This window comes from Gavia stellata, chromosome 3 (genome assembly GCF_030936135.1).
Source record: "Gavia stellata isolate bGavSte3 chromosome 3, bGavSte3.hap2, whole genome shotgun sequence".
In the NCBI taxonomy this organism is placed as follows: Eukaryota; Metazoa; Chordata; class Aves; order Gaviiformes; family Gaviidae; genus Gavia; species Gavia stellata.
In genome coordinates, this window is record NC_082596.1 from 60,618,312 (window position 1) to 60,690,400 (window position 72,089).

At 38.1% G+C, this 72,089-nt stretch overlaps 1 protein-coding gene across 1 annotated transcript; it reads right to left on the minus strand.

Annotated features, from left to right (window-relative positions):
• Positions 1–8,699: 8,699 nt before the first annotated feature.
• Positions 8,700–53,864, minus strand: LOC132316762 (cadherin-19-like). The gene is made up of 11 exons (XM_059815613.1): positions 53,667–53,864; positions 50,090–50,384; positions 41,421–41,540; positions 40,608–40,772; positions 39,707–39,891; positions 38,261–38,514; positions 35,075–35,211; positions 22,958–23,079; positions 14,721–14,838; positions 12,946–13,197; positions 8,700–9,187 (listed from the first exon to the last, which is right to left on the minus strand). Exons 1-11 carry the CDS (start codon positions 53,862–53,864, stop codon positions 8,700–8,702), a joined length of 2,334 nt encoding a protein of 777 aa, XP_059671596.1.
• Between the last annotated feature and the right edge of the window lie 18,225 nt (positions 53,865–72,089).

The window sequence follows — 72,089 nt, forward strand, 5'->3', positions numbered from 1 at the left end:
CAAAGGGAAAATAAAGGTTCAAATTCTTCTTTTATTACAGCTTAAGCTGTAGAACTCCTGGTAAGATCCATTTCTGTTTGTGTTTCAAACTGCATTCCACAGTGGCTTTTCTACCTGCTTGCTGAGTTTTTGGTTCCCTCCTGCTCTTTTCCTTTTTTTCTTTTTTTTTTTTTTTTTAAAGGAGCACACAAAAAGGAACATTAAGAAAATGCTCAGAGCAAAAAATGCACAACTGTCAGAATCCTACAAGCCAGTAAATCAATAAGGAGGAGAAACCTGGAAAGCTAAAATTGTTCTGTATGATCTTTGGAGTAAACCAAAAAAGAGTGAATTTTACAATGAATGTCAGGAACAGTTAACTTATGTCCTGGACACTGCAAAGGAAAATTAGAAAGGTGGTATAAACTGGATGAAATTTTCAGTGTCCAGAAGTATTGTTCCTTTCTATTTACCCTGCTACTCAGGCTGAATCCTTATCAATATTATTAACAGCCTGCAAATATCTGCTTCATCCCCAAGGAATGAAGTGGGGCTCCAGAGTGGTCTGCTACAACAGCTATTTAGTGCATTTAGATTGTCCCCACAATGACTTGCATTATTAAGTTCTTTTCCTGGACAGCAAAAAAAAGCAAACAAGAAAGCATCAGTCAAGTAGATTCTTCTTTGGTTTTCTGATGTTCCAAAATTTTGCAAATTTATAGCAGAAGCATTCACTGTGTGGATCTTCTTAGAACATTTGCTTTCTAATCATCAGGTCCTCACATTCTCTACCACTCTCCAGTGACAATGGAAAATAAATATTATAATTCTGTTGCAATAAGTATTGCAGACTGCTTGTGTTTTTTTGGTTGGTTGGTTGGTTGGTTGATCGGTGGGTTGGGTTTTTTTTTTAGTGAATCTGAACCATCTAGTAGACAGGTGCAGTTATACAGCAGAAGGCTGAGGAATTTTTCAGCTGGGGGCAAGGATCTGTGAACCAAAACAAATGGTGAACAGCCAGGAATTTCGTATTGCAAATATACCCTGAAGAAACAGCAAGGATGAAAACACATTTCTGGCAAATGCTTACAAATGTTATTAGTTCTAATGTTGGTTCCTTTTTCTGTGGTAACCCAGACCAACAGAAAGTTCAGGGTTATCCTCTTCTTCCTTCAGAGGTGATTACTCTTCCAGAAATACTTGAAATCGTAGGATACAGTTAATTCTTAATTTCTGATTGTGATTTCCCTTTGAAAACCTTCCAGGGCTTGTAGACTTGTAGGTCGTAAATATTGAGATGCCACTGTTTGTAAGAGGCTTAGTGTCATGATAACACAGGCCTCAGGACCTGCCAGCTATTATCTGGACTTATCTTGGCCTGACTGGAGATATGTTTTGGCTTGTTTAACCATAAAAGAAATTACCTAATTATCAGGTGACTGTTATCTAATTTGTTTTAGCTTTGCTTAGCTTTGTATAATTGTGTGGTGTAACTATATATATATTTTTATATATTTTTGTGTTTAATTATTTGAAAGAGTTATTTGCTGTAGAACTAACCTATGAGCTTAGAATAAAATGCAGCGTAGAATAAAAGCACAGAATGAGAAGAGGCCTTGAAAGAATTGGCCCAGGATGTTACCATTGGCACAGGATGCTACAGGGTACAGACAGCTTACCAGCGCTTTACTTCTGACCACCAAAGGGATGCAATATTGGGAGATGGGTAAAATGAGCTTTAGAACAAAGAAGTATTCCACCTATGTAAAACAAACCATATAAAGTATATTCAGACTTGTAGACCAGCGAAGAAATATTAAGCTATAAAGAATGTTAGCAAACATATAAAAATGCCCCCAAGCAAATGTTGGAGCAAGGAGTAAGACATGGTCAACATCAGTGTTGCATTCTTCCTGGCAAAGGACTAGTGATACTGATGACTTGTACCATTCCTCCTGCTGCAGATTGAAGCCTTAGAAGCATGAGCATAAAACCAGAAAAAAAAAAAAAAAAAAGAGTAGAGAGGCAGAAGTTTGATTATCTAGCACTTTAACTGTACATAATTTGAACTATGAGTTTTAACAACTGGACTAATGACTTTAATGAGACCAACAGTAAATTTTTGCCTCTGAGTATAACTGTTTCTCTATAACAAGATATTGTGTCTAACAAATTGGTGGGTGTTCAAGTAACCTACTCTGCAACTTGGCTGCAACTAATTGGTAACAAGTCAATGGCGATTTCCTTAAACATTTCAACTCTCTTTTATCTCATTTCATTTTGCTTCTCCACAATTAACTGTGAATCTTAGTCATAGACTGCTATTTACAAAGTTCCTATAAAAAAAGGAATATTGTGAGACACCTACATTTGCTAAGGCTTTCTGTTTCTTTTAAGGCACAACAGTGCAAAGGTGGATCTAGATAAGTTATATATTAGGGAGAAGACAAGATAGAATGTTTCCTGCCCTCACGCACTTATGGTCTAGTTTACATTTGGAAAAAGCATCATAAACAAGAAACTAGCAGTTGCATTACTTTTACCTGGTTTGACAATGGTCACATGCAAAAAGTTGTTCAAAGTGACCTACAAAACCAGAACAGACCAACTCAGGTGAACATAGCACTTTTATTTTAAATGACTTTATTATTCACCAAGAAAGCACAAGGAGAGATGCAAAAAATTAACTATAGTCCAGGCAGCTGGGCAGTGGACTGAATATTTCAGGATCTACAACTTGTTTCCAGCTCAGGAGCTGACCAGCTATGTGAATCATTTGACCTCCCTTGACTTTCATGTCTCTTTCTCTGCATTTCCTGAAATCTGTGATTGCAAAATAGCTATCTCCACAAGAGGCTGACTTGGAAACCTTTAGCTGTTAGCAGAATACTATACAGCAGTAATAATCATTTAAGACTGACAGGAACTATTGTCAAAGAAAGATATTCATTAGGTTTTTAAAAATAAACCCAAATGTACATGAAGGTAAGAAGATAAAGCAGAATCCTTATACTTCTATCAGGTTGGGGAAAGCAGATGAACCTTTGGGGGTGGGTTCATCAGTGGGTTAGAGTTCTCAGTGACACGAAGGAGATGCATTAGCAGGAGTTCTTTGCTGTGGAAGGTCTACCATGTCTAAGTTGGTCCCATAAGGAAGGATGCCTCTCTCATTTTGCAGTCCTGGAGAGTGTCCAGCCTGCCCTGAACTTCTGAGATGTCTGAGGGAGTGGCAACACAGGATGGGGAGGAAGTTGAATAACTTACTTACACAAATTTTTAGGCAGCCAAGGTTGGGTGAGATGTACTGCAGTGGATGCAAATGCATTTATAAGCTAACTAGGATGATTCAGTGATGGCAAAAGCAGGGTAGGATTTTTGTGAGAATAAGCTGCTTTGACAAGAAGAACCTGGATAAAGTATTATTAAAGTCACTGTAATCTTTAAGAATTCTAATAAAATATTTTTAAAGTCATGACATTTTGAATTCATAAGTGATGTAAATAAATTGCAACCAATGAAAAGAGGTTCACGGGATATGTAATGACATGTGTACATATTGAATAAGGCAGTTGAAAATATAAAAGGAGATGTTTAAAGATAACTTCTTTTATCACCTCTTTTAAATCTGTTGGACACCTTGTCTTGCCTTGCCAAAAAGTTTATACATATGGAATAAATAATAAATTGGTAACAAGATTTTGTCCTATGAAAATGCTTTAATAATAATTAATATTGGAACTACATTTGGACTACTGTTTAAATGAATGTGTGACTCAGAAACAATATTAGTGTGATTGGTCAGAGTCTGACAAAAGAGAATGAGCTGTCAAGCAATTAAACAGTTACATAATCTAATCTCAATCTAGTTTCATGGTCAACATTTTCTTTCGTCTATTGTATTGTCTAGTACAGCTTTGGTTCATATTTGATTTTTTTTTGGCTTTTCTGGGCTGAATCTTGTCAGCAGTTCATAGTTATTTTAGCAGCTAGAATATCCTTGTACTGTTTAATTACTCTACTGGATAAGTGCCCAGTATAATAGCAGATTTTTTTTTAAGTTCTGTTTCCAGAGTGGATGATCTTTATTTTTGCCATTACATTTTATCCATTTTCTACTCTCCAGTCTTCAAGTCCATCCAGTTCTTGCTTATATCTCAGATAACCTCAGTATTAATAATGGGGGATATTTTTGACATTTGTATGTCCAACATACAGAATCAGTATATAAAAAATTCTTGTTACAGCTCCTAAACTAGTAAAACAGTTGTCCAAGATGCCCTTTGTAAAGTCTCTTTTCAGAGGAATTTGTGATGACAGAGATTAATTAACTCGTAAGAATGTCAGAAGGAATGCATTATGTATCTGTGGGTAGGTTTGCATACTTTTAAGCTTTAATCCAATAACTTCTGTTGTATCTTTTTGGTTAGCTATATGTATGGAGATGTTATTATTACTCTACAAACCAACCTTATTTGAACCTCCATATGAGAGGTATTGTTTGAGTTATAAACTTTAATAGCATTAAAGCATTACCTAAACCACAATTAAAATGTTTGGGGAATTAAGAACCATTGATATCCTGTTCTGATTTCTGCTATTATTGAGTTTTGTGAAGTAGTGATGGTTTCTAATTGTATTTATTAATATTTGCTCTTAGTGCCATATGTCTAACTGCCTTTGCTGGCAGATGTCCTCTTGACTCTTATGCATATTTCTGACTATTGCTGTTATTTATTCGCTGTGAGTAAAGTGTTTCATACTGATCTAAGCAGTCTCTCTGTATGTGTGTTTTATCTGGTGCACTATAGTTAAATCTTACTGTTCCTTGGACTCTGTGTATGAGACATAAGGCTGATATAGACACATACATGAAAAAAGATTTTTTTCTGAATAAATATGAGAGCGTCCAAATTACTGTTGCAAAATGTGCCAACTTTTTTTATAAACAGCAATCCACTCTATTTTTCTTTATAAAATATAGGTTTACCAATTTTTTGGTAGAGAAATCTTGCAGCCTACTTATCAGCTACTGATTTTTTTCGTATAACTTCTATTTGTTCATATTCTGGATCAAGGGTAAAGTGTTTTCTTTGCCAGAATGTACAATCGCATAATACCCTTCAACTTCTACTCCTCAGAGAGCATATATTAGATCTGACTTTGAAGCATAAAATGCACACTGTCTTTTTGAAAATATTTTACTCTCATCTGACAGGGTTACCCCATACAGTTAAGAATGAGTGTTAAAACAACCACATTTCCAATGCAAATTTTGAAAGCAAAGCTAGGATTGTAATGACAGTATCTGTGAGAAAAAGCAGTAGGAAAATTATGTGAATTAAAGACTAAGATTATCCCCAGTGGCAAGCAGGATTGCTTCTCAGTGTTATGATAGTAAAATCCTACATCATGATATACAAAATGAAAATCAAATGAAAACATTTTATTTTGGGTCAATCAATAAACAAAACACCCTTTTCCAGTTACAACAATGAGTTTGAAGCTGCAATGTGCTATCAAGTGATACTGTTCGTTTGTTTTTTAACTTCAAACATCTGAATGCTAAGTATTTATTAATATATGAACAGTTTTAATTTCTTTGGCTTTTAAATAATAAAACCAAAACCACAACACTCTGAATCCCTATGAGTGAGGACTGAAACAGAAAGCCAATCTTTTGTCAGATATTTCACTGGTTCTTAACCTGTCTCATTACCGTGTTGCAGAAAAAGAAATGTACAGGAACATCTCTTCAAAGTATCTTCTTCATACAGAAAAGCAGTGTGTATAATCATACTTCCTTTGACCACTCAATAAGTCTTCCTAGTATTCCCTTAGGCAGGTCATAAACAGCTGAATATATATTTACCATCCGGTAACGTATTTTCACTCTTTGCTTCAGACAATAGCATAGCTAATTCTAGCTACTAATGAATTTTAAAAGATAAAGGTAATGGAGGATTCTCTTGGGAAAACCATTCCACAGTTTAATAGATCTCATCATCAGGAGCTCTGGCTTATAACTTATCCTTTATTAATTTCATACTATTAATTATTGCCATATCTCTTATGTGTTTAATTTTGGTTTCCTCAGAATGTTTACTTTCTTCAAATAAACAGACACTTCTACAAAACCTTTTTGCAGACATTGTTAAGCTAAGTCAATTACAGTATATTAAAAGAAGTGTAAAGTTACTAGGTGAGTTCAGTGATTCTTTTCTCACATGTGGAAATAAATTGACAGGTTTGGCTTAGATTGAATACCAGGAACCTAATAAGATGTGTCCCAGTAACAGCTAGGAATAACTTCTTTCTTCAGAGCAAAACACTCCCTTTCTCTTCTGTGCAAACATGGTCTTACACCTTTCTGGCTAAAGATCATTTAAGATCCATTGTAGGCCATTATTCTCTTTCATATAGAAGTTACTGATAATGGCATACATTGGTTACAAAAATTACATGACAGTGGTATGCACTGGATACAAAAATTATTTATTGTTAAAGTTTCTTACAGTAAAAAGAGGAAATTGTAAGTGCAAATATGGTTGAGTGTTCAGGCTATTTCCCCACATAAATGGACAAAATCTGTGGGTTGAGAAAGGATCAGACACTGTTATCCTTTTTGCACTAAATACAACCTGAAAGCACAAGGAATTCTATTAATGCCACTGGGACTATCGGTGGAATAAGGATTTGTTTAGGGTATAACCCACATAAATCTGTAAACCTAATCCTAAAAACATACTTTTCACCATCTCCAACAACCAGTGCATGTGTAGTTGTTCTTTCTTTCTCTATTCCTCTCCATGGAGCAAATTACTAATATGTACAATATTATCTCAAATCAAAGTTATTTTGTCACATCTGTTTTAAAGCCATTGAACACAAATGCTAGAGTCATTAATAAAATGTTTTCACTTGTGCATCTTTTAAAGCTGTTTGGTAGCCGCTCATTCATACAGGCATCCTAGCATGAGACTGGTGAGAACCAGTTTTTCCTTATGAAGCAGATGCTGCTTCATCTGCAACTGGTTGGATGACCCCACCTGTATTTTTCCAGCTATGAATACCATAAATAATATTTCTGCCCTTACCAGACCTCACATTGGAAATCTCTTCTGATTTTCAAACTCCTCCACATGTTTTATTTTTAGCTGACAGGAATTTAAACTCTGCACTGGCACCTTCCCACTAAGTATACACGCCTTGGTTTTCTTCAGGGAACAGCAATTGTAGCAAACGTTGCAGAGCTTGTATGTTACATTCCTTCTCTTGTTTGTCGGGTTTGTTTGTTTGTTTGTTTTCCTTGCATAAGCTTTGCATGGCTCTCCGTATTTTGGTAGCGCTTACCTAAAATCTTATTACAAAAAAAAAAGGGGAAAAAAAAAGAAACATGTTGCATAATTTTCTTTATCCTGATGCCAGCTTTTAGCTGTGGAAATGTATTAGTTGATTACATGGTGTAATTTCTGTAAAATAAGTACCTGATATAAGAGAGGTGAATAAAAACCAGGCAGGTTGCTTTTTCCAGACAGACCATTTTGAACATATTGATGACCCTCAGATCCAAAATTGCTGCTGGGTAGTGGTATAAGTAAGCGTAAAGAAATATTCTGACGCAGCTTTATATTCATTATGGAATGTTTGGAAAAAATACAGTGGGAAATTAATTTTAAAGTCTGACTTGAGTCTTGCAGAAGGATTCAGGATCATTTTCAGAAGTGGATTAACATTAAAGCATTTTATTATCTTATTATCTAATGTTATACATAAAGTTTTATAACCATCAGCTTAGCATTTTAAAGATTTTTAATATTGTTATAATAAAACTGACTACTGCAGATAATTTTATATTCCATAATAAAAAAATAAATCTGTACTGGTAAATCAGTCATCCTGTAAACTCTTAATAGAAGGAAAAATGCCTGTATTTGGATAGCATTTTGTTCTAAGTACAGTAATATATAATGTGGTCGATTGCAGTATTTATGCTGAATATTGATTCTAACTTGAACTGATTTCTTTTTTTCTATCTTATTTGCTACATTAAGTATTGGTTTATACATTTTCCAATAGCTCCATTAAATCTAAAATAGCAAATACTTGCTGATGTTGTAATAGGTCTTTATTTTTAGGAAATAGGACAGGAAAAGATATTTGTTTTAGTTTTATCATCCTAAGAACAATAAATAGATGATTCTGTGAGCGCTTTTGACAATTGTATCAGAATATCTATGGTCTAATTTTTCACACAAGTATATTTATATAATGAAGCATTATACAAATATGCATGTTTAACTTTGGTTAATTAATATATTCAACTACAACAGCAAAAGTCTGTCTTAACTTTGCAAATAGTTTAAAGCTTATGGATGACAGAATATTTACACTATCCATTTATTGCTTCTACTCTTCCTTTTGTACTTGCAGGACCCAAGGTTTTCAGTATCCAGAGGTGGGCCTATATATCCAAAGCAGTACAGTTTGCATTCAGGCACCTAAATAGCCATGAGATTTTCAAATGAGAGTCTCCATCCCCTCACCTCATGAAAAGCCTGGTGTGATTTTCCTAAAGATCTCTACATCCAAGACTTTCCAGGAAAAAAAGCTTGGGCTTTTATTTTTCGTGCTTAAATGTAAGATTATCTCCTTTTTAAAAATCCATAGTTGGTTTTGGTTGCTGAGATTTAGGAAAATAAAACGACAAACCAAAGAGTAACTTAATCGCCCACACTTCTATGGAAAGTGTACATGCCTGCAAGATGTTTAAAGTGAGGTCCCCAGTCTGTAAGGTAGTCATAACTCTGATCCGCATCTGACATGTTTGAACCTAAAGAGCTGAGGGATCCTGCCAAAGAGCTAGTCCCCTCAAATGCATAGGTCTGAAGCGAGTCATATGGAGGAGCACTAGGATCTGTATTCGCTTCTTCAAGCTTTTCTGAAATGAATTGCCTGAAGATTGCGCTGTCAGGGCCAACCTGCAAAGACTGTCTGTAGAGGCTGTGGATTTCGGTGGTGACCTTCCGAGGTTTGTGTGTTCGCACGACAGTGCGGGTCCTCAGTGCTGAAATATCAAAGGCTTCTGTGTCCCTCTCGCCACCTCCTTCATCGTCATACCTGACAATGTTCTCTCTGAATTCTTCCATTTTCTCCAAAAAGGGGGACTTCTTCCTCTGCTGCCTTATGGCTACAATTGCCGAAAAGAACACTGACCAAAAAAAAAAAAAAAAAAGAAAAGAAAAGAAAAAACAAGGGAAAAATAAACAGAACCAGAGACTTTGAATGTGCTTGGGAAGACTAAAAAAAATGGTAACGTTTCTTAATATCAATGCTATTGCGAAGTGAAGCTATATTAACAAATTTATAGAGCTGTAATTTTTATGGAGTTTATGGTTTTGAGATGAGCATAGTATGTGGTGGGAAAACGGCTACAAAGGGACTTATAAAACAGGTGAATGAAATGTAGCAGTTCTTTTGGTAGATGGAATTTTGAAACTGATGGAAACACAGGTTATGCTTTTTGAAACTGCCTTGGTTTATCACGTAATATATCAATTTCACATTCAGAATTTAAATTCTTAATCTCTCACTCTCTCTGCGATCAAAGCCTCAGGAAGATCAAATGAAAAATGAGACAAGGAGCAAGATATCCTCCTCAGTTGGTTAAATCATTCTGTTCCATAGGGTGTGGTTCAATTATTTCTGTTATGCTGGTTTGGAAATTTGAAGTCTATCACTAAATTTTGCGTGATGTTGTAGCAGTTCTTGTCTTGAATCAGAGCAGCTTGTTTCTCTCATATATGAAAGCTTTTTCAAATTTTATTTTAAAGCATGATTTTTTAATCCTACCTCATTTCATTTTTAGCTGAATGATCCCTTTCAAATAACCTATGACTTTCAAGAGATTAATGATTTCAGTTTTTAACTATATCTTACTGCAGTGCTATTTAATAAGTAAGTAGATTGTGGTCTGTAATTTTTTACTCGGGACGTAATATGATACAACTACCAACAATGGCAGGATTTTACCTCACTTAGGGATATGAGGGGCCTGAAGCAGTTCTTTGTTTCTACATATTTACTGTATACTATTTCATTTGATTGGGAGATACCAACACCAAACTTGAAAGCATTGGAAACAAGAATTTCTACAATGTTGTTATATATTTACAAAACCCAGATAATTTCAACTGTCTGAACCCTTTGAATGGTGAACCTTTCTAATGGTACACCTGATGATACAGGAAAATGGAAAAAAATGAAACTTTAGGTTTCAGATATGTAGCAACTGTATTATGTATATAACATTTTATTATTTAATTTTAAATAATCACAAAAATACATTTGAAGATTTAATGCATTTAAAATATGTCTGTCTGTAAAGAGTGTGGTAGATTAGTTTCTTTTTCTTTCTGATTAATATATTTATCTATGTCCGTGCTTTGAGTTTTGTGATATGCATAGGCCCAGTAGACACCAAGGGTTTATTTCATCTGGAGAGAGGACCTTGATGAATAATTCCACTGACGGCCTGGAAAATGCAGTGATATAGTTTACCTGATCCGCAGCCCCTGAAGTGCATAACACAATGGAAGTAGGGGAACTAGTGTATCCCTGGACTTTGCTATAGAGTCGAGAAATGACTAGTGTCTGGACAAGAGTACTCCCATCTAGGCATAATAATTATGAGGTACCCTTCCCTTGTTATCATTCTTGCCCTATTTATTCAATGTGTTCATAAGGATAAATAAAAACACATGTATTTTTTTGTAGGCCATTCTGTTTCTGCAGTTTCCTGTATATCACCTAATTTTGAGAGCCCAAAGCCATATGAAGGTGCTGACTCATAATTAACAGGTATGTGTGCTGCTTCTGGGCAACTCATTTAACTGTGGGACTAAATTATTAGGTTCCATTTGAGGAGAAATTTCAATGAGTTCTCACCAAGAGATTCAGTCAGGAGGTCAAAGGTACAACAGGAAATAATTAGAGACAGTTTCTATTCCTTATGCTAAGGAAAATAAGCCATAAACTTGTGTACAGAATGCAGAATGTGGGTGATTTTTGACTTGTTAAATTTCTTTTTTCACTGGTATAAAGCCATTAGCTTTATTGGACTTGTCTTTCTTGTCTTCTGTTGCTACTGTGACAGATCAAAATACAGCATCAGAATAGAGCTGCAAGCCTTTATTTTCAAGCCTCAGCTTTCTTGTAGTTAATGATTATATGCTTAGTGTTGGATGCTGTTATTTATAGACTGGTAGAGGCCATATTGTATAACAAGGGTAGAAAAAAATAATGTTCTTTACCTAGACATCCTTCATAGGCAAAAAAAAAGGGTTTACTTGAAATTGTTTTGTATTTCTTTCGGTGGTATAGGAATTTAAAAATATTATTATTGTATTTACTCTCTTTAACAAATACATCGAGAGAATAATTTTCGGTGAAAGTTTTTGTTTCTTAAGGCAATGTAATTTCTGTTATTATTACTTCTCTCTTTCTGGACATTGTAGTTGTGTACCTAGATATTATGCTGCAGTTTTCTTGTTTTGATTCTGATTATATTTTTCCTTATTTTTTTTAGAATTTTTTTGAAAAACAATTTATGCTAGGTTTGTACAATTTATAATGATGATTTGATATCACATTAATTAGTGAAATGTTGATACTACCTTCCTTTTCTTACTTTGGAGTTGTTTGTAGTTTCACTAGTGGAAAAATGGTTTTACTAACATAAGCCCTCAACTGTTTTGTGATATTTTTAGATATGATGTTTTATGTAATATACTGCTATATGGCATAATATAGTTATGCCACATTATTACACAGGCAACAGGGATTTGGAAGTCTTTCCCTGTTGCTTTGTTGGCATCAGCTTGAATTTGGTCTTGAGGCCCCTGACCACAGTCAGTGACCAAGCTCTAAGGTCAGTCATTTTGCCTTGGAAAACAAACCTACCAGGCTCTATCACTTCTCTTTCTTTCCTGGCCTCAGAAGCTACCATACCTTAACCTCACTAACTCAGACAGGTACAGAGTTTCAGGATGGATGTTTAGGCTTTGGGGAATGATTAGTATAGTGTGCCTGCTGCTATAATGTGTCAGTGTCATCAAATCACTCATGGAACCCTGTAGGAGTATCCTTTTGCTGAAAAAAAGGAAATGCGTTTTAGCAACGATAGCTGCATTCTTTACCAGGTGAAGAAGTTGTTTCCCTGAGTGCTGTCATGCCACTATGTCTTGCAGCAGCTGTAGCCCCATGCAGTGCAAGAACAGCCAGCCTTGGGGGATTGGTCTGGTTTTGAACACCATGTGCCAGCTATGCATGTCCCTTTGCAGAGGTACAAGAACAACTCCTGTGCATTTAAAACACTCTCAAGCCCATTTTTAACATCCCCAAGCTCCCAAACGTAATGGATGCTAATTTTGTGTCCCATGAGAGGAAAAAGGAGATGACCAACATTTGGAGAAAATGCTGTCTGGAGATGCAACTTTATTAATTGACAAAGAAACTTCCTGTTTGTTTCTGGAGCTGCTTTCTAAGTGTATCAGATTCTCTTTTTCTTTTATTATTTTGTATTGATCTTAGCTCTACATTTGGTGTACCTAAGGCAGAATTAGTAGGGTACTGCTCCTTCTGATATGTTCTTATACTAGCCAATTTCCTTGCGTAATGCTGTCTTCAGCTTTACGTGGGCTCAATACAGACTTAGGACCAATAGGGACAAGTAGGACCATGACTCAACTAAAGCCAACTTTTAGTACATTGTGTTAGAATTCAAATTTTACTGAAAACTGGGGGTGAGGAATTATAGTTAAGAAAACAGAAAAGAAATGAAACATTTGCCTTACTGCATTTTTTCTCAATAGCACAGTACTTCCAGGCTTCCAGTCAAGGGAACGTCTTTGTCGCTTCATCAAGCCTACTGTAAATGGAAACAAAGTAATTTCTCTTACGCATGCTTACCTAGGAGTATTAGTATGCAAGCCAAAACGGCAACTAAAGCTTCTGTGCTGAGACCCATGGCATACATGAAAGCTCCATATCGACAGTAGAAGGTGTTAACTTCAGTGTCACAGTCACAGACAGTAATAGTAAGAGTATTTGTGCTCGACAGCGGTGGGGTTCCATTATCCAGAATTAAGATTGGCAAGTAGAAAGAAAACTGCTCTTGCCTCCTGAAGCCACTTTTTGCTGTGAAAATTCCAGCAGTGTTATCTAGAAGAGAAATTATTATGCATGATAAGCACTTATCACTTTATAGCAACAACAATAAAACTCCAGTGAGATTTGACCTATTTAAAAAGAGTAATACTGTGCAAAGCTACATATTACCAGAATTAAAAAAAATAAAACCAGGCACTGACATGTGGTAGGTTTTTTGTGTCAACTGTGAATAATTACATTTATTTTTGACATATGCATTCCAGGGGCAATAATAACATTTGGCCTAGGAGCTCTGTTTTTAATGTTCAGAACTAAAAAAAATCCCACCATGTTCAGTACCTGACACCTGCTCAGACTAAGTTGTTCTTAAAATGGTTCCATGTAACCAGCTGCTACCAATCCAGCAGTTCACAGATGAAATATAGACAGTTTACCAATCAAAAGGCTTTTGCCTTGGACTATCCCAATTCACCCAGCCATTTCTATGAAATGCAGCAGAAAGGGAGAGACTGAGGGCTGACCCTGCCATGTTATAAAAAGTGGGTTGTTTTTTTTCCCCATCAATAGCCACCAAAAGGAACTGGATGTATTGCCTTGTGCGTGGCTCTGCTTGGACTTTATGCAGAATGAGCAAAGGTGAGAAAGGCTCGAGGGTTTTACACAGTTTGACCTTAATGTAACAAGTTATCTCTTTCTGTCACTGAGTGAGAGGTTAATGAAGCTGGGAACTGAAACACATATTAATACATTAACTTTAACTTTGGAGATATTGAGAGAAGTAGTTTGCTGTTTAACATAGCCTGAACTTTCCAAAACTTGTTTCCATTGATTTATTCACGTAGCCAGAACATTCAAATAATTAGCAAAGTCAGTAAGAGCAATGTGTACTTTAGCTGAGTCTGAAGAAGCTCTTTGTAGTATCAGCAGAGGTCTGACTCTAAGCAGTCATCCTCCCGGATATTGCACTTATGTTTTCACCTCAGACTGGTTTTGCTTGATATCCTCTATACCCCTTTGTAAGAGTCTCAATCAATACCAGTTCTGAATAACATTAAAATACATATAGAAGACATTTTATGATTTCAGCATTTATCAGCGTATACAGTTTAAAATATGTTAGGAAATAAGATTATATTCATATTTATCAGTGTTTATAATTTTGGTGTTGCTGAAATGATGAAATAACAGACTTGTATTAACATCAATCTTCTCTTTCTGATGATCTTGTTTCTTAGACAAATAGATAATTTTAACAAGAAAGTTGGTATTTCCCACCATATCCTACATTAAGAAAATATATTTTAAGGAATACCAGTGTATTTTTCATCTCAGCATTTTTTGCTTCCTTGAAATAAAACTGTCTTTTGCTGTTTATGTTACTTGGCTGAAAAAGGAAAATAAACTCTTTAGTATTAGTGAATTATTATTTTGAAATATACCTCATGACATGTTCATCTCCTATAACAACAATTTTGATTTAAGTCCAAATTTTTATAAAGTTGGTGATGTGAGGACCACTAGAAGCATGCATCTTTTATTAGGAAGGTCTTAAAGAGATACATAAATGACACCACCTTGATTATCTTTGATAGTAAAATGTGAGTTGTTTGTGGCCTCCTGAGCCATTGAGAAGTGAAAATGGTGACCTTCTGCTGAATCATCTTGATCCACTGCACTGATGCTTTGAATTAGCTGGAAACACAGATAAACAGAATTGTTTAAGAATAAAAGTATTTACTTGTCCTTTAAAATAATAAGAGGACATATCAAGTATGTTACCCTGTTGATGCTAGAGATGCGATCTGTGAATAAGTATTGAGTGCATGTTATGCAGTCACAAATATACACCTCCCATACTCAAACAGTCTCATCGAGACTCCTATTCTGCAAACACTCCGCTTTGATTTTTCATCTGAGAGTGGCAGGCATTAAAATCTTGAGAAAATGTAAAAGATTTTCTGGATCAAAAGGCAAGGGGTAAATTAAGTTTCCATAGATGAAAAAAAGTAATCATTTATATAGTGTGTTTTGTCCTTTTTTTTTCAAGGGGAAAACTATAACATTCTACATTTGAATAAATCCCTCTATACAAACCCCATTTCCTTCCAGCCCGCAAACACACTGACATCATTCAACTGATATATTGTAGCTCCAGTAAGTGAGAGATGATGACAAGTTATGTGCTGAATTGTTGATTCTGTATATTATAACAGATTGATTATGGAACTTCTTAGCTGCTTTTTCTCAAGAAAGCGAAATAGCTTTCATTTACAAATAAGGCAAACCAGATAGTCATTGCAAGACAAAATAAAAAATAACAGTTATCATTCAAAAGAATATCTTTCATCTCTGTAAATAAACAACCACTCTACAGTTAACATAATAAGCAATATTTCTGCTTAAAAAGAGCTTAGATTTGTTACTTTTATCAGTAAATATTTAATGACCTGGGCATCAGCATATATTAGTAAATGAGTATCCTTGCCGACCAGGAGAAAAGCAAACTGATGCAATCCCACCAACTTTCAGAAAAGTGTCTGATTTGAACTTGGTCTCTATTTTATCAGTCATCTCATGCCTTGTAGATATTTGTACCCAAAAGACTTGAAGCCTCAACTTTCCCCAAACCAGAAAGCATCTGAATGTAACAAGCGGTGCTTTAAAAGCAAAGCAGTAAGTCAATGGAAGTGACTACAGCCTTCCACCTGTGCCTTTGAAAACTTTTTCCCGATTAAACCATTTTTCAGTCAAAGATCTAAGACTTCAGCACGCATTCTTTTTCTTTTCAAACAAGCTAAGTTTGATGAAATCATCACAGCAGAGTGCGAAATGTGGCTCATACCCCAGAAGCTTTGTATTCTTAGCACTCTGCCCTTTTTACATATGAAATTTATTTCAAATCTCTATTTTCACTCTATGGAAAAATGAGGACCCTTGAGATTTTTTTGTTGCCACTAATGAGAGGAGTGATTGTTCAGTGATATACCTGGTGACAGTATCAAAGGATGAAGCTTCCTGAGGAAATTTTTTCCCTTTCCTCAGAGAAACCAAAATAACTAAGGTGATGCAGATACAAGTATAGACATGCAGGTTAAGAAATCACTGAAGAGCAGTAACTGTTCCTTAATATTACCTCATAATAAATCATAGACTTCATTTTTATAAGGGAGTATAGTTCTCAGAATATGTTGAATATGAACAGCAATAGAGAACAAAACTATATATCTAGTCTAAAAGACGAACAATGGCACATTTTCATGATAATATTCTGCCATATACCTGAAAAAAATGAAAAAAGACTTTGCTGACCTTTGCTGATGATTTGTTAGTAAAATCTCCATAGCTGCAGCTGAGAAAAAGCTTTGTATGGATTTATGTCTCTCCGTACAATTCAGGGTCTATTAAGCTAGACTGAAAATGCAGAGTAATATAGTAACCAACAAAGACAGCTTAGCCAAATCTTATTTTTTTATTTTTTTTTATTTTTTAGCTTAGTTACTTGGCAGAAAAGAATTACCTACCTACCTACCAAAAAAATAAACAAACATTAATTATAGATGTGATTTTTATACTTCCAGTTTTCATTCTGAGTAATAGTTATTTAACCAGGTATTAGCAATGTCTTTTGAAAGTGTATTTGTAGGAGTCTGTCATGTTTGAAAATCATAAAATTATTGCAGTTGCAAATTAGATACTGTTTGGCAATTTCATTATTAACTTCCGTTACTTTATATACAGAATGTATTTGCACATATAAATTTTATCTATACCTGATCCTATGAGTATAATTCTGAGTAGTATGTGTCTAGCTGAAAAAAAACCCACCTTCCCTTGTTTTGATCCGTACTGTGCTCTTCTGCACAAACCTAAGACTCTTATGGCTGTTCTAGGCATATTCACATGCCTTTAAGGATTCGCCCTAGAAGCAGGGAAATATTTGGAACAGAAGTACAGGGCAAACCCTTATTGTTTATTTCCTACTGTATCACTTCCACTAAGATTCAGCAAAACCCAGATGAGTCTATAAAATATTCAGAGAGCAATAGGCAGCTCTGTTTTTGCTGACTCTAAAGGAAAAATCACCCAGAGAGAAGGAAACAGTTTCTTTTTTTTCTGGTTTCCTAGGCTTTTGTACATCTAACCTAGGAGATTCTAGCCTTTCACCAGGGAAACTGGCATCACAGACTGAAAAACTGCACTTACTGTTTGTGAGTCAAGGTGTAAAAAACCCCTACATTTTAGTGCATAAACAAAGAAAATAGAGTGAATGATGTGTTGCTTCTGCAAGGTTATAACAGTTGTTGTATTGACTAGGCTAAAATTTAATTGCTGAAAAAAATTTTATTTCAAGTCTCATTAATCTAGAAGCTTTAATAATACAGCAGTCCATTTGAAAATTGCCTGTCTTTAAAACTGAAATTCATTCACTTGATTTTTCTTGAAAAACTGATTTAAGTTCATGATGGGTAGGCCTCATTTACTGTTTCTTTGCAAACAGACTAAGATCACTGCTGGGAACAGCAGGGGCTCCTTTGATCAGTCACAAAAAGATGTGGCTTGCTATACTCAACTTCCCCATGCATCTGATTAGTGGGCACTTTCAACTAATAAATATCATCAGTGGGGGAGTCTAAGATATTGGTAACAGGTCTGATCTCTCATTGATTAATTATTTGGTATAGAAGGGAATTTCTGTAAACCGTTCTGGACTGAATGTCTAGCTGAGTGTTGTTTGTCTTGCAAATAACAAGTTATGGAGTATGGGGTAGTTGACTGCCTGGTAGTCTTGATGAAAATTCATTGCAAATTTATTTCCTCAACCCCAAGTAGTCTCACCGAATTGGAATTATGGAGATGTCCAGAAGGAAGAAGAAAGCTTCTCTATTACAGTCCTTTCTCTAAGGGATCCCCTCATTGCTTTTTTTCTTTTTAACTTTCTATCTTCTTATCACTACTTCTTAGATGCTTTTTGTAAATGATGAAGAGAACATAACAAGGTGAAATAATAAGCATTGTCTTACTAACCCATCACTTTCACTTCTCTGCTATCAAAAATCGTTTTATATAATGATTTGTTACAAAGGATCTGTTTTAACAAACTGCTCATTTTTAACAGTAATCATATGCCCCTATAATTTGGTTTAAGTTTTCCCCTCTTTCCTTCTGCCAACATTTCATTATGTAGAGAAGTAATATCAAATGACTACTCTTCACTTTCACTGAAACTGATGATTATTTTATTATATACTAAGTACTGAGTAAATAAATTTGTTTTTTTTCTTATATCTAACTCAAAGTGCTCTGCCTACATAGTCACTTCTTTGAATCTAATAAAAATTACTGAGTAAGATGCAACATCAAAATCATTTCGTACGTGGTCCCTGTATTACAGGAACTCAGAATTTCCAGAATAAATTTACATTAGAGAAGACAGCATTAATTTAGAATGTAGATCTATCCAGTGCAACTTGTCTTCAGCTGAAATCTGTTTCCTGCATGATGTGAAGAAAGACCAATATCCACAAAAAGGACTGAAATTACCATGCATAAAAATAGATACATTCTGGATGGTCAGCTTGCTTACATATGATGTAAGACATTTGGTATAGCTTACTTCAGACTTTCAAGCTTCAGTTTGAGGCTGAGTTAATTTATTAATGCCTTGGAAATTAAACTTTCTGGGTCAAATACATTCTTGCTGGGATGTCTCTAGTGTTACCTTTGGGACAGATTTGGTCCATTATGTGTCCTGATTATTTTTATAGAAAATTGCTTCTAGAATTCAACAGTTTGTAGTTACTGTACACACACATAAAGGCTATTGTGGAATTTGGATAATGAGGGGGGATTCCTGTGCACCAAGAACCGTTAAGACTGCCCTTGCTATCTCTTGTGCGACCCAGGGGAATAGAGACTCACCTGACTAACACAGGGTGCAGATAAGGAGGGGGCCCTGTGGAGGCAGGACAGCCCTGCTTGTGGTCAGCAAAGACAGTAAAATAACAGGAATCTGAGGGGTCCTTTGTTTCTTCGAAAGGCTTCGTGTCTGATAACTGACCTTTGCCTCATTACCTGTGAAGTGCATATTACAACTCACACCCCTGCATATGCTAATGAAGATTATAGAGATCATGCTAAACATATATGACTATAGCATTCATCTCTCTACCCAAATCATGCTACACGTCACATATGGGGGGGGAACCTCATAGTTGTGGGGATAAAAGACAGAGAAAATGATTGTTAAGGTGGGAGAGAAGAACCTCGATACCTGACGGACCAGTCAATGGGCTGCGTTCTCCTCCTCCACCCCAGGCAGGGACGCCTCTCTGGGTAAGCGCTGCGCCTCTCACCCTCTGGGTGAAAGTTATCCCCGGGTTCTTGTATTACTATCAAGTTTGCTAGCAGTATTAACTTTAATTAGTAGCATTATTGTAGTTAGTGAATTTATCAACGGCAATCTTGAATCTGTTTCTGTCACTCTCAATAAAATAACTAATTTCGATTTTTGTGCATCTGCTCAGCGCAAGTCCTTTTGCTGGGGCTGATAAACGAATCAGTGAAAGTCCTGGGACTCTGACAGACAAATTTTGAAACTGCATTCCTTTTAACGTGACAGGTATATATAAAGAACTAATACCACATTGTGGTCATCATTTACCATGTCTACATATCAAAAAATCCCATGAAAAGGGAATCCTGGTTTTGGATATCTTATTGTTCTATTTGATCTAATGCTAACTATAGCTGTATTAGAAGTCTATTTTGCACAGCAACTTTCATGTTTGAGTTATTTTGAAAATAATGTATTTAATATTGGTGGTGCAGTGAAAGTGGTTTATCAATGTGCAAAATGAAACTTTAGTTGTGGTTAGTATACAGCTAACTTGGATTATAGGACAGTACAGAACTATAACATGAAATGGATAGTGAAAAATCCATTCAAAATGTCTAATAAACATGATGAATGGATTTAGAATGATGCCAAAAAACACCTATCTATCTTCTTTACTGCCATTTTTATTGTCAAATTTCAAATTATAGCCCCACAGACCGAAATGCAATCCTTTTGTTTGAAAGTCTTTCAGAGGCTAAGCTAAACATGTCTGTAACTCTCACAAAACCACCATACAGGGACATAAAGGTCAACACTCATTGAATAAAAGCAGACAAAGGATTTTTTATAATCTTTCAGAAAATCCAAAACTTCAAAACAAGCATTCTTCTCTAGATTGAAGCTACTGTTAACTGCCTCTGAGTTTGGATAATTAGGACAACAATTAGTTTTATTCATGATGTGTTTCACATTCTTTATCACAGCCTAGTATAAGGCTATATAAAAATAATTTACTTGCCACACGACTCTACGTTGCTTTTATTGTAAACCAGGCAGACGTCAAGAAAAAGTAATCCAAATAAGAAAATTTATTTTTGACAGTATCTTTCCCTCTGCAGTGCTTTTCCTTCCTTTCCCCTAAACACTATAAGCTGGGGGATGCAAATATATTTCAGAGTACCCCATGAAAGCATGCACAACTCAGCTGGGATCAGGGAAGCAAGTGAATTCCAGAGGTGCAGAACATCTCTGAGAATATGTCTCAGCATATCTTTTCCAGATAGATAGATATAGCTACTTTAGAAATTGAAACGTGATAGAATATCTATACAAGCTTTGATCTCAACTCAACATGTGAGCAGATTCCTGAGCTGTTTGGAATTGATTGCAGAAATATGGCTAAGATAAAAAGGTATGTAATGTCCTGATTAAGTCCTTGAACTGCTTAAACTGATTCTTCTGAAACATAGATTGTGTTATTCAGTGAACAACCAGGGCATCTATAAAATAATTTTTGAACCTTTTGGCTTCTTGCTGATGAAAATAAAGAACCTTTTTTTCTGTGAGTAAAAGTAAAAAAAAATAGTAATAGTACTGAAGGAGATACATCAGCTATCAATTCTGTTTCAAATCATAAACATTTAATAAAATAGCATAAACTTTGACTGTGATAATTATGCACTTTAGTAGCAATTTTCTGTTGTTCCTCTAAGATCATTTGTTAATGAGATGATCATTTAACTTTACTGTCATGGTCTCCAAAGGCTAAACTAAAGATGTCTATGATTCCCAAAAATCTAGAGCAAAGAAAAAAGAAAAAAAAAAAAAAAGAAAAAATAAAATCTAGACTAACATTTTGCCTGTCTGTAAAATGGGAAAATATCCTGCTCATTCCTCATTCAGGTATTATAATGTTAAACAGGAATAATTCTGTATCTTATGCTCAAAGAGTGTATTATTACTGTTACTACTACTATTCTTTACAGTGCCATTTTCTCCAGTGATTCTCAAAATACTTTTTTTATATATATATACACACTTAATTTATTGTTGAAAAGTAGCCATTAATGGGCTAGCATATGGATGTTATTTATTGGTAAGCAACTATGAAATAATAAAACCTTGGGAAATAAATCACCTTGTTTTTTATACCGTAGGCAAGTCCAAAACATGGCTTACAAATATCCTTTTTATAAGCTTCCATATTTAATTCAATATGACTTGAAGACAAGAAACATGAAGTGGCATTTCCTTTAATGCCTGTACTTTGATCAGTCAATGAGTTACCCAAAGACCAAAAGAAATGGCTTGCTCCAAGTACCTCTGAATCAGAGGTAGCCTTCACAGAGTGGAAAATTACCAAATGCAGAACAAACCAACTGCTGATAGAGAAATATATAAATGGATGGAAAAAGCTATAAGGCTAAAAAGCTTTGTTTAGCTGCAGAATAATCAAGGTCAAATTAAACCAAGCTGCTGTAAAAAGAAAGGCTCTGTGATGCAGAAATCAAAACATAGCAAAACATTTGAATGGAACGGTCACAGATATCCCAAAGGTCTCTATCATACATCCAAAGAATGCTTTAAGGTGGTGAAAAAATGTATAGATTTTTCTGCATATAGCTTTTTGTTGTTGCTTTTTTGTTGCTCATTTAGTACCTTTTTTTTTTTTTAACTTTGAATATCCTGGTTTTCTTTTTGCAGTTTTCTTTTAGACACTGTGTGGAGCCTCGCGGCACACTTATTGGAGTTTGAGGCTTAGGCTGTAGAACTAGATCACTTAAAAAAAAAGTAAAGCTGTAGAGGAAAGCGGGTGGAGGAAAATGGAGAGTCAGCAGTGTACCTGGGGGGTTAGGGCAGCTGACTGATGTGACCCCATTCGCCTGGGAAGTGAGTAGGAAATGAAAAAAAACCTCCAGGGAAGGATGCTTAATATGACAATCCCATAAGCTGCTGGCGAGGGAAGGTGTTGCAAGGGCTGTGACTTCAAGATCTTCAGATTTCCACTGAATTAGACAGGGTTTGAATTCAGTTCACAATAAATGATTTCTAACCGAAGAACACAATTAATCCTGTTTGAATCTGGTCTACATCTGATTCTTCCCAACTACATTATGCTGTTGCTGTAAATACCAGGCCTATATTTAACTTCTGTGACATCAACATGAATCATATGTGTGTTTTATGCTGGGTTTTTTTCCCAATGTTTCTGTCTGTATTTCTCTATTACCTGTTGTGGTAGACAAACAAGGAGATGTATTGATTTTGTTTTAAAGGGGGAAAAATACACATCAGTCTTCTGAAATCTAAATTTCAAACTATATTTCAAACTATCAACAGAACTAATTTTGGAAATAGACAAAATACAGCCTGTAATCACAGTACTGACATAATCAATATCTAAGGAAACAGAAACATCTCAGACCAAATCTTCACTGTAATGAGAAAACTGATGGCTAACTCCTTCACACTTACCTGGCCAGAAACTGCATTTTCACAAACAAATGTTTCATAATATTTAGGGAATTCTGGTGCATGATCATTAACATCAAGAACTTGGATATATACATTTGCTTCTGAAATTTTTTCAGGATTTCCTAGTGGTTAAAAGAAAACAGAAATCAGAAGTTATAATCTACTACATGTTTTAAACTAACATAGGCATTAGAAAATTTTATTTATATTCTGCAGAGAAGAAAATAGTCACTGAGACCTACAGACACATTTTATACTAAATCTTTTTAATGAGTTCAAATATGTCCTATACATATAAAAAAGGACATTTTCTTTCTTTGCTGGCGTTCTGTTTACAAAAAGTGGTGGGGTTTTGTTTTCGTTTTTGTTTTTTCACCAATCCATCACATTAAATTATAATAATATATCTTGAAATATATAAGGATATTTCATGTAAAATTTTGGATTTGTTCACTCTTTCATTTACCAAGTCAGAAACTGATTTAAATGTAAAAAATAAAATCTGCTCTGGAGAAATTAAATGAGGTTTGTTGAAGCAGAACAACTTACTGTACTAGTTATGGGAGGAGAGTGTCTGTTTCTCTAACGGTATCTGGTCAAGGACCTTATTCAGTGCAACAAGCATTAAGAAGAAAAGGAGGAAGCCATAAACAAGAACATACAGGGACACAAACCTGAGGGACAAATGATAAGGGAGGGGGTGATGAGAACCAAACCTGGTCAGACACACTAATTGATGGGAGCACGTGAGAGTGTGAGAAACTTTTTTCCTGCAAGGGACCTTGTCATTTGGGAAACCAAGGGAGAAAAAGGGGAAAACAGAAACAAAATATACCAAGATATACACCTGACAAAGCAAACGTGGAGCCAATGGTAAGAAACAAGCCTCAGGATAACTGATGGGCTATCCAGAAACCACAGGGCAACAATTCCAGGTAGAACAACCTGGACTTTGCAACTGATAAGACTGTAAACCAGAGGGACCCCAGACCCAGAGGGGTGTGGGAATCAATGGAGCTGTACAAACCCACGGGGGATGTACAGGGAGGAACAAAGAGGGGGCAGATAGAAAGGGGTATAAAACGGACGGGTCGTGTGTAAAACAGGGCCAGTGAGTACACTTGTCCGGCTGAGCTCTGCGACTGATCACCAGTCAATACTATCATCTTGTATCTTCTTATTCAATCTTTTCTTAGCTATCTCTCTGCCTAATCTTACTCTCTATCATTACATGTGTCTGTGTGCTGCAGGGACTAAGTACCAGCTATTGGTGAGACATGCGTATGTGTGAGCGAAAATTGGTGCCGGCTACTGGAGTCAGACAGGGGTGTGGGTGCCCCTGGCCCATGGTGCCAGGTACTGGAGTGAGTGGGGGGTGCAGGAGATGAGTGTCTGTACCTTCTCCAAACTGGGTGTACGTGGTGTGCGTGTGTGTTTTTGCTATCAAACTTTGAGCTGGACTCAACAGTGAGTGGGGGGTCCCTGGGTCCAGGCCAGGCACTCAGGGGGGTCCATGCTGGTACGTTCAGGGGGGACTTCCGAATGTGGGGTGCATGAGGGATGAGTGTGTGAGTGCTGCAGGTTTGCCAGCGAGCATCGAGCATGCACTAGCTGGTGAGTTGGGGTCCCATAAAGCGGATAAGAGGACTTGCGATCTGGGCAGGGGTGCCGGGCAGACAGAGGGTCCATGCTGAAGGGATCTGTGAGTGCATGTGTGCTTGGAACCTGGAGTGTGTGCGTGTGTGTGTGTGTGTGCGCCTGCACCAGTGACCTTCTGCCTCTTCAGCAAAAGACGAGGAGGGGACTTGGCTGTCTGTCCTTGTGGTTTATGTGAGTCCTGTATGTAGGTGCTGCTGAAGGCAGTGCCTTGTCTGTGGCAGTCTGTCTGACCAGCCATGTCAGTGTCCTCTGTGTCTGTCTGTCTCTCTGGGACAGGTGCTCAGCTTTGCTATGGGTTGAGCCTGCAAACAGGAAAGCATGAGCCGCATCCCTGAGCCTGGGCAGAGGCCTCAGGTCCCTGGGCACCAGGCTGGGCTCCAGCAGTCAGTCAGGAGGGTCCTGGGCCAGAGCGGCTGGAGGAGGCAGCTGCACTTTCTTACATCACTTAACATCATGGATATCACAGCAATTGGTCACAATCCTTTAAGAAATTCTGTTACTCTTCCTCTTCTTTAGTATTTTGAAATTTTGAAGCTTTAAGAGAAAATTTTACCAAAATTCACATGCTTTAAAAATATTTATGTCACTGCTAGACATGAAGTAATTGCAGTGGACACTGATACCCAACCCTAGTCAAGGCAGAAAGCTGAAACTTTGAGTTTGGAACAACAGAGCTGTCCTATCCTCTGGTCTCTAAACAAATATTTGCAAAGAAGTCTGATTTTATCCAGGGACATCTAAGGCATTACTGCTGACAGGCTTCATAGACTGAGCTTATACATTTGTTCCAAGTGTTATTTGCACAAAAGGTTTAATTCTTAGCATTTTGTACTCACAGAAGCTGTACGGCTTCTGTTATACAAGTATACTTTATTACTGTATATATCTAAAGCAACTTTATTACTATGGCTTTAGATATAAAAGCTATGTCAGTATGGCTTATTCCTGTATAAAAAGGAAAATAAACTCTGCTAATATAAGGAACTTTTTTCCTGCATTTACTGCATTTACACAAGGTTGTATTGCTATAACTACCTCACACAGGAAAAGTGAGACCTAACTATATTTCATGGTATAAAAGCTGTGTATAAACTAGGCTGAAAAAATATTTATGTAATAAAAATGTTTATAAATATGTCACCGGGGGAGGTTTAGAATGGATATTAGGAAAAATTTCTTCACTGAAAAGATTGTCAGACATTGGAACAGGCTGCCCAGGGAAGTGGTGGAGTCGCCATCTCTGGAGGTATTTAAAAGAAGATGTGTGTATGTGGCACTTAGGGACATAGTTAGTGGTGGATTTGGCAGTGTTAGGTTTACGGTTGGACTCGATGATCTTAAAGATCTTTTCCAAACTAAACGATTCTATTATCATTTACTATCATCTCAGCAATGGTCAGCCACTGAGGAGACCAGCTCCAGTGCCGATAAGTCCACATCGGGGAAGGGAATCGAGGCAAAAAAGGCCGACAAGGGGCTCTTTTTGGGGCTTTTCAAAGCTGGGAGAAGCAGCTAGCCTGCGCTGGAACTGGCAGCCGGGGGGAAGGCTGTTGACGCAGCAGGGGCAGAGCCAGCGCCACCAACGGCAGCTCTAAAAAAGCCCTTTGGGACCACAGGTCGCCGCACCCTGAGCGAGCAAGCAGCGAGTGGGTGTCACCCAGGGCATCAGCTGGGAGCGCCACGACAAGGGCGGGCTCCCTGGGCGGGTGAACAGACTGGGCAACAGGGCGCGGCACAGCAGCCAGGGCACGGCAGTTCACACAGGAGGGCGCTGGAAGTCTACCAGCTCGGCCAGGAAGCCGTGGTATCCACTCGACAGAAGACCATAGCATCCCTGAGGTCTGCATGCACCAGCTCTGATGCAGCTTCCCAGATGGAGCTCTTGTGGGAGCATGCTGCTACCCAGGCGTCAAGCTGCAGGGTGTGCCCTGCATTTCCGCCACTGTTGGATGGCAGTGGTGAGCACGCCTGTGGGAGGTGTCCTTAGGTAGAGGATCTCCTTCGCTTAGTGATGGAGCTCAGGGAGGAGGTAAGCAGTTTGAGGGCCACCAGGGAATGCGAGAGGGGGATAGATGGTTGAGTCGCACCCTGCCTCCCAGGACAGGGGACAATGGCAAGATGTTCCTGCCCGACACAACAGGCACCACAGGCGTGTCTGCCCAGCGACTACCTCACCTTCCCAGGTTTCGTTGCAAAACAGGTACAGTGCTCTGCGAAGGGAACTGGACAATGGTGAGGATGATAGTTCTTTCGGCTTGGAGGTGTCGTCGAGGACTAGTCGGACCACCCCCTGCATCAAAGCCACCTCAGTAAAAAATAAAAGACAGGTCTTTGTCATAGGTGACTCACTTCTGAAGGGAGAGGAAGGCCCGATATGTAGACCAGACCAGCTACATAGGGAAGTCTGCTGCCTTCTTGGGGCCCAGGTTAATGATGTAAAGAAGAAGCTTCCTTCCCTAGTATGGCCCTCAGATTATTTTCCCCTTTTGATCTTTCAGGTAGGCAGTGATGAAGTAGTGAGAAGAAGTCCAAGGGCAATGAAGAGATATTTCAGGGCCTTGGGATGACTGGTCAAGGGATTGGGAGCGTAAGTCATGTTCTCCTCTATCCCTCCAGTTGCGGGGAATGCAGAGGGGGTAAACAGGAAGAGCCAGGAGATCAATGCTTGTCTCCGAGCCTGGTGCTACCAGCAGGACTTTGGGTTCTTTGACCATGCCTTGATTTACCAGACACCAGGCCTGCTGGTAACAGATGGGAAAAGCCTATCTCACAGGGGGAAAAGGGTTCTAGGGGAAGAGCTAGCAGGGCTCATTGAGAGAGCTTTAAACTTGATTCGAAGGGGGATGGGGAGGTAACTGGTCTTGCTAGAGAGGTGCCTGGGTGTAGTAGCTCAGCACTTATGGATCAGCATGCTAGTACTTTTGAGAACCAGAAGGCCTACCACCCCTCAAGGGCAAAAACTACACGCTCAACTCCCTCTCTGAAATCCTTATACACCAATGCATGCAGCATGGGGAATAAACAGGAAGAATGAGAGACCTGTGTGCGGTCGCAGGGCCATGATCTCATTGCAATTACTGAGACATGGTGGGATAGCTCACATGACTGGAACGCTGTCATGTATGGCTATGTTCTTTTTAGGAAAGGTAGGCCAGCGAGGCGAGGTGGTGGAGTTACTCTTTATGTGAGAGAGCAACTGGAATGTATCGAGCTCTCCCTGGGGGCAGATGAAGAGCAAGTTGAGAGCTTGTGGGTAAAGATTAAGGGGCAGGCCAATATGGGAGACACTGTTGTGGGTGTTTATCACAGTCCACCTGATCAGGATGGGGAAGATGATGAGGCCTTGAGGCCTTCTACAGACAGCTGAGAGTCGCCTTACAATCACAGGCCTTGGTCCTCATGGGGGACTTCAATCACCCTGGTATCTGCTGGGAAGGCTACACAGCCAGGCATGTACAGTCCAGGAGGTTCCTCCAGTGTATTGATGATAACTTTTTGACTCAGGTGGTGGAGAAGCCAACAAGGAGAGCTGTACTACTGGACCTAGTACTGACAAACAAAGAGGAACTGGTGGAGGACATTAAGGTTGGGGGCAGCCTTGGCTGTAGTGATCATGAGAAGACAGAGTTTAGGATCATGTGCAGTATGCACAAAACGACAAGTAGGATTGCAACCTTGGACTTCAGGAGGGCTAACTTTGATCTCCTCAAGAAACTGCTTGGAGAAATCCCATGGGTTAGAGCTCTAGAGGGTGGGAAGGCTCGAGAGAGCTGGGTGACTGGTGAGACTGGTGAGCACAAGTCTTATGAGGAGCAGCTGAGGGAACTGGGGTTGTTCAGTCTGCAGAAGAGGAGGCTGAGGGGAGACTTTATCAGTCTCTACAACTACCTGAACGGGGGTTGCAGAGAGGTGGGTGTTGGTCTCTTCTCCCAAGTCACTAGCGACAGGACAAGAGGAAATGGCCTCAAGTTGCACCAGGGGAGGTTTAGACTGGATATTAGGAGAAGATTCTTTACTGAGAGAGTGGTGAGACACTGGAATAAGCTGCCCAGGGAAGTGGTGGAGTCACCCTCACTGGAGGTATTCAAGGAACTTGTGGACGAGGTATTGTGGGACATGGTTTAATGGGCATGGTGGTGTTAGTTGATGGTTGGACTTGATGATCTTACAGGTCTTTTCCAACCTTAGTGATTCTGTGATATTCAAGTCCCACTTCCTCCAAGCTCAGAATCAGTGTATCCCTAAGAGCAAGAAATCGGGCAAGAGAAGCAGGAGACCTGCATGGTTGAGCAGGGAGCTTCTGAAAAAGCTCAAGTGGAAGAAGGAAGTTTACAGTATGTGGAAGAAGGGACTGACCACTTGGGAAGACTACAAGAATGCTGTCAGAGTATGCAGGGATGAAATGAGGAAAGTCAAGGCCTCCTTGGAATTAAACCTGGCAAGGGATGTCAAGGTCAACAGGAAGGGTTTCTTCAAGTACATTGGAGGTGAAAGGAAAACTAGAGAAAATGTGGGCCCACTGTTGAATGAGACAGGTGTGATGGTGACAGATGATGCAGAGAAGGTGGAGTTACTGAATGCCTTCTTTGCTTCAGTCTTTACTGCTCCAGCCAGTCCTCAGGAGTCTCAGACTTTAGACGTAACAGAGAAAGTCTGGAGGAAGCAAGACTTTTCCTTGGTTGAGGAGGATCAAGTTAGAGACCAATTAAGTAAACCGGACATCCACAAGTGCATGGGTCGTGATAGGATGCACCCACGAATGCTGAGGGAGCTGGCAGAAGTCATTGCTGGGCCACTCTCCATCATCTTTGAAAGGTCCCGGAGAACAGACAAGGTGCCTGAGGACTGGAGGAAAGCCAACATCACTCCAGCCTTCAAAAAGGGCAAGAAGGAAGACCCAGGAAACTACAGGCCAGTCAGCCTCACCTCCGTCACTGGAAAGGTGATGGAACAGCTCGTTCTGGGTGTCATCTCAAAGCATCTGGAGGAAAAGAATGTTATCAGAAGTAGTCATTGTGGATTCACCAAGCGGAAGTCCTGCCTGACCAATCTGATAGCCTTCTACGATGACATGACTGGATGGATAGATGAGGGGAGGGCAGTGGAGATGTTGTCTGCCTTGACCTCAGCAAGGCTTTCGACACCGTCTCCCACATCGTCCTCATAGGCAAGCTTACGAAGTGTGGGTTAGATGAATGGACAGTGGGGTGGATTGAAAACAGGCTGATAGATAGAGCTCAGAGGGTTGTGATTAGTGGCACAGAGTCTAGTTGGAGGTCTGTAACAAGTGGTGTTCCCCAGGGGTCAGTACTGGGTCCAGTCCTGTTCGATATAGTCATCAATGACCTGGATGAAGGGACAGAGTGTGCCCTCAGCAAGTTTGCTGATGACACAAAACTGTGAGGAGTTGCTGACACACGGGAAGGCTGAGCTGCCATTCAGCATGACCTGGACAGGCTGGAGAGTTGGGCAGAGAGGAACCTTATGAAATTCAACAAAGGCAAGTGTAGGGTACTGCACCTGGGGCGGAATAACCCCATGCATCAGTACAGGTTAGGGGCTGACCTGCTGGAGAGCAGCTCTGTGGAAAGGGACCTGGGAGTCCTGGTGGACAACAGGATGACCATGAGCCAGCAATGTGCCCTCGTGGCCAAGAAGGCCAATGGCATCCTGGGGTGCATCAAGAAGAGTGTGGCTAGCAGGTCGAGGGAGGTTATCCTCCCCCTCTACTCTGCCCTGGTGAGGCCGCATCTGGAGTACTGTGTCCAGTTCTGGGCTCCCCAGTTCAAGCAGGACAAGGAACTGCTGGAGAGGGTACAGCAAAGGGCTATGAAGATGATTAGGGGACTGGAACATCTTTCTTATGAGGAAAGGCTGAGGGACTTGGGTCTTTTTAGTCTGGTGAAGAGAAGACTGAGCAGGGATCTTATTAATGCCTATAAATACTGAAGGGGTGGGTGCCAGGAGGATGGGGCCAGTCTTTTTTCAGTAGTGCCCAGTGACAGGACAAGAGGTAACGGGCACAAACTTGGTCATAGGAAGTTCCATCTAAAGCTGAGGAGGAACTTGTTTACTTTGAGGGTGGCAGAGCACTGGAACAAGCTGCCCAGAGAGGTTGTGGAGTCTGCTTCTCTGGAGATATTTAAAACTCACCTGGATGCATTCCTGTGCAACCTGCTCTAGGTGAACCTGCTCTGGCAGGGGGGTTGGACTAGATGATGTCCAGAAGTCCCTTCCAACCCCTACCATTCTGTATGAATCTGTGTGTGTGATTATTCTATGATTCTACGATTCTGTACTGAATACCTCTGGGAAGTCCTTCCCCTATCAGCACATTGAATCCATGAAGGCATAGCCTTCCATGTCTGCCTTCCCCACAATGTAATTTACTACTCCAGTAGGCAAGGAAGTTTCACTGCAACATTAACACTCACATTAACTTGGACGTGTTGTTGGGTAAGGACCATAATGAAGACATTTTTCCAGTGAATAAAATAATCTTGAGACATTCCAGCAATACTAAATATCTATCAATATCTCAATCTGCTCTGTCTAAACCAGAAGTATGTCACTCACAAGAATATTCATTATAGTTAAAATATGCCTCATGATGGGTGCTAGTGTCACTGCTTTTGACCTGTTCAGAAGTCCTTAAGGCATTTTCTTAAATTAGTCAAATGGACCTTTAAGAGAAAAAGAAAACATACTCCTTTCTGGCTGACTTCAGACTTTATGGGTTTGGTTGGTTCTTACATCGCTTTTTTAATGTATAATTCACTGGTTGCTTGGAGCAAACATTTGTTTTCTTGGATCTTATGGAATCTGTGCTGATAGCTTTGAGTCTTTTGCCAAAGGAAATGCAGCAAAAGCAACTACCACAGAGATAAAGGGCTAGATACTTAGCAGTTTCACATTGCTATTCCTCTTGTGAAATCATTAAAGCCGTGCTAATTTACCAAAGCTTATGATTTTGCAGAGTCATCTCAAAAATACTTCTTTGTGGGATGACATTTCTCTTGTTGAATCCCGACATCAAAAATAATACAATAGGCAATGAAACCGTGCTTGGCTTATTTTTTAAATAAACATAAAAAGTAGCACACATCCCTTTTAGAAATAATACCAAGAGTGAAGGACTTACTTAATCTCTTTTACTTAAGTTAGGATTGGATGTGTAGGGCAGAGATTTGGCTGGATTGGCATTGAAAGGAAAACTTTGTAACGTTTATTAGGAGGCAGGGAATATCTTTGGTGGCTTCAGTTATATACAAAGTGGCATGGGAAGGACCCAGCTACCTTGGCCTATTCCTAACTTGCTTGTTCATAAGATTCATAGATACTATATTGGCTTTAAAGCCTACTCTTTGCTTGCACAAACATTTAAGTAGCAGCTTTCAGCCTAGAGTTGCCATTCACATCTGTTTTCTTTCACCAAATATTTTTTTATTTATTTATTTTTGGTAATAGTCTTGTTTCTACTTCCTTACTATATTTGGGTTGTCGTGTTGTGGTTGTATTGGTTTTTTTTTTCTGAAATCATAGGTGTTTTGTTTTGGGAGGGAGCAACACATTACAAAGCCACTCTTGGAATCAGTATCTGGTAAAGATTTGGGGTGAAGCAGAGTGACTCCTTTGGTTGCAATTGGGGAAGATAGTAGGCAACATTTATTTTGTCTTTTATCCCTTACATGGGAAAAAAGTTGTCAGAATTTGAATACAGCCATTGTACTCATATGCTACATAAAGCTAAAGATCTTTCAATGAGCAGAAAATTTCTTTGTCATAATCTCCATGAGAGAGATCAGAACTTGAAAAACAAGGTCTGAGAGAACAGGATATCAAGTGCAGTAGGCTGGATCAGCGTGAAGAATGAAGTTGATGTTTTAATTATTAGGGACCAAATTTAGTGACTTGCTTATTTTGGACCTGTATGAAAAGAAAAGCGGTGGCCATCTCTAGAGACAAAGTGGAACTCAACACTTGCAGGGGATTAAAGAAAACTTGGCATTGTCATCAGCCAGTAAAAGGAAACTTGTAGTAATATTCATAATAACAGTAATAATAATACTAATAATAATAGTTGTTATAATTATAATTTAGGCTAAAGCAAATTTTTCTGCTTCCTCAAGGAAATGGACACAAATTATTTTTTTTAGAAAAGGACTAATCTAAAAAGTTAGAATTCTGTCAACAGAAGTATATATGACCAAAGAGGGGTGACAATTAAATATTGAATTAATTATGCGATCCATGTCTGAAACCTTCAAAGAACTGTAAGTTCTGTAGTCATGTAGTAGGTCTGGAACCCGCTGTGAAAGGACATCCGGAAGACCCAGTGGGAAAATGACTGTTGTCTCTTGTGGGTAAGTATGCTTATGACTGGTAGTGCATTTTTCCAGTGGGTGTATAAAGAAATGAGGACCAAAGTAAGCTCAAGCCAGTTGCTATCATTGGGAATTATTTTGGTCATCTATAGCTCAACAGAGAAAGCTGAAGCAGATATTCCTCTTCTAAATTAATTAACTGTCAGTCAACCTTCATCTGCCTCAGTAAATCAGTGTTAAGTAAAGCTGATGACTTAAGGATTTCTCATGCATGGTGAGAATGCTGTTGTTTAAGCTGCAGCCTTGTACTAGGTGGAAGCCAATTACAACCAAGTAAAAACTGATCAAAGGAAACTTGATTTCTCTTGAGCTAGAACCATTTTAGGCATAAAGTGGAATAAGACTCAACAGATTGCAGGTTCAGACTGCTTGTCTTTAAGGTCCAATGAATTAGATCTGCTTCTGGGTACCTTTAAAACAAGGCATGAGGATAGGATGATCCACACCACAAGTCTGCAATAACAGAGGCAAGCTCCTCTTACGAATCTCTGATCCCTGTCATTGCAATGGAGGCAAAAGGCTTGTGTCCTTTATGAATGCCAGGACCTCAATAGGCCCCAAGGGCGGTTGCTGTTGTAGTGCAGTTTCAGTATCTGTCTCAGCTGCAATGAATATCTTGTGTGGATGAACTCTAATGGCATTTTGATTTGGCTTCAGTGCAGCCACAATGTCATCCACCAAATGTCTCATACACACAGTGTATGTTATATTTCAAGGAATAAAATGCTACTAGTTCATAATATAAATGACTTCAGGTCTGCCCAGACCAAGGTGACCCAACTTCAATGCTTTTGAATACAGTGTTTAGACAGTGACCTTATGATCATTAAAGAAATAAAGACTAAGGATATGAAGATAATGAGGGCTCAGTTTCTCTACAATAACTTTCATTACTGTGAAAGAATCACTTTCTTTTGCTGCAGGAGACACTTACTCATTTGTAACATTTGGTTCTTTCCTATTTTATTGTTTAAGTAAACAGAAAAGTCCAGACCAAAGTCATCCTGCTGTGTTTCCATAGCGCTATTCAAGACATGACAAAAATATGCCAGAGATCAATTTTACAAACACCCGCCAGCTGCCCAACAACATGAGAAGCAAAATACATTCATGCTTAAAAACTCACAGAGAAGCTGAAAAGGAAGAAAATACTATCAAATCCCAAACACAAAATAAAGACTCCAATGAAAACTGCTACTGACTATCCTATATTAAACTTCTAGCAGTAATATTCTCCATATATACAGGGAATGCTCCCTTTTGGGAACAGTGCAATTTATGAATATGTGTTTAAAGTAGTCTTAGCAATAAATAGCGTTTAACTGAGATTCAGGATTAAAAAAACATGCTAAAAGTATTTGGCAGAACCTGTCTGATTTATTGATTGGACTCTAGTTTCATATGTTTCTTCTCCTTCCTGAGGATGGATGTGATTAGTTTTTAAATAATATCCCAATAATCTTTTTAAACTGCCTTATAAATCAGTAGCTGTTAATTTTCTAGAGTGTTGTCCCAGAGTTAGGGCAACCAGATCACCAAAAGCACAAACAGAGGCAATTTGCATTTGACTTTCAAACCAAACTGACAGGTGAAATCTATATAAAGGATGCTTCACAGATTTAATTGTCACTGTAGAGAAGTCTGGCTGATTTAGGCTTTACATTCACAATTAATGAGCCACAGTTTTCTGACTGGTGTTAAATTAGACCCTGGCTAATTTCACACTAGTCAAAAATCTAGTGTGAAATTAACCAGGGTCTAATTTAACATAAGATCTTGCACTGCAGGAGCAATTCATACGCTTCAGTATAACTTGAAGACATTACAGTCTTGATCCTATTATAATTTCCTTTCTTTTTTTATAAGGTCATCTTTTATGAAAGAGCACAGGACCTTGGAGCTCAAATACATTCTGCTTCTATTTAACTAATCATTTTAATAATGTTCCTTAATGTAGCAAGCAACAGTAATATAATGAAAAAGAAGCATGAATTCTCCACTTAAAAGGCATATTCAGAGGATAATTACAGTTCGCAGTATATAAAACACAGCGTTCCTTAAATTTCTTACTTACTTGTTTCTGTGGCTGTAACAGTTACATTGTGCCAAGAAGCTATCTCTCGGTCCAGAGGTTTAGTTGTAATGATTGTTCCATTGTGTTCATTGATGCTGAACAATCTCTTTAAATGCATGTCGTGGACAATAGAGTACCTGCACCAAAAAATGTAAAGATATTCCCCAATACTGAAATGTTCCATCAGAAGCAAGGACATAGAAAGCTATTGTCAGTTGAGAAAACAGAGCTGTGCATATATACATACAAATGCCTGCTGCAACAACTCAGAAATCATGAAAAATGTACACTTATAAACATTTAAAATTCATTGCTGCCAAGATCAAAGCTCTTCTTTTTATAACACTAAATATGTCTAAGATCTATATTAATGGGAACTGAATCTGAAATGCATTATTCATTCTTACTTCTAAGTCAGGCTCACAGCAGGTGAATGACTTTGTTGAAAAGAAACAGCAAAAGTGCCACTTGTGAAATGAATAACACTAACAGCTAAGTGAAAGTATAATGGCAAATCTATTTTATCATTGCTGACATGCTCTGATGACAAGGGAATGGGCATTATAAAGAAAGACAGACAACTATCTGTAATGAGGTGTCACCTGGGTAGGGTACAAAATCCTAATGCAGGAGATGATTGCAAACAAGTCCAGTGTTCCTGAGTCTCCAATTAAAAGGCTCTGGATGCTATCTCCATATGCAGACATGCACATGCACATGTACATACGTACATACCCTTCAAATTGTTAAAGTCTAACCACTGGTCACAGGCCAGAGATGCACTGAGAAAGACACCAAAAATACTGGTTCAAAAGGAAAGGATATTTAAAAATATTTTTCACAACATATAAAATAGACTGTATGTCACAGTTCCTAGTAGAGTCTATTTCATGGAAAAAAAACCTGTTTGAAGAGTTGAAGGTTCTTACCATTCGTTTGGAATTCTCACATGCAATTATTCCCTCTTTTATTATACCTTTAATTGTGCTTGACAAAGTCTTTCTGTCTCCTGTTGGCATTTAGGACTCCAGCTCAGATTATGTGCCAGCGGTTGGATGACTCTATAACTTGTTATTTATAGTTACATTTTTTCTCTTTTGAAAATCAGTAAGAGGATAAATTAAGGAACCAAAACAACACAGTCAGTGAAAGTTCTTATAATTTGAGCTGAGGATATGACATTTATAAAACTCTATTTTAGGGATTTACAATTCAATTTTTTCTTTTTTTAAATGTGAGTGTTCCTCATCCTCTGCATCCAAAGCTTTAGGGTTTTCTGATATTGGTGCTTTGTTTTGTTTCAGTTTATTTTTTTGGTAATCTGATTCTTGAGAGATAATTTTCATAAAATGTATGTTGGATATTTTTTAGTTACTTTTTTTTTATTATTGATGTAGTGAGGTTTTGTTTCATGTCTTTGTTTACTTTGTTTATTTGAAAACCAGGGTCCACAATGCAACACAGCTGGTTTTCTATATTATAAGAAACTGCTGTCATTTATGACAGCAATGGTTTCAAAATTAGATTCATATGCATGACACTTAGCCCAATAAACATACCTTTACATTAGAAGTGACATGCTCTATTTTAAAGAAACTCAGTGATGCAATATATGCATCACTGTTTTGGCACTATGCAGACATACTAACTTTGTAGCAAGTTCCATCAAAATATTTCAAACTAAGAAGTCATAGATATGCACTGTATTTAAACGTTTCACGGGACATGCTGCAGTCATCTAAATAAACAACAAAAGAGCCCTTTTTTGGAAAAAAAAGTACATGTATATTTTTATTTATTCTTTTTTAATTTAATTTATGTCTAGCTTATTAAATAGCAGTAAATGAATGTAAAATCATAGCAAATGGCCTTGCACTGACTAAACCTCTGAAGTCATAACTATAGGTGCCTATACACATAGTTCTACTATTAGGAATCTGCTAAGTTAATATACACACCGTAAGTTATTTTGTCCCTCATCCGTTTGTCCCTGTATCCTAGCTTGTCTAAATTGCACAGTACACAGTCACGTCAAGTAACACAAGAATCTATTTTAATTATAAACCCCCTGTTAAAGGTTAATTACCTGTTTTCTCCCTTAAGAAACAGCAAAATTATTTAGCAAAATTATTTAGCAAAATTATTTTGCAAAATTATTTTGCAAAATTAAAAGCTGGGGAACTCTTTTTATAAATATCTCTATGGGGCAATTGTGGTAGATATAGGGTATTGGTAAATTTTTGGTCATGCTGAGCTGAGCAGATGCCAGTAGAGCTGTTCTGTGTCTCCCAGCAATGAATCCATCTCTCTGTATCTCCAGAAAATATTGGGAACAGACTGGAACTCCTCCAGGCACTTACAGGTTTGGCTGCGTTACCCTAGCTCTGCTGTTATGCACAGCCTCTTCCAGACTGCTGTTTAAAATATTTCCCTATCCCAAAGTGGTTGCAAAGATGCACAAACAAAGCTCATTTATTTAGATTTTGCGCTAGGGGGCAGGATTTAACCTACTGTACTGTTTCTGGCTGGGATAGAGTTAATTTTCTTCATAGTAGCTAGTATGGGGCTATGTTTTGGATTGGTGACCAAAACAGTGTTGATAAGACAGGGACGTTTTAGTTATTGCTGAACAGTGCTTATACAGCATCATGGCCTTTTCTGTTACTCATGCAAGAAGTTGGGAGAGGACACAGCTGGGACAGCTGAACCCAACTGGTCAAAGAGATGCTCCATACCATATGATGTGGCGCTCAGCAATAAAACTGAGCGGGGGTGGAGGTTGGCCAGGGCTGCCATTGCTCGGGGACTGGCCGGGTATCGGATGGCTGGTAGCGAGAAATTTTGGGGGTTTTTTTTTGCATCACTTGTTTTTCCTGGGGTTTTGTTGTGGGTTTCTTTTCCCCTTTGTTGCCTTCTTTTTTTTTCCTGTTTTTATTATTAAACTGTCTTTATCTCAACCCATAATTTTTTGCACTTTTACCCTTCCAATACTCTCCTGCATCCCACTGGCTGGGGGAGTGAGGGAGTGGCTGTATGGTCCTTAACTGCCTACCTAGAATAACACCTAGAATAACCTAGGCTATGACAATGAAAGCATGATTAACTGTAAGGTTAGGAACAGAAATAGCCTTTGGAAATCTCAACTACGTTTATATTTGAGGCCTGTTCGTGTTTTAAGTTAGGTACCTGACTGGGCAGTCATCATTGTCTGGATCTCTAGCAGTTACAACTCCCACCAATGAGCCACTCACAGCCGCTTCAGCAATCTCCATCACATAGTTCTCCAAGGTGAAAACTGGAGGTTCATCAGCATCTTCCACGCTGATTTTGACAATGGTTTTGTCTTCAAATGGTCCTTCTTTCAGAAAACGGTCATCAATGTACCTGTTTACAGCTTTTGCTTGAATACTGTATCTTCTCTTGCTCTCATAATCCACTCTCTGTTAAGAAAGTGAGATGTGGAATATTCCTTTCTCCAGATTTGAAATAAATACAGTTCAATAAGTGGTGTGAGATTAAAGACAAAGTAGTGCTACACTCCTTTTGGGAATGTTTCAAAAGTAGTTACTTCTAAGATTTCTTTGTTAATGTTAAAAACACTTTAAAATTAAACTGTGCTATGCCATTGTTTGCTTTCACATGTGGGCTGGCTTTAATGATATAGTTAAATAACACTGTAAAAGAAGTCTTCGCATAGAATGTCAGCCCTAAGGAAAACAACTTCTTCTATTAGTACTTGTATTTCCAACGTAGGTGCAACCTTAGTGAAAACTATTCTTTACTCTTACATAAACAATGTGAATCAGTTAATCTGTAGGGGTTAAGCTGGGTATGTTAAAATTTAGTCTCTAAAGGAAATAAATTCCAGAAGGCAACAGTGAGTGTTTAATAACAGGTAGTTATTTTAATATTTTAGATAGTCATTATCTTCTGTAATTAAAAAAAGAAATACTAAATAAATACCTTCCTGAATTGTAATAAATCCACATAAAAATAAAAAAACCCAACAAATTTACAGCATTCAATTCTTCAGGCTCCTGGATTTCACTAGATTATCAAACTCTATCATCATTTCAAATGATGACCCAGATGACCCAGAAATCTTCCTATGTGATTCCAAATAAAATCATACAGTATCAAAGCTTCTTAAATATCTTAATTCATAAACTGGTATCTTTTTGAGTGCATTTAGTGTCTTTTCAAAGCTATGTCATAACAAAAACTCCACTCTCTATCTAACAGTAATACATTCTGGCTTCAATTAAGTTTAACAGGAGGTGTTGGAAGTGAAGAAATATTGTGTACAATTTATTGATAAAGGTTTTACAGATGATGCCCAGAAGAGATAGAACATTTTCTCACAATGGGATACACTGTGCTGCACAGCTAGGAACAACATTAAGATACTTTGACTGCCACTATTGTATTCAGAACTAATAGGAATGAGTCTGAAAAAGTAAACAGAAAGAAAAGCATGTTTCTTTTTATCCTTCTAATACATCAATCAAATCACAAATCCTGAAGAAAGAAAAAACAGAATCCAAAGCAATAGGCCTTTTTTAAATATCCAGGTTGCTTGAGGAGATTCTTTGCAGTATTTAGAGATTTTTTAGAAGGTTTCTGAGATCTCACCTTTTTTAATAAGATAATTCCTTCTTGAGTCTCATTTTTAGTAATGATATCAAAAACATCTGAGCTGTCCCCTTCAATGAAATAGTTCATGTCTGCATTCTCCCCTATGTCGCTGTCTTCTGCAAAGACTTTGCCTACAGTAGTGCCCACAGGAGCCGCTTCAGAGACGCTCATATAGTAGAGTCCTAAAGAAACAAACACTGGCACAGTTTAGTGATCTGCCATGGTTAATAGCTGTTGCAGCTATGATGGCCTGAGGCTCTCAGAAAGTTGGAGAAAACCCCCAGCTTTTATTAGAGCAATGGATCTAATCCAGCAATGGATAGATCTTGGGGACAGGGGATGACAACCTTTCTACTTCTCAGTCCTCCTCTCTCAGCCCCGCTTTAGCAGTAAATAAAGATCTAAGGAGAACCAACAGGGTGAAAAAACAGTGGAGGGCAACACTTCCCAACTAGTTCTTCATGACAGCCCAGCTCCCACATCTGCTAGAAACTCCCTGGACAGAGAAGGTTACGTCATTTGCCAAAAAGTTTACAGTATCTGTCAGCAAAGAATAAAGAGAGGAAAAAAAGAAAGAAGGTGAGTGAAAATGTTACTTAATATTTTAGGCTTACGTAGGGCAAACTATATGGAAAGCAGTTTAGTAAGTCATTTGTCTCCAAAGCCTAGTGATGAAAACAGCAGGCCTGAGGTCTTTTGTAATGACAAGTTTTCTTTTCCTCTTCATTTTTGAGATTTTGTGTGGGATTTATTTTATTTTATTTTATTTTTATTTAAATCTGTATGCTGAAGTTAAAGCACAAACCTGTTCTGAAAAGACCTACCAGTGAACTTAATAGAGCTACAGTAAATCTAAATTTCCTCAAGACTTCAACTACTGTAAGTAGCCTATACTCACGCTGTTGAAATTTAGGTGGATTGTCATTGATGTCGGAGAGGTTGATGGTAACAGTGGCTGTTGCTGAAAATGCCCCTGTTTGCCCAACCATATCTTTGGCTTGGATGATGACCAAATACTGATCTTTTGTTTCTCTATCCATTTGGGAAGCCATTCTGATGACACCTAAAAATGAAAAGTATAATATAATAACATATAATAGTCCAATTTTTTCCCAACATTTGACCATATAATATGGGTATAAAATACATCATTTGACACAGTTATGAATTTACATTCTAGATCATGCACGGCACAACTACCCTAATACTGGGAATTAGTACTCATGGCAACATCTACGCTGTATGACAGATCCATTCTGCATACTTAAGAGTTCCGGGGGGCAGAACACACCATATATCTCCTCTACCATATATAACCTTCTTTATTCCCCAGAAATCAGGATTTGGGAGGTATGTCACATATCTGTGGTTTCTCCAACATAGGGATAGGAATGTCACATAATGAATTGTAGAGTTGTTAATCCAGAAGTGTTCCTAGGTCCATTTGTTCAATGGGGTAGTCAGAATACAACTCTTTTCTTTAGCAAGATAATTTTCTATATAAATTGTTGATTCTCTAAAGAGAAAGAATTTCTGTTTCTTATCGGAAAGAAAGAATTGCTTTTTTTTAGATCTAGGAACTATGCAAAGATGTACAAGTGTAGGGCCATATTAGTTGATATTTGTGTTGAAATGAAGAAAGACATTTTTGCTTGCATCCATTTTATGTTAGTTTATGAATGTTTTCAAGTTACAAGATCATTTGTAGTACCTGTCTTTGGTTCCACAGAGAAATAAGGCTGTCCCTGAATGAGACTGTAAAGCAGACGAGCACTATTCCCATAAGTAGGATCATCACCATCTGTAGCTGTTACCTGTGTAACCGAAGTACCTCAAGGAAAAAATAAAATAGACTATCTTTATTTTCTTCTTGTATAAATTATCTCGTAACTACAAAGCATAAACTCTTTAAAAACCTTTTAACATACCAGCTATATTAGCAAACAGTCCTGAAAATTTACAGGAGCAAATGGCACCTTCTAAAATTTATCATTAAAAAAGGAAAATATTTCCTCAGCAACTGTTCTTGTTGCATTCAAATTTTCAATTAAAATAAAAATAAATATCATATGACTTTTCAGCACTACATTTATGTTGCTTAAAATACTACCTATCTTATGCCTTTTTCCCTAATTTCTGATATGTGAATGGAGTACAGCAAATCGTTTCTCCTCCCCTTGTATATTCTTCAAAGTATATTATGGAAGTTTCCCATGGGAATAAGAAAACACAACCACTTTATCACCAGTAGGCCCACTGGTGATAAAGAAATTAGTTGTTAGCAAAGCAGCCAAGAAGTATAACAAGGGTCTGATAACATTTTTTATCCTTGAGTCTTTAATGAGCCTGTCCCAGTGCAAGAGTCATGGCAGAATACACAGTGCAAAAGACAAAGCAGAATCAATCTGCAGATCTTGATTTCTTCTCTGGCTGGAAGCTGGTTATATCCTAGATACAAGACTGACAGCAATCTCATAGCACCATCAGTGATGATTGTCCTTTAAAATAAAATATTCACAGTAGCATCATTTTATAAGGTAATAATTATTTTTGTCTTTTTTCCTCACCTAAGTTCTGCGTAAGAATACAAATATCACTTCTCATGAGGAACAGCAGGAAATCAAGCTACTTTCTAAAACTTTCTGGCATACGTTCACATGGTTGCACTGCTTACCAATATAGTTGTATAGTTATGCTAGAGGAGGAAAGAAGAAACGATGGAGTGCGAGGAGTTAGACCAGAAACACCTTTTTTATGGTAAACTCAAAGTGATACTTACCCTCAATAAATCAAATATATTAATTTCTGAGTTTTCTAGCAGTTCAATAGTTTTATTTTTAAATAGAAATTAAGAAGGCTTTCTCATATAAGGTTATACTGAATGAAATATTTTGATTATTTAAAAAAAGATTTTTTGCATTTTCTCTCAATTTATTCAGCAGCATTCCAAGTGGTTCTATAATGCATGTTATCTTCTCTCAGAGTGGAAGTACACTAAAATGTTATTAAATGCCACCAATTTTTGGACTTATATGATGTCCTTCAAATCATACAATATCACATTTCTGACATTTAGATGTGTATTAGGAGTGTGTATAGATGTATACATATATATACCACTCCCTATTGCTCTGCAGAAATTTAAAGATAAAATGACAGATTAATATTTAATCAGAGCACATATATGCTTCAGAAATACCAGTATTCTTTAATAAGACTGAAGGGTAAAGGAAATCCTCAGCTACAGAACTGTTAACTTCGTATCAGCTGTGGTCTATGGAAACTGTTGTAACTAATACAGGAAATTCATCCTTTAAGACAGTTTAGCATGAGTTGCTTTGAAAAAAAAACGGAGTGCTAGTCAGGAAGGGATCAAAAACTACGAATAATCCAATAGGTACAGTGTGTTATAAATGCTGTTTCCTACTAAATAAACCCAAGTGCCCACAACTACGTTTAGAAATGGAGTTGTTTACAGCACCATATTTAATAAATCATAAATAAAATCCAACAAATAAAGGACTGCAAAATTATAATTATGTTTTTTTGCATCTTACTTATTTAAAGGTAGATTTATTTTCTACACAGTTCCTAACCATTAGAAAGAAATGTTGAAACTAAAGCAACATTTGCTGCTTCTCTAAACCCAAGCCTACTTTTCTGCTTGCCTGTTGACTCTTCCAGAGTATAGTAGAAGGCAGAAGAATGGAATTTGCCCAACTGGGCTCAGTGAGATGCAGCTGGTGGATATAATGTAAAGGTGAGCAGGCAAGGGGCATCTGGTAAAGAGGGAGCTGACCTGGAGGGAAGCAGTAACAGTTCTCCTGCACTATCAGGAGGAAGGCTATTTTTAAACTGGAGTGGCAGGAGACCATGTAAATTGAGGACTATGGTTTTTCACATAGAAAGACAAGATTTCATGATCACTATATGAACCTCTACATTAAACATGGACTATGTAATAAGCAGAAGAAAAATGTTTCCCTAGAATGTTTTTTCAGTTTTTAGTTTTTCACTGCCATGAAGCCTGTATTTCATTATACATTTAACCTGCAGCAAACAAAGCAAGCCTTCTGTGACAAAGTGACCTGCTTAGTGGATGAGGGAAAGGCTGTGGATATAGTCAACCTAGACTTTAGTGAAGCCTTTAGCACTGTTTCCCAAGCATTGTGCTGGAGAAACTGGCTCCTCACAGCTTGGATGGGTGTGGATGGGTGGTGGATACTTTTTGCTGGGTAAAAAACCTGTCTGGATGGCCGGGCACAAAGGGCTGTGGTGAATAGAGTTAAATCTAGTTGGCAGCCAGTCACAAGTGGTGTTCCCCAGGACTCAGTATTGAGTCCAGTTCTGTTTAATATCTTTATAAATGATCTGGATGAGGGGATGCAGTGCATTCTCAGTAAGTCTGCAGACGACACCAAATTGGGCGGGTATGTTGATCTGCTTGAGAGTAGGAAGGCTCTGCACAGGGATCTGGACAGGCTGGATTGATGGGCTGAGGCCAGTTGTATGAGGTTCAACAAGGCCAAGTCCTACACTTGGTTCACAACAACCCCATGCAACACAACAGGCTTCAGGAAGAGTGGCTGGAAAGCTGCCCTGCAGAAAAGGACCTGGGGGTGTTGATTGGCAGTTGGCTGAATATGAGCCAGCAGTGTGCCAAAGTGGCCAAGAAGGCCAATGGCATCCTGGCTTGTATCAGAAATAGTGTGGCCAGCAGGACTAGGGAAGTGATTGTACCCCTGTACTCAGTACTGGTGAGACTGCACCTTGAATATTGTTGTCAGTTCTGGTCCCCTCACTACAAGAAGGACATTGAGGTGCTGGAGCGTGTCCAGAGAAGAGCAACGAAGCTGGTGAGGGCTCTGGAGCACAAGCCTTATGAGGAGTGGTTGAGAGAACTGGGGTTGTTCAGTCTGGAGAAGAGGAGGCTGAGGGGAGACCTTATCGCTCTCTACACCTACCTGAATGGAGGTTGCAGAGAGGTGGGTGTTGGTCTCTTCTCCCAAGTGACTAGTGATAGGACAACAGCAAATGGCCGCAAGTTGAGCCAGGGGAGGTTTAGATTGGATATTAGGAAAAATTTCTTCACTGAAAGGGTTGTCAGACATTGGAACAGGCTGCCCAAGGAGGTGGTGGAGTCACCATCCCTGGAGGTACTTAAAAGACATGTGGATAAGGCGATTAGAGATATGTTTTAGTGCTGAACTTGGCAGTGTTAGGTTAACAGTTGCACTGGATGACCTTAAAGGTCTTTTCCAAGCTAAATGAGTCTAAGATTCTATGATTCTAAGCCATTTGCTGAATGGAATCATGTTTACCTTGACATTTGTATCTGAGTGATAGAAATTGCGAAGTTAATATTATGTACTCAAAAACTCCAGGAAGCCATTTTTTGTAACTCTATGGTTGGGAGAAGAATAAATGTTCAGGTATAAGTAATATCTTTTAAAACATTCAATTAACACATAATACCCCCCCCCAAACAAACAAAAAAAACCCAAACCACCACCTCTTGACAGTCTAGCCATGACATGATATAATTGACATTCGAACCATGATACAGTTTCACAATATTTATGTGAACATGTATATCATGGCAGAGACAAATTAACTGACTAAGTCCATGGGCTTTCCAACATGCATTTTTGAATATGTGAGTCTGTGTGATGTTGATATAAAGTTTAGCCCCAAATATGTGTTTTATGTACAGAGTAATGTCTTAAGCTGGTGTATGGGATCACCCGGCTAAACCTGTTTCAGAGCACCAAGGCGAGATGCAGGGAGCTGTGATTCGACTCAGCTTTGTCTCACCTTGACAAATTCTTATCTATGCAGGGATGACCTGGGGGGAGCTGCGGAAATGGCACCAGAGATAAACATTCGTGCATAAGCCTGCCCCCACCCATCAAATCAGAGAATAAAAACCATAAGGTTTGGGCAGAAAAATGGGGAGAGTCGTTTTTCCAAGGATACAGCTGGCCTGTATGAGATTCTTTCCCCCTTGTCCAGGACGCATACAAGGTAACTTCCCAGGGATTGAGAGGCCTTACCTGAGAGAGAGGGTAAGTGATTAAGAAACATACATATGGTATTTGGCATGCTTTAAGATCGTGATTAGTGCACTCTTTTAAGGTATTAATATCTAGCACGCTTGTGAATTGTGTATTTAATTGCAATAGTGCATTCCTCCATTGTATCCATGAAAGAACCTGCAATAGTGGCGTATTGGACCTGTGAGTGACGTTCAAATAAATTGTTAATTTGAACCTGACAGTGAAGACTTTCTCTCCATCACAGCTGGATAGTAAACATAGTTACACATTTTTTGCTTTTTATTAGCTTTATCTAAGGCCAACTACATTTTGCTGATTGCTGTATAAGATTTTTCTTGGTATTCCTGCAGCCTTGGTTTTACCTTTCTTGGGCAAAACATAGTAGTGCCACTTATATATTGGAGCCCATTAGGTAAACTGTAGGGCCCTCACATGGCAAATAGTTATTAATTTTTCTAACTAGAGCTTGAAATCTATAAAAACATTAAGTACTGATATATTATTGTATCTGACTCTTAACCATTCCATCAGATATACTGCATTTGTACAAGTTTAACGGCTGTATGGAAGACACTTAACGTAGAATTGTACCAAATGCCTGAGGGAAAACCACAGTCCTGTGTTCTCAGAGGAGAGTCCATTTGCTGACACACTTTTCATTTACTGTGACATTTGCATATAAAATCCTAATAAAATTTAGTACTGAAGATAAAAGAGAGCTAAGAAAGAAGGAAAATGTATTCTAATTTGTTGGCTCATTAGTGTATATATATATTGATATTTGTACCTAACTTTAGGCAAAATTACTGTGCCTATTTTCTGGTTTTTCTGTGGTTCTCTGAGGCAAGTGGCCAGCTGTGAATTATTCTCTGCTTGATTTCTTTGTTCCAGACTAACAGAGAACTAACAGAGAACTAACTAACAGCGAATTGCTTTCCCAAGTATTGACCATGCTTCCTGAGCATGTTTTCTATGAGGAAATTACTAGGAGATCCCAGGTCTAGCATCAGTGAGCTGAACTGCTGCTAGAGAGCTCTGAAACAGAGCAAAGGCTGAGTCTCTCTATTGCACTGCATCATTTAAACTAATTCTGGTCTACATCCCTTACTATGCAAGAGGATGTGCTATTTTACTGGGAGAAAAGCACTGATATAATGAGCTATTATAGTACCAATGCTGCAAATTTTAATTGGTTACCATTTCTATCTACTGGGAGGTTAGAAATTTCCTTTAAGGATTAATGCTTTAGGATGCACACTGAAAGAGGTTTCACCTCAGAAGTGCAGTCCCTATCCTTTGAAAAGCAGGGTAAGTGAGCCCAGAGAAGTCCTCATGGTATGGCTCAGCTGTTGGCCACTGTTAAGGTATGTACTGTTATATACCACTCCACTTACATTCTATATGTCAGACATACACATTAGTATGCCAGTAGTGTAGTAGTGTCTACATGGAAGAAGTAGGTCAAAAAATGATCCCTGAAATAGCAATGGTATTAGTGCTAGAGAGGTCAAACATAGAAGAAACAATGTAGAAAATATTTTAAAATCCATAGGACTGACTTAGATTCATATATCATACACTGGATGATTGCAAATTTGTGGGTTTATTATTTCAGGTAGTCTGTGTCTAAGAGAGGAGGCACAGAGGGATCTTGTTTTATTTTTTACCCATCTGAGAAATGGGAGGTGGTGTTATTTCTGATTTCTTAATTTTTTTTTTTCATTTCGTATATTTCTACATTTTACTGGAATGGGTTTTTATAATCTTACAGGAATATCACAAAATAAATTAAGGGGTTTTTTCAGTTTAATTAATCTTATGTTGAATTGATATGGTATTTTAGGAATTTAAATATATAATACATGACACAGGAGATTGGATAAAGACTGCTGAGCCTTTCATTTTTGGGCTATCACTTTATAGCCCACTCAAGTCAATGATTGAAACTTCTCATCTGTCAAGTGCTTGTTGATGGTTTCAGGTGAGAAACAGAGGTATACGGGAAAAGATTACTACTGTTGGTTTTGGCTGTAAGTACCACCCTACTTAACTTTTTTTTTTCCATATAGCCATTATTAAGACAGGAGCTCATCAATAAGACAGGAAGATAAAATAGAAGGAATCCATAAGTCAATTTTTTATATGCTTCTGTGAATGATTACAGGTCTGTGTGAGCATAAATCAAGCCATACTAAATTATCAGCTATTTTAAACCCATTTTTATAAGAGAGCAAGTGTATCATAAAAGTTTTACCAAAAAAAAAAAAAAAAAGAAAAAAGGTCATTGTCAAAGTCCTAAATCTGTGTAAACCCAGATAAAAATACACAGTTAAGAATACACAGATAATTCTAAACAATGAACTATGCCCATTATTACTGTGAGCATTAAAAAAAAAAAAAGTGAAAGGTCCTTCACAAGGCACCTGTCTTCTTGTCTCCAAACTTGAGTGAATGAGCAAGATGCAAAGACTAGAAGTACCCTCTGAACAAGCAACTGATTATGTTAGAAAAAGTTATTTGATCAAGAGCTCAGATGCAGAAGTCTTGAGACAAATAAGTCTGTCTGCATGGAAGAAAGTGGCAGTGAAGAAACAATCATACAACCAAAAGTGAATTCCTTGGTAGAAGGTGGTATAAGCAGGGTGACTAGGAAATCAATTGATTAAATGGATGTCTTCTGTAGCTATTGTTGGTAGTAATGGTGAGCTACTGCTTCCTGGCAGAAATTAGGATATTAACCCCACCTTTGATTAAACCCCAGGTATGAATAGCCTTTTTTTGCAACTGCTATCCAGGCAGAAGAAGATAAAACTTACAGCTCCCTGTGAAAGAGTCACTAAATCTGCCCTAAAAGTTGAAGGGGTAATGCTGAATGAAACATAGTTTTTATTACCTTTTTTGATAACTGATGATATTACGTTAATGACCTCATTAATTCATACAGTTTTAAGTAGCACAATATTTGAATTTCTTGTCAATATTTTTTGCAATAGAAATAACTGAAAGAGATACAGGTATGGATTTAAAAGATTACTGCGATTCTTTCTGTAAGATTTAAAAATCCGGTTTTCCTTTGATTTTGAAGATAGTTATTTGGAGATAGCAGTATCTATAACATGTTTGTTCATGTAAGCTGCATTCATACTTTGGTTTTTTTTAAGGATTTAAATATATGTGTAAACAAATTATGTATGCATATGTGTGTGTACACATATATGTATATATACACTTATATTAGTCAAATGTTGACTTTGCTTCTTATTTGTTGTATTAAGTTTCCAGATACATGACAGATCCTAGAACAGGTCTGTTTGGTTGTGTGGAGGTGGGAAAGAAGAGGTGCAGGGATTAAGTTGTTCCTCTTGACAGGAAAATTACAACTCATGTGATTATGAAATCGGAAGGCATTCCTTCACCACACACCATCTAATTCAAGAGAAGGTCACTGATAGGAAAGAGGCTTGGCAGTGCAAATAAGCTGGCGTCTTACATGGTGTGAGGGTGGTCATCACACCAGCCCCACATCAGCTTTATACCATTCCTGTTCTGAACCTGTTACTTATAGGAAGGAAACTATCCCTATCTTTGGGGGGGAAATTGTGAGTGCCTGTGATGTGAATGTGATTCTTTTCCAGTTACAGTACAATATGATTTATACTACACAGGGTATAATAAAGACATATTGTTTAATTATTAAGCAGAATCAGGGTAGACTGAAGGATGCTGTTGAGTACTTTTTAGTTCAACCAAGCTTATATTTATGTCCTTAAAAGAGTCAACTGAGGTCAGAGGACTTTAAAGTTTACGTGCATGCTACTTTTCTTTCAGATTGGTAGAAGCCTGAAGAGCTGACAGGTTGTAACAATAATCATACACTGAACAATTTTCTAGAGACTAGACTGCTGTACTGATTGAAAAAGTAGTGAAATCTGTCAGTCCCAAATCTCATTTGCAGTATCAACTGGCTATAGTACTCTACCTGTTTCGAATAGCAATATTATATTTTTAAACAAGTACCAATTTCAAGGCTGAATCACTTATGGGAAAGACAGGTCTCTATAGTCAATACAAGCATGTACCTGAATTCTGTAAAAGGACTTGGATACATGTAGGTACCTAAATATTTAAAGGCAAGGATGTTAAGTAGAGGTATATACAACCTTCAGTTTAAGCATATACCTTTGCAAATCTCCAAGCTTGTAAAATAGTTTGCTTCCTTCTCAATGAAAGCTAGTCTATAAAGTATGCTATTAAGATTTCATATCAACATAGCTATCTAGAAAAAAAGCAGGAAATAAACGGTTTGGTTCACAGCATGTCATACCTTCAGGTGACATCTCTGGAACGGTGGCCACATAAGGTCCATCCAAGAACTGTGGTTCATGATCATTGACATCTCGAACCTTGATAATAAATTCTGATTCAGGTTCAACAGGAAACTGAGTGCTTCTGTTAATTGCTTGTGCTCTTAGAGTGTAGAAGGGTTTCTCTTCTCGATCCAGCTTTTGTGTCACGTAAATTTTGCCATTATTTTCATCAATGATAAAAATGCTTCCAGCTCCCTCCCCAGTCAAAATGTATTTTAGGTTGCCATCCTGCTTGTCTAAATCTGATTTCAGCTGCAAGTACAAAACAGAAAAATAAGACACATTTTGGGAGGAATAAAGTTTTGGAATATTCATTTTAGGCTTTGTTTGTTTTCATTCTACAGTGAACCCTGTCACTAATGAGCCTTCTTGGATACTAATTTTAAAAAGAGGGTACTGTCACATTTTCAGCCAGTCATGGCTCAGTTTTAAAGTATTGATATAACAGATATATAAATGCATGGTAAACCAGAAAAAAGGTGCTTCAGCCACTTTGAAGTGAAGGCAATGAATGTAAGTACCTACTTTAGTTCATTGGTTTATCAGCTCCCATAAACTTCTGCTGAAAATGATGCAAAGGTCATTAAACATTGTCTAATTTTTTTTATTATTAAGAATGTTTTTTTGTATTCAGCAATATTAAGTGTAAATAGGAGAGACAGTGGTGTTCTATTTCTGTTGAAATATTAAAGAGATGAAAAGCCATTCTGTGGTACAAGCCTGTATTATTTATTCTGAAATAAATTGATAGACATTTTCCATTTCCTTCCAGGATCATCTACATCCTCCGTTGTCTTGCTAAGATGGACTTTATGATGATGATTCTTCTGACAAAGCTGAGCCCTGGAGACCATTTGTTCATACCAACAAAATAGTTCTGTTAATGTTAACAATATGCAACAGTACTTTTTTAACAGCAATAGCTTAACTTCTTAACATGTCAGGCATCCACAGTTGAATTCCATGGCAACAGCAATTTCTATCATATTCTTAATTCTCTAATTTTTTCTTTATTTATTTTGGGTTTAGAACAAAGGATGTCAATATCTCTAAGAGCCAATGTAAAAAAAAAAAAAAAGTTTTATTCAACCTGCTTCTCCTACAAAGCAGCAGGTTCTAAATGCAAATTACCTGTTGATTTCAATCATCTCACTGTTGTGCTTCATGCTTATGGACCCTACAGCTCAGTGTAGGATATGAGGCAACAGAGTAAGAAAGAAGCAACTATGGGCATATTTCCTTGTTGGATCTACTCAACATATTTTGTAATAACTTCTGAATTAGCAAAAATCATTGTAACTTTCTTTGGGACAATGTCCATGCTTTTGAAGATTTTCATAATGCATAATTGTCTGCATGCATCAAATGGATCGTTTATTCAGAGTGTGACTGGTACACTGCTCTGAGATATGCGGAACAGTTTTGAGTTCCTGCTCTGAGTTCTGTCAGAGTATTTAGGCCCTGTATTATACAGAGTTAATTCCCCTTGCCTGTACAAGAGAGAGAATTTTCAAGGCTAGGGAGTTTAGAACTACTTAAAATATGAACAGCCACTTAAAATATTAACAACTTGAAGTCAAATGTTTTCAACATAAGTAGCCGTGTGCAAAATGTGTGGCAGGTGCACCCCTTTATGAGTGGACTGGTAGAACTCATCTTAACACCGTCCACATTTGGCACCTGGCTAAGGGGCACCACAGATTCTTTTTGATCCATAAATCTTGGTTTCCTTGTCATGAACCCCAGGGCATGGGAAAGGTGATGAATATCTAGATACTTAACCTAAGATGGGGTTCAGATGTGATCACAGAGTGCATCAAACCCTTAGAGACTGGAAGTATGCCTCGGGCTGGCTGTTTATACATAACCTGTGTTGAACCACTTCACTCAGAATCATTTATCCCCAAAAGATTTGTATTACCTTCACCATGTTAAATGAGACGACTCTTACAGATGACATTTGCTGACAAATCATACTGAAGGTTCTCAGTTTACCTGTTTTATTAAGCGAGACACAAAAGGATAAACAGTCTACCCATTGTAAATGAGAACTGGGAACAAGAATTTGTGTACTTGCCCTCATATATCTGCCATTGCAGTGCTGATGGACACATTTCTTTTTCTTAAACATGATAATGGAAAAGGATTCATGAATCTACGTTGGATGAAATTTGAAGATTGAGCTCTGAATCAGACTGCGAAAAGAAGTTGATATGGAATAGTGACTTAAAAACAGAGACTGTCTACTTTTGCATCTTTGTTGATGCAGTTTCCTTCAGGGCCTTATTTACTAAAAATTCATGTGTTGATCATAGACTATCACTTCATTTACTGAAAGCAGAGCATATTCTACTCAATAAAAAACCACAAGTAAATATGTCTGATTAGACAATGATTAGACTGCAATAAATTAACTATAATCTTCAATAAAAATTCCCCATAGTTTACCTGTGAGAAATAGAAAGGTAAGATTATGAAATTTTTCTAAATTCATGTATGAAAATACATGACATTTATGAAGTTTCTTTACAGGAAACTTTTTTCCAGCTATGGGAAAAGTAATAATAATTAAAAAATGAGTATGTCTACACTTGTTTTTTCAGAAGTGAGACATCACACTTCCATAGTAGTTACTTTGAAGGGGCTGTGAAAAAGTAATTAATGAATTTTGAGCACTTCACCCTTTGGGCCTAATTAAATTTTAGTGCTAGTCAACAGTTAACCTTATTTTGTTTCATTCATCTAGAAAGTGCCTTAAAGAAAAGAAAACTAGATCTCGAGATTACAATTACTTCTAGCATACAAAAATAAATAATAATAATAAATAATAATAATAATAAGAAGAAGAAGCAGAGAGAGAAGAAAGGGGTAGATAAAGCCTCATTAAGACAATTATTTTAAAGCACATTTTTAAAGGAGGGTGAAAAATAATTGCTCGTTGTGCTAACCTACGTTAATCTAATGAACCACGCAGATTCCTGTAGTTTCTCAGTGGTAAAAGGATTTAGTATTAATCTGCTTCATTAAAAATTAATGAGGGGTAAATCAGCTGCTACTTAGTGCAATAGAAAATCATGCTAAATACTGTTTGTAAACTACACCGCACTCAGTATGGCTGCTTTGATGCAGTGCCAAAAATAGCACAAGCAAATTGCCAGATGTTGATAAATGAGTCCTTAACTTTGATTCAGAAGACAGAAAGGAATTTTTCAACTTGATACCTTTGCCTGCTGTGTATGGAACTAGTTTTAGTAACAGAGTGAATGTGGAGTTTCCTTGACAGCAGGCCTGGGTGAAGGAGGGTCTTTGGTGCTGCCATGACCTCCAGCTCTTGGAGTTCTCTGACCCTAAGTCAGGTCACACGAGAGGAGAGATGTTGTGCTGCCTAATTACAGCTCCCTGAGCTTCTCTTTCTACCTTTCTTGATATTTCCAGGTCACTGGAGATGCTTAGTCTTCCAAGTCAAGATAGGAACCTGCTAATCAACACGTTAAATCTAACCTTGTACTGTCATTGAATCATTACTTATCATACCTGTCCAACATACACAGGCACCATTGAAGTCTGTTCCTCAGTTGCAAAAAGTGGCTCCCATACCCAGCTACGTTTCACTCTTTGAACTGCTGTGAAAGACTGATCTGCGTTTTGAGCACTGCGGTTCTGTGTGCTTGGAGAGCAAGGCCAAACTTGAACCAGCATCAGCATGAGAGATAGTAATGTGGAGCAATTCATGCTGAACCGTTCTTTCAACCAATTTTGATCTGTGGAAGAGGAAAAGAAAAGAAAAAACTTTGACAAAGCATCACTTTTGTCTTTCCACATTTACATATTGATTCTGTGCTAATATAAGAGCTCATTTGCAGTGTTAAAACCTCCTCCTCTCCCTAAAAGGAAAGAGCTGAAACAAAGTCTGTTTCTGGTTAAAATAGGGATTTTCTCAGAGACTCTGGCATGAAAGTCAAGTGTTCAACTTTCCTTTATAAATAACCTACACAGGGACTTTCTATGTAAAAAAGGAAAATCATCCTTCAATTAATTCATCTTCCAAATTAAGCTGGGTAATTGTATTGTGTAGCATAGGAATAATTTGATTGGAATAATTGTATGTTTCTGCTTAGACAGGGCTCATTTTGAGCTGCAGTCACAGAACTGCCTGAAGGGTGAACACCTAGCCTTAGTGGCCCTGATGACTGACAGCTGAAACAGAGCAGTGCAAATATTTTTTTAACCTCTTCTTTCCCTCTTTCCCAACTCAGCAAAATGCCTGCAAAAATGCTGAAGGTGGTAGGGTATCATGAAGAAGCAGCAAAAATGTGCAACTCTCTTCTTCATGGGCAACAGAAATTGTCTTAACTGATTTTACCACCTCTGACATCTTGTCTTCAATTAAACAGACAAAGGGCAAATGCATCTTGAAAGCTGTAGGTTCCTGCAGCTAGTTTCACTGGAACAACGTATTCTTTCAGAAAATGAAGGCTTTGCACAAACTATATGCTATTATTGACTTGTCAGTGATTTTGGTTCAATAAATGAAACTCTGAATTTTAAATAAAGTGCAATGTTCAGTTAAGAATGGCCATCTTCTATGAGACAAAAAGGAAAATTTTGAAAATCCTTACCACACGCATTTCAAGTCTTAAAACCTTACTTGGCAATGGCATTAGCCATTCTTTTCAAGGCTTTAAGTGTGAAGAATAACATTTCCTATGCAGGAGCAGTCTGGTTTATGAATTTATCACATGCCAGTCAGTTTGTACAACACACTAGAAAAAACATTTGGCTGCATTTACTTTAGGCCTGTAAAATCCATGAGCCTTTTACCTGTCCAGGATAAAATATAAATTTATTTATTTTAAGATCATTATTTAAATAATAGTGTTATAAATACCCATCCTTATGCATAATTGCTTAAAGTGACAGACAGGTCATACAGACAACTATTTCTTTCCTTCCAGCAATTTTGCATGATGTTGAACATTATTCTATTAAAACGTAATCTGTGTATGTATATTTACCAAGCAAAAGACAAAGGAGTTCTAATAGTAAGGCATATAGAATTGTAGGTGTTGAAGTGCGCATTCCAATTTCCTAACATTTTCTGTTTTTCAACTGTAAAGCTGTAACAGTGGAAGATGAGACTTGAATGGAAGGAATGTGGCTTGGGTACTCTCTCATTTCAGTTTTCTTTGGAAAATTGCTTGTTTTCCTAAAGCTGCAAGAATAATATTTGTGACATGGAAGACAAGGCCAACAAAGCCCAGCTTGACTTTCAAATAAAGCTTGAGTGAAGTTTAAAAGGCCTAAAGGCCTTGGTGACTCTCTCTGTACAACAGATGTATTTAACGCTAAGCAGTAATTTGCACTGAAGCTAATCTTGAAAATGAACATTCATTTTTTTGCAGTACATAGCAAAGGACAGACAACTCAAACAATGAAAGCTGAATAGTCAAAGAGACCTTTCTGAGGAATCCCAAAAAAATTCATTTCAATTGCTATTTAAATGAAGAGACAGGTGTTCAGTCTGGGCCGTAGCAAATGCTGCTGACTACCCATTAGCTGGTGTTTTGGCTGCTTGTTCTGACACTGCTCACCTTGTTCCACAAAGTATTTCAGGATTGTGGGGCAGTATTTCATGCAGAGTGAATGCCAAACAGACACTCGTTATCAAACTCTTCTGACAGACACCATGTATACACACCAAGATAGTGAGGGTACAGAAGGCTAGTCTACTGTTGGCCACCTTGTAGCAATGAACCCAGCAGTTAACCATCAGCAAAGAACAGCTTAAAGAGCATGATTAATATTTTGGTCCATCTCAGTGTCTCCTCTTTACTAATTTATATTCATAGCCTACGATACCTTGATTCAAGCACCACGTCTCAGACAAACCAGGGGGGAATAAACATCTTTAGATTTTGACGTTGCACACAGTTATATGCATGAAAAAGACTTAACTTAAAAATACAGATGTTTGGCAAATTATTGTAAAAAACCATAAATCTATGTAATGGAATTGAGAGTTACGTGTATTTCTGTTTTTCTCTTCTCTGTTATATCAGACATACTCAATTTGCCTTTACTTTCAGGACCTTTCAAAACATATTTGTTTCCAATGTATTCCTACTCATTTGGTACTGAGACACTGCCTCCAGCCTCTGGCCAGCACATGTTGCCATTCTTTATAAATCCAATTGTTCCCTTGTGAAATAGTCACATTCTTTCTGTTCCACAGACTGTAATTCACTCTCAGAGGTAGCTCTTGTAAAATATCCAGAAACTAATTTCTTATTCTTTCCTCTATTTCTAGTCTTTCCTTAAAAAATCAAAATTTCAGTGTTACCTACTTAGAGGAAAAAAAGTGTTCACAGTGTTTAAGGTGATTCTGTGTTGAGACTGCTGCCTATCACAGTCAGTAGTATTGTCTCATTATTCCCTTGTACTCCTCTGTCTTTCCCTATCCATCAGTTGTCTCTTTTTTTATACTCAATTTGTAAGATCTTTGTAAATGAAATGACCTTGTACTCTGTGTTATAATTATAATATGCAGCAGAAGGGAGGATTAGTAAAAGCACAGACCTTTAAGGTGCTATAGTAATATGCACAAATAGATAAATTTTTAAAAGAATAATCTCTCAAAAAAAAGACAAATATATTTTCAGAGATGACCAAATGAGCTGTCATTAGTAACTTCCCAAGGGAGCAAGAGATGTGGGGACCATTGTTCTGCTTCTGTCCTATTCTTCAGGAAGTAAATCTCCACACTCTCTCACTTGCATTAGATTGCAATAATAAAGACTGATACTTAGAACAGAGTAATGAGAATATCAATTGCAGTTCTAATAAGCAGGCTACAGCTTTTAAAGCAGTATCTTCCCTTTATATCCAGTGAAAATCATGAGTTTCCTGTAGACTGGGAACAGATTTACATTCTTGACGCAAAGCTGCAGAGTGCTTTGTTAGATTTGTTCTAGAGCCATCACCAAGTGACATCCTGTCACCATTTGACTGGATGAGAGTTTTAGGTGTGCTGCTAGTCTGACTTGGTTGTGAATTCCCCTTGTTTCAATAATAGTAATTTATTTTAAATTATGACCATGTCATTACATTGCAAAATAATACCTGTTACTGCCTAGAATTGCAAGAATAACTATAGGAAGGATAAGAGGTTTAAAAAATACAGCCTCTGGGAAGTTATATATTTATTGGTGGAAAAAATAAAAGACTAACGGTGGACAAAACAACAGCCTTCTAAAGTATTAAAAAAACCACCAGAAACAGATTACAGTGAAGGTGAGGATAAATTCTGTTACAGTTCTGTTAGGTGAAGAATAAGTAAAAAACAGCTTAATTTTGTAACAAAACCCCCATAATTTGATATAAGTAAAGCCTTTTAACTATGAGGTAGCAAAACACTGGAACAGGGTAATAAGGGATGTGGTAGATACTGCTTAACTAGAGGCTATTAGGAACATCTTGTATATGTACATGATCCTACTTTACAGCAGGATTTTGAAACAGTGACTCCTGGGAAAAAAATCTCTCTCTGTCCTTGAAAGTACTAAGCAGAACCAAAACTGCCAGACTGGAAGATATTCCTTTTGTGGAATTTGGTGTTGTCTTTGCTTGTTTTAATAACATCAAGTAACCAAAAACGTGGAAAAATTCCTGTGAGCCAACCTAATTCATTAATATGCAGCTTCTGAAACATATTTATTATCTCAAGCAAAGGCCTAACGTGATGTTTTTTCAGCTGCAAGTTCTGTTTTGTGCATCGTTGTAATTATGATTATAGTGAAATTTGTCTCCCTTTTATGTTGTTATCTTTAATTTTCATTTAACAGGATAAAGAAGAAAGGGTATTTGTAAATAACATCTACAGATTACTGTGTTAGAAAAAACTTGAATGGATGGAAACCTTCATAGTTTCAACTTTACATTCATTAATTTGTACTATGTCTATGAGCTATTAGTCCTAGTTGCATTTTATATGGCTGATTACTGATAAACATAGTGTATTATAGTGCTGCTGCTCTATTTTCCTTCCATAAAAGGCTGTATATGGAGTTATTTTTATTGACCAGTTTAGGTTTCACATAATATGGTAGACACCTAGGCTGTATTACTCCTAGAACTCCCAAAGAATTAATTATGTATATGTCAACTAGTTTAATTAATGCACATGTTTTGTGGTCTTTTTTGTTTAATCTGTATAGAACAATGATAAAATCTTCCAGAGTGTGCAAAGTAGTGGACTTAATCATATTTTTTGCTGCTTCTTACTGTTGCTGATTTTCATATAGAGGCAGATAATATTTTTTACAGGTTTGGTGTATTAGAAACTCTTCATTACCACTTTCATTGATTTTTAGCCGTGATTTGATCTTTTGCAATCAGTGGCAAGATATTTTTTATGTAAGTTTTCCACTCTTCATGTATTTTAAGTATTTTATTTGGAGATACTAGAAAAAGGCATACTAAACCACTAAGGAATAAATATGGCATATTTGGCTCCAGCTATGTGGGATTTGCCATCTGGTTCCATTGGTAACTACCATCGTAGATTGGCACAAGAGGACTCACTGTTGTGACAGTAACGTTTAAATGAGTTGATAAAAAGCAACAGTGGGAAGAAAGGACTAAAATTTGCAAGAATTTATTTTGCTATTTGAACTTTGTTTTTTACTGAATATCAGAGTTGTCATATGCCACATGTACATATTCTGTGATTGTTTGATGGATTGATTGATTGATTTTTTATACCAGTCCTGCTGTAGCTCAGGTCACCTTTTCTATAATGCTTCTGAGCTTATGTTTTTCACCTAATTTCACAGAATCACAGAAACACAGAATAACTAAGGTTGGAAAAGACCTGTAAGATCATCAAGTCCAACCATCAACCAAAAAAAACCACCACCATGCCCATTAAACCATGTCCCACAATGCCTTGTTCACATGCTCCTTGAACACCTCCAGGGAGGGTGACTCCACCGCTTCCCTGGGCAGCTTATTCCAGTGTGTCACCACTCTCTCAGTAAAGAAATTTTTCCTAATATCCAGCCTGAACCACCTGTGGCACAATTTGAGGCCATTTCCTCTTGTCCTGTCGCTAGTCACTTGGGAGAAGAGACCAACACCCACCTCTCTACAACCTCCTTTCAGGTAATTGTAGAGAGTGATAAGGTTTCCCCTCAGCCTCCTCTTCGGCAGACTAAACAACCCCAGTTCCCTCAACCGCTCCTCACAAGACTTGTGCTCCAGACCCCTCACCAGCTTCGTCGCCCTTCTCTGGACACTCTCCAGCACCTCAATGTCCTTCTTATAGTGGGGTCCCAAAAATGAACACAGTATTCGAGGTGTGGCCTCACCAGTGCCCAGTACAGGGGCACGATCACCTCCCTACTCCTGCTGGCCACACTATTTCTGATACAGGCCAGGATGCCATTTGCCTTCTTGGCCACCTGGGCACACTGCTGGCTCATCTTCAGATGGCTGTCAACCAGCACCCCCAGGTCCTTTTCTACAGGGCAGCTTTCCAGCCACTGTTCCCCAAGCCTGTAGCATTGCATGGGGTTGTTGTGGCCAAAGTGCAGGACCCGGCACTTGGCCTTGTTGAACCTCATACAGTTGGCCTTGGCCCATCCATCCAGCCTGTCCAGATCCCTCTGCAGATCCTTCCTACTCTCAAGCAGATCAACACTCCCACCCAACCTGGTGTTGTCTGCAAACTTGCTAAGGGAGCACTCAATCCCCTCATCCAGTCCCAAAACTGAGACGTGGGGTCTCCACTTCTGACCGGCCACCAACTGGATTTGACTCCATTCACCACAACTCTCTGGAGTCGGCCATCCAGCCAGTTTTTTACCCAGCAAAGAGTGCACCTGTCTAAGCCACGAGTCGCCAGCTTCTCCAGGAGAATATGTTGGAGGCTTTACTGAAGTCCAGGTAGACAACATCCACAGACTTTCCTTCATCCACTAGGTGAGTCACCTGGTCATTAAAGGAGATCAGGTTGGTCAAGCATTTCTTTGTGATTGGTTTAGTGTTCACAGAATCACAGAATCACTAAGATTGGAAAAGACCTGTAAGATCATCAAGTCCAACCATTGCAAAAAAAAACCAAACCAAACCAAACAAACAAAAAAACCCCACAACATACAAAAAACCACCACCCACACCACACAACACCATACCCATCAAACCATGTCCCACAATGCCACGTCCACACGTTCCTTGAACACCTCCAGGGAGGGTGACTCCACCACTTCCCTGGGCAGTCTATTCCACTATGTCACCACTCTCAGTAAAGAAATTTTTCCTAACATCCAGTCTGTATCTCCCCTGGCGCAACTTGAGGCCATTGCCTCTTGTCCTGTCAGTTGTCACCTGGGAGAAGAGGCCAACACCCACCGCACTGCAACCCCCTTTCAGGTAGCTGTAGAGAGCGATGAGGTCTCCCCTCAGCCTCCTCTTCTCCAGGCTGAACAACCCCAGCTCCCTCAGCCACTCCTCATAAGACTTGTGCTCCAGACCCCTCACCAGCTTCGTCACCCTTCTCTGGACACGATCCAGCACCTCTATGTCTTTCTTGTAGTGAGGGGCCCAAAACTGAACACAGGATTCGAGGTGCGGCCTCACCAGAACCAAGTACAGAGGCATGATCACCTCCCTGCTCCTGCTGCCCACATTGTTTCTGATACAGGCCAGGATGCCATTGGCCTTCTTGGCCACCTGGGCACACTGCTGGCTCATCTTCAGCCGGCTGTCAACTAACATCCCCAGGTCCTTTTCTGTGGGGGAGATTTCCAGCCACTCGTCCCCAAGCCTGTAGCGTTGCATGGGGTTGTTGTGGCCAAAGTGCAGGACCTGGCACTTGGTCTTGTTGAACCTCAGACAATTGGCCTGGGCCCATCCATCCAGCCGGTCCAGATCCCTCTGCAGAGCCTTCCTCCCCTCAAGCAGATCAACACTCCCACTCAACTTGGAGTCATCTGCAAACTTGCTGAGGGAACACTCTATCCCCTCATCCAGATCATCGATACATATATTAAACAAGATCGGACCCAAAACTGAGCCCTGGGGGACTACGCTTGTGACCGGCCGCCAACTGGATTTCACCCCATTAACCACAACTCTCTGGGCTCGGCCATCCAGCCAGTTTTTTACCCAGCCAAGAGTGCACCTGTCTAAGCCAGGAGCTGCCAGTTTCTCCAGGAGAACACTGTGGGAGACAGTGTCGAAGGCTTTACTGAAGTCCAGGTAGACAACATCCACAGCCTTTCCCTCATCCACTAGGCAGGTCACCTGGTCATAGAAGGAGATCAGGTTGGTCAAGCAGGACCTGTCTTTCATGAACCCGTGCTGGCTGGGCCTGATCCCTTGGTTGTCCTGCATGTGCCCCGTGAGCACCCTCAAGATGAACCTCTCCATAATCTTCCCCGGCACCAAGGTCAGGCTGACAGGCCTGTAGTTCCCCGGATCCTCCTTCCGGCCCTTCTTGTACATGGGCGTCACGTTGGCAAGCCTCCAGTCGTCTGGGACCTCCCCTGTTAACCAGGACTGTTGATAAATGATGGAGAGTGGCTTGGCAAGCTCCTCTGCCAGCTCCCTCAGCACCCTTGGGTGGATGCCATCAGGCCCCATAGACTTGTGAGTGTCCAGTTGGCATAGCAGGTTGTTAACTGCTTCCTCCTGGATCCTGGGGAGTTTGTTCTGCTCTCCATCTTTGTCTTCCAGCTCAGGGAGATGAATACCCTGAGGATACCTGGTGTGGCTATTCAAGACTGAGGCAAAGAAGGCATTAAGTACCTCAGCCTTTTCCTCATCCTTGGTGACAATGTTCCCCGCCGCATCCAGTAAAGGATGGAGATTCTCCTTGGCTCTCTTTTTGTTGTTAATGTATTTATAGAAGCATGTTTTGTTATCCCTCACGACCGTGGCCAGGTTGAGCTCTAGCTGGGCTTTCGCCTAATTCCCTCTCTGCATGACCTAACGAGGTCCTTGTACTCTTCTTCAGTTGCCTGCCCCTTCTTCCAGACATGTTAAATTCTCTTTTTTTCCCTGACTCCCAGCAAAAGCTCCCTGTTCAGCCAGGCTGGTCGTCTTCCCTGACGGCTCTTCTTATGGCACATGGGGACAGCCTGCTCCTGCGCCTTCAAGACTTCCTTCTTGAAGAACATCCAGCCTTCCTAGACCCGTTTGTCCTTCAGGACCGTCTCCCAAGGGACCCTCTCAACCAGCGTCCTGGACAGGGCAAAGTCTGCCCTCTGGAAGTCCATGGTAGTGGTATTGCTGACCCCTCTCCTTACTTCAGCAAGAATTGAGAATTCTATCATTTCATGGTTGCTAAGCCCAAGACGGCCTCTGACCTTCACTTCTCCCACCAGACCCTCTCTGTTCATAAACAGCAGGTCAAGCAGGGCACCTTCCCTGGTAGGCTCGCTTACCAGCTGCATCAGGAAGTTGTCTTCCACACACTCCAGGAACCCCCGGGACTGTTTCCTCTCTGCTGTGTTATATTTCCAGCAGACATTTGGTAAGTTGAAGTCCCCCACAAGAACAAGGGCTTGCGACTGTGAGACTTCTGCCAGTCGTTTTAGTTCTGCCAGTTGTTTTAGTTTTAGCTGTTATTTGTATTCAATCTAAATATTTTAATTATGTCTTTTTTGACTTTCTGGTCTTTCACACACTTTTTTTTTAATAAATTTGGACTGCTGCATCTAACAAGTATGCTGAATTTAATTATATTGTGGCTATCAGAACTAACATCTAAAATGTAATAATGTCTTCAGTGAACTAATTAGTCCTATATCAACAATAGTCTTACTAGTCTGTTGCACAATTATCTTAAAAGCTACTATTTAACCCTGAGAAGTGTCTTCTTTAACGGACGTCTTGATGTGACATTTGACCAAATTATATTGACTGGTAGTGCATATTAACACAGTACAGCTGCATGTGTCTCCACTAGTCACCCAGAACTTCAATTACATAGAGAGCAATTGCTTAGATATTATGAACGTCATACAAATTTAACTTCATTCTGATTGGTACATTATTTTCTTCATTTTGTAAATATGCTGTTGTACCATTAAGGAAGGCCTTCAAACTATTATATAGAATTGCCAGAGTAATTATCTGTCAGTTATACATGGACAGAGTAGCTTTAGAGAAATAAAGTTGTTAGTTGATTAGTGTCTTTAAGTCTGTGGACTTTAATCAGTGTAGAGGTGACTGACTTGAAATCCTGTCATTGTTATTGTTTTATAATGGTTTACTGATTATCTTCCCACGTAGTATACTAACACATATTATCTGACCCAGTATTTTACCAACATATCTGTGGTGCTGTAGAAAAAGCCCAGATGCCATTTCAGATGACAAAACCCTAAGTCTTCAAAGCATGACAAGCAGTAGCCAGAAGTCTGTCCATACTAGAGATTAAAAATATCTGTTCCAGTATCAAATTGTGGTATTTATTTCTTCAAATCCTGTGTCTCCCATTAAAAACCTGTAGGGACTGTAGGGAAAGGTAGGACATTTGTTTTAAATGAGGGGAAAGGGGTCAAAAGTGGAGGATGAGATTTCCTGCAGAGACTGAAGAAACCAAGTGGTAAAACTGTTCCCTGTTCAGCCCACAAGCCAAAGGAGATAGTATAGAGGATGGGGTGACGTATACTATGTTTTGCAACCTCACGCCACAGTATCTTTGGTCATTCTAATTCCCTTAGTGGAGTTATATTAATCACGAAGACATGAGTAAACCAACGTGGAGAAATAACCTTTTTCTGAATTAAAGTCAGAGACCATTGGTATTATTCTATTCCATTTGAACTTTGTCATATAAAACTAGCTGCACTATTTCCTAATGGATGTGAGCATACAACATGAGATAGCCAGTCTCTTGCCTTTTTCAACCCTGTACCCACCAGTACTTTTAGAACTGAGCAATTGGTTGCTGATCTGCAGTTTGCTGGAGATATATGTAACTGGGACCAGCTCAATATTTTTGGGTCTGGTTCAGCATTCCTATGTTTGACTTCCCTTAGGTGACTCCTGCCACTGCTGTGACAAAGATTCTCATGATTTTGGAAACATTAAATCATTATTTCCCTCAATGTTATCAATCATATTACACAGAACTGGAAGTGCAGCCTCAAGCACTTCAGTCATGGCCAAGGCAGAAGGAAACCCAAGTCTTCTCATTGCAATTTCTTTGGTCTCCAATAGAAACAGCCTGGTAAAGATGACCCAACCCATCTAAAAAGTCTCTGGGTACAAAGAAAGACTCACCCACACCATTCCCATCAACAGAATAGAGTGTGTGGGGAAGGATAAACTTCTGGTGAGCAGGACTCTGCCAGACTGCTTTTGTTCTGCAGCAGTGACCTTTGAGAGTACTGGTTAAGGCAAACTGTGTATGGGTGGAGCCAAAGGCAGTCCAATATTACTGTAAACTTTCCCTGTGAGTGCTTGTGTTACTGTTTTTCAGCTAGAACCAAGATAATATTAAAATTAAATCTGGAACATCAGAAAATAATAAAGAAAAATTAAAGGTGTCTTTTGGAGTCTACTGAAATCCCCCAAAGGGACCAGCAGGTATCACCAAGAATGTCACACTGACACACACAACAGAGCTCCAGAAGATTCCCCAGAGGTACTTGGGGAAACCTTTAGGATTTCTCCTTGGCTGGTGTGGCATCTTCTCTACTTTTGGAAGCATAGCTTTTCCACACGTTACTAACTGAAGAATAGAAGTTATTTGGTGAATAGTTTCATAGACAAGAGACACAGATATTCCTACTTCACTTTCTTCTAAGGAAGAAAAAGAAAGGAAAAATGAAGTAGGAATATCTGTGTCTCTTGTCTAAACACTGGTAAATTAATGATTATAATTAGTCCTTTTTTGCAGACTATTCTGCCATGCAGCTACATCCTACTTCAGTCCAGATGCTCCCTAGCTAAAGAAAAATTGAAATGCTTACCTTAGGACTTAACTTTATGAAAAATTATGTTCTTTTTCTGCAGTCATTCAATAGCTTCAGCAATTTTATTCTGATGAAAAAATCAATTTAGTAAACAGATGCTGAGATGCAAAAAGATTCAGTTATGCCAGTAGTTGTGGTGCACTGCACTCTCTACACTAAAAATAAGTAAATGTTTAGTTTTAATTGTAGCTTCCCTTAACTATGACTATCATTTATTTTTAAGATAGAAAATTATGACTAAACCATGTCTTTTAGCATAAATATTTTGCTGATTAAAAACACTAACACATGTACACAGTAAAACCAGAAATTCTTGCCTTCTGGCATTTGCTTTTTATTGTAGAGAAGTAGCAAATCCAATTACAAGATGTTTGATTCACTGGGCAAATCCTGCTGGAACATTTTCGGCTCTGCAGGATACCACTCAGTACTGAAGAACCACTTGTCAGCGAAACGATGTAAAGGACCACATTCTGTGATTCACACTTGAATCTGTTTGTCAAATGATTTTCAGGAAGGCACTTCATGAAATGCTCCAAAACTCTCTTTAGGATTCAAGTTCCTTTTTTTGCTTTCATTCATAATTATTCTTTGCATACATTAAAACTAATAGTGCAATGAATTCACCTTTCCCATGGTTTTTGAGAAGATTTAATTCCTCCAAACATGAAATGCCCATGGATAAAAAGAAGCTTCAACATTTCAGTTAAGTGGATGTTTTTTGCTAGAATTTGACTTATTAAACTGGTTATTTTGGCTTTAGAGTCAATTTTCCACATAAAATGAGATAAATCAGAAACACCCTTAAATGAAATCATCCAGTCTATGTCAATGGGAAACTGAACTGGAATCAGATTCAAATGCTTGTATTTGAGGAAACTTACCGGGACTCATTTGTAAAGTAAATAAATAATCATAAAACTGGACCCTTACAAGCAGTTAAAGAAAACATACCTTCACATAAAAAACAGTAAGGAAAGAAAAAAAGATAATTTTTTGTTTTACATTAACTCATTTTTTGCTCTGGTTATTAATAAAACACATTAAGGTAAATAAATCAGGCAACAATTACTTTTAACGGTATTAAGAGTTTTCATTAAAAGCTAGAAAATTTGCTCTGATACATAATATAGTTTAAAGATACAATTTAAATTCATGAACAATGTCTCTTGCATACAAACATACATGCACTCTGTGCACCACCACAGTGGAAGTCAGTTGGAAAAATGTTGAAAGAATGCACCTCCCTCAGAAAGGTTGCAATAGTATCAGACAGGAAAGGGTAGAATTTGCGTGCTTTTTGATAGAGACAACAAACTGAAGAGTACTTGTAGTTTTCAGACTAGTGAGAAGTAAAGATGGAAAAGACTTAATTGACAAACTTCTTAAAATTATAATATTGTTTCTTGCCTTTTTATTCTCTTAGTATAGTTCTCAGCTGATGAATCTTCCATTATCTCCTGCAATGGAGTAACCTCAGTTTCAGTTCTGCTTAGGTCTCAATAAGCAGAGGTTTTTCTATTCCTTATTACTTTTTATAATATTTCACTGTTCTGCTCCACTACCGGGAACATATCTTATACTCTTTCTTCACTCATTCTACCAATTACATTAAAGGCTAATATCCTTTTTTTATCTGTCTCATTTACCAAAGGTATATTAATCTGATGCGGTTCTTATTTGATTTCATTAAACTTTGTAAGCACTTTCCAGGCACCGAGGTACTCAGAAAAGGATAGGAACAGAGCATTAGGTCATCCAGGATAAATAAAGGATGTTGTATATTCAATTTCACGTCAAAGATTTTCAGAAAGGGTTTATCTTATTTTCTGTTGTTTCAAGGTGTGGAATAAAATATTCCAGGTATAGTCCAACAAACCATATCAGATTTGCAAATTTTGCATATTTTTTAGTTTTTATGATGGAATCACATTTTATGAAAGTCACAAAAAAAAAAAAATCCTAAAAATAGAATGCTTTTTCTAGGTATTGATATTGAATCCTCCAAAAATTCTCGACTTTAAAACTATTTTTGAAGAATATGAGATATTTTAGACCCCTCTGATAGTCCTATATTCTAACATAACATCAGAGAATAGTTTCAGGTAAAAAAAAAAAAAGAAATCTAAGTTGCATAGTATCTGGGACCTAGGTCTTGACACTTTTCATAAAGTTACCTTTTCTTCCCATGATATCATAGAGCAAAAATTTTGTCCATTACTTTCATGCTTATCCATAAAATAAAGTTCTGCTTTCTCTTATTAACTTTCGACTTGGTACATGCAACATATCTCTTCCTGCAAAATGAGGGGGGGAAATACTGTTTATACTTCCATTATCATTCAATATAGTCCTCACATCCAATCGAATTAAGATATCTTGGGACATTCTCATTAATTATAAGTTCCCTTTTGACTAAAAATCCATTAATCAGAAAGTCAGGAACACCACTAGAATTTGTGTTGAAACTTGCCTTTCTAAAAGTCATTGTTCAAGTCATACAGTGTTGTTGAGTGGTTTTTGTAATGTATTATATCTATGTAGGAAATAGCCTTTGAAAAATTCATAGCTATTATTTGGTGCCTTGAACATCCACACATTCTTCTGGTAAAATGCTGCCTTTTTAACACACTTTTTTCTCAGGTCCTTAAATTCTGGTCATTCTTCAAGTGTGTTACATTATTTTAGAGCGGAAAAGAAAAAAATGAAACAGTAAGAGCAGTGGAAAATTGGATTAAACATTCATTATGGCTAAAAACTCAAAGTAACCCCCAAAATTCAGCTGATATTATTTCAGCTAATTGTTATTGTTAGTTGATAAGATTACTTGTCTTCTGGACTAATAATACTCTTGATAGAAGAAAGCCAGACACCCAGCTCTCTTTGAAGCTGGCAAAATATTTTGTTATTTCCCCATATTTTCTGTTCTGTTTTTTTTTTTTAACTTTTCATTCATTTCTTTTCTTTCCTTTTCCAACCAGTTTTTTCCTTACTACAACACGATTCTTCCTCTTCCTAGCTTACATTGGATTCTCCTTTCTCACTGAGAAGCTGAGGCACTGAGGGTCTCTCCCCAGATTTTTCCCATTCTTCATTTAAAAATTGTTTTTCTGTTTGCACCTAAGATTGATGAACTACCTACTCACCCATCAGTTCTGTCCCCACCACTGCACCTCATCTGCAATACCAGTTTATTGCATTTTTAGCCATGTTTTTTCTCTCTCTTTAATCTTTGTGTGTCATTATCCCCTCTTTACCTCTGTGAGCCTCTGTTGCTTCTCTGTTCAATGTTATCTCTCGATCAGACCTCTCAGTACAGATTTCTTTTGATTTTTTACTTCATAGAAACCTATTGTAAAAAATAAATTGTACTGTATTATACTGTTTCACCAGACTCCCTGTGAGTCATTCAGAGGGTAATTTTACCTATTTCAAGAGCGCTTATGTACTTTGTAGCCTTAGCTTTTGTATCTCTAACTGAGCAGGTATCCTCAGTACTTTATGTATCACTAGAGTGTTAAAACGCACCATCAAACTCAACATTTTTAAACTTCATCACCTACTTTTTCTTTCACTCAAAGAGCTTCTTAAGCCAAGAAGCAAGTGGAGGAGAGAGGCAGAAATAGGAAGAATTCACACTAAAAGTAAATCCTGGCTAGTATGACTTTAATAAGGTAGGAACTATGGTGAGTGATAAGTGACAAGAAGTGAGAGACTAGAAGAGCTTGGTGTTTAAAATGCAAGACTTGATTTTCATGCAGTGATTAGGAAAGAAAGAAGCTAGACATGGAGTCAGACCTGCATTGGAATGGAGCACCAAGTGTGCTGGGCCAGGGGCCTTTCAGTCCACTGGAGACATTCACAGGATGAATTGCCTCCTGGTCTGTGCACACTGCCACAGAGCAGGGCTGTGAAAACCAGCAGGCAGGTCCTTTGCATGTTTCCATTTTCTCCTCAGCTTTAAAAGTCAAACTTCGCTAAAATCTGTAGATATATCCAGTTTAGCTCAATTGACATTATTCAGAAATATTACTTCTGGAATTATTTTGTGTCCTTTCAACTGAAATCTGTAGGAGTTGCAGAAATTCAATGCAAGAGCCCCATGTCTGGCAAAAAGCAGCAGAGCACTCTGTTAAGTGTTAAGTACTCTCCCAGTTGTATCAAAAGAATATTAAAAACACCAAAGGCTAGTATTGGGGCTGTGACATTAGTGCAGTACGTTGCATGGTCAAAGTAGTTTCTCCAGAACAAAGGAGGTGAAAGAATGGATTAAGAAAATTATAGAAGTTATTAAGAAAATTATTAGAAGTTATTGTTATCAGACCTTGATGATGAAGTGGCAGTCAAGAAGTTTTGCAGTCAAGAAAGGAGTAGAGTTAATGGAAGGCAGAAGTAGTCTGAGAAGATTTCAAAGATCCATGTGTGAACTGCGTTGAACTGTGTTGAAAAGCAGGAGATAGAAGGCTTGGGAGTTGAACTAAGGAAGAAACATGAGGCCTTTGCAAATAGCAAACTTATCCATGGGTGATCCATGTTTGAAGAGCTAACCACTCCAAGATATCTGTGTTTCTTTTAAATAAGAATGTGTAAAGGTGAAATATTAATTTCCATAATAAATTCTTTGAATAAAGAAACAAAGTAACAAGGTAAAGTTTAAAAAAAACCAAAAACAAACCAAACCCCAACCAATACCAAACTAAATGAAACTTGAAAGTATATTATGGGTAAAATGGACTTTCTACAACTAATCTTATACCATTATCTGTATTAATTTTCTTAAATAGAAGCAACTATATAATAGCCAAAGTTTGACCTTGAAAACTTGCCTATAAAAATTAGAGACTTATGGTGTTTAGTCAGCAAAATATGACCAGGACTATTTCTGTCATGAACATTTAAGTAAGTTTTATTACTATTTATATTAGTAACCTTTACATGTCTCTGTAAATTCAGCTAGGAACTCATGGAGAAGTGCAGGAAAAACAAGCATGGATTGTATTTCCCATCCCTCACTGCATTAATTGCTATGTTTGTGAGAGAAATGAGGTAGTTTCTTCTAGGAAGTAATATTTTAAGAAAATCCCAGGACAGGAGATAGGAGACGTCTTCATGGAGATAGGCATATTTTTTGTGAAATTGATGCGTAAGACTTTGGGTACTTCTTTCAAAGTTCATCTCTTCACAGTGGCTCGTGAAAATTTGTAGTGAAGAAATAGCACTTCAAAGTCCATTGAAATGAGTGTATACTTTTCAAGCCACTTCTTTGCCTTGGACCTGACTGTCAGCATGCCTGCTTTGTGGACATTTCCTTTCCTTCAGCAGGCTTGAGAGCATTCCCTTGTTCCTACACAGTTGAGTGGATAACTTCAGTACATATAAACATATGAATATACATGAGCTCTCAAAAATGCCATGATTCACTAAATCAGATTGTTTAATTTTGCCCCCAAAATAAGTTCTTACAGACGCTGAAGGAACTGTGGTTGTTTAGTCTGCAGAAGAGGAGGTTGAGGGGAGACCCTATCGCTCTCTACAATTACCTGAAAGGGGGTTGCAGAGAGGTGGGTGTTGGTCTCTTCTCCCAAGTGACTAGCGACAGGACAAGAGGAAATGGCCTCAAGTTGCACCAGGGGAGGTTCAGGCTGGATATTAGGAAAAATTTCTTTACTGAGAGAGTGGTGAAACACTGGAATAAGCTGCCCAGGGAAGAGGTGGAGTCACCCTCCCTGGAAGTGGTCAAGGAACATGTGAACGAGGCATTGTGGGACATGGTTTAATGGGCATGGTGGTGTTGGTTGATGGTTGGACTTGATGATCTTACAGGTCTTTTCCAACCTTAGTGATTCTGTGTTTCTGTGAAATTACTGAAATAGGTTTCTATAGATATCTCACTTCTTTAAAGCTGGTTTCATCCACATAATTCTTTCAGGAGTCTGTCAGAGTTTCTGACTTTAATTCATTGCAAGCCAGCTGAAACTGGGAAGTCCATAAAGTTGCCATAGTAACTGAATGGACAAAGACTTAATTCACTAGTTTATATAAGCCAGAACTCATATCCTCCAGACAGTAATGGTCTTAAATTATTTAGGTCTATAAAGTCCACTGTTAATGGATTTTATATATATATTTAATAAATAGGTGTCAGTTCCTTACTTAGTGAAAAATGGGCTTCGATTACCCCATGCTGTCTCAAAAGTAGTTGTATGTTGGATAGTAAGCCAATCAAATAGTCAAGGAGAATGAAAAGGAACAAGAAACTAGCATGGTAACAGTAGTGCTTTCCATAGAGAGGCTATGAGTTATGTGATTAATTTATTAAGAGTTTATTTTGAAAAAGTTCCCCAAAATGAGCTGTTAAACTCCATAAAAGCCATGTGGATTTAACAGTAACAGAGTACAACACACTTTGAATTTTACAATCTAGTAAAAACAACAGGACTGGAGTTATTGTTCCCAGTCCACAGATATAATTTGCAGTGACACTGCTCAGGTAACAAGAAAGATGTGGAAGAGCAAGACTGAAGGAGAAGTCTCTTCAAGGACGTGTTATGAATCACATCATTTTGTCATAGGCAGTGTGATATATTTAGGGGTACTGCATTCTTTTGGATTAAAATAAGAGTGTGGCATAGTCAACTGTTATCCTGGGTGGTGTCAAGATGAATGTGACAAAATTAGTAATAAAAAATAATTACATATTTGCTTAGTTCAGACAATTCCCTGCTTCTCAGCTTCTTGATCATGAACTGCAAATCTTTTACTTTGAATTGATTTGAGATCCCCCACTAACTCTGAGAACCATAACAGTTTTCTTTTTCTGTCTGCTTAATTTTGCGCTCCTTCCCCACACCTTCTCCTTTATGCAACATTTAGCATTTGCGCAGATTAAAATCGTAAACCAGGCCTGCTGCACTGCAAGTTTCCTAGATAGCACTGGTAAATATCATAAATATCATAAACATTCTTTGGGAAC

Coding starts and splice junctions, on each gene's coding strand:
- LOC132316762 (XM_059815613.1), bottom strand. CDS start 53,864: ATGAATTGCTCCACATTACTATCTCTCATGCTGATGCTGGTTCAAGTT. Junction 41,541..50,089: donor TCCAGAGATGTCACCTGAAG/GTATGACATGCT, acceptor TTTTTCCTTGAG/GTACTTCGGTTACACAGGTA. Junction 23,080..35,074: donor TGTTACAGCCACAGAAACAA/GTAAGTAAGAAA, acceptor TTTAACCACTAG/GAAATCCTGAAAAAATTTCA.